This window comes from Mus musculus, chromosome 7, assembly GCF_000001635.26.
Source record: "Mus musculus strain C57BL/6J chromosome 7, GRCm38.p6 C57BL/6J".
In the NCBI taxonomy this organism is placed as follows: domain Eukaryota; kingdom Metazoa; phylum Chordata; class Mammalia; order Rodentia; family Muridae; genus Mus; species Mus musculus.
Window position 1 is genome coordinate 71,080,866 of NC_000073.6, and position 72,089 is coordinate 71,152,954.

At 39.2% G+C, this 72,089-nt stretch overlaps 2 long non-coding RNA genes across 2 annotated transcripts; one reads left to right on the forward strand and one right to left on the reverse strand.

The window, feature by feature from the left end:
• Nucleotides 1-7,561: 7,561 nt before the first annotated feature.
• On the reverse strand, nucleotides 7,562-35,674 carry Gm36011. The gene is made up of 6 exons (XR_391596.1): nucleotides 35,640-35,674; nucleotides 35,425-35,512; nucleotides 27,823-27,910; nucleotides 14,497-14,591; nucleotides 14,042-14,129; nucleotides 7,562-9,886 (listed from the first exon to the last, which is right to left on the reverse strand). It is a non-coding gene; the product is annotated as a predicted gene, 36011 (long non-coding RNA).
• On the forward strand, nucleotides 10,132-42,413 carry Gm39033. The gene is made up of 3 exons (XR_882210.1): nucleotides 10,132-10,360; nucleotides 41,139-41,313; nucleotides 42,199-42,413. It is a non-coding gene; the product is annotated as a predicted gene, 39033 (long non-coding RNA).
• Nucleotides 42,414-72,089: the final 29,676 nt, after the last annotated feature.

A 72,089-nucleotide genomic window follows, 5' to 3' on the forward strand; every position in this document is an offset into this window, starting at 1 on the left:
GTGCCAAAAAGATTTGAGAAAGAGCAATATACCTTGGGAGAGACAAAGTCTGAGGACTGAGGGCATAATAGCTTCTAGTGGGAGAAGGAGCAAGCTCACATGCCTCGTTCTCTAGCTAACTGGATAAAGGAAAAAAGCCAGCTCTACAGATCTTAATTCTTTAAAATTTAAAAGCTAATTTTGTGTCTTTTAGTCAATTTCCTGCACAGGAAGGAAGAATTTATTAACTGCCTCTGGTATTAAATGGAGTGCTAATGGTTAAGCACAACAGTTCAACAGGTGCCAAGTAGATCTATAGTGGCATTATATCAATATTAATCGCAGCACCTTGCAAATGCATTTCTAGAGTGATAGCGCTTCCCCCATGCCCCACTGAGTCTAAGAGTCTGTCTCACTCCAAATAATAAAGTGGCTATTAGGTCTTATTGTGGAAAACAGAATGCTAGTCAGTCTTATTTATGTACTCACCCTATGTAAATGCCATTGCACACTTCTAAGTAACAAGGAGTATGTGAGCATAATTGTGTACCTTAAACAGTAATGATAAAAGCACTAGAGGGGTTGAATCAGACTTCGGGAGAAATTCCCCGATTACAAGGTTAAGTCTGTAAACCATGAGTCTTTTATAAAAGGCACTCACATGGACTCCAAGAACTTGGAAGCGAAGGTTGCTGTAACAAAAAGAGGGATGGTAGCTGTTTTGCAAATCACCTTCTATTTTTGCTCCTTAGCTTTTCCCTAGCAGCTCACTTTAATGCATTTGTCGATATGGCTAGAACATAGCGAACTGTAAAGTTTGTAAGCTCATGACAAGTGAAAACCAACCATTAGAGTCAGTCTAGAGAAACCAATTTAAGTGAAATCATGTTTTATGTGAATCTGCTGGCACGTGGAAAAACAGAAGGGAAGTCTCCTCCAAAATGACCTTCGTTTTGAAACCACACAGCCAGGCCAAAATAATTCCTTTACAAGTATCCTATACCGTACCCCACTTCTCAGCACTTTCCTTTAGAGTCACTTAAGCTCATGGTAGGTATCCTTGGAAATAAAAAATGTAAGTCAAGTGGATATCACGAAGTCTCCAGATTTAGGGTTAGGCAAGACTGGAATAAATAATGATACTCTATCCCTCCTACTTTTCTTTACATATTAGGATTTAGCCTGGGCACTGGTGGCGCACGCCTTTCATCCCAGTACTTGGGAGGCAGAGCCAAGCAGATCTCTGAGTTTGGGAACAGCCTGATCTACAGAGTGAGTTCCAGGAAAGCCAGTACTACATAGGGAAACCTTGTCTAAGGGGATAAAAGATTTACCTGCAACTTCTGTTTTCAATGGTTGACCCTTTTTTTGGGGGGGGGAGTAGGAGAAGAACACATGGAAAGAAAATATAATAGGGTGAAATTTTTAAAAATAAGGAAAAATTAGAAGTGTAATAACATAAATTTAAAAAAAAAAGTGAGGACCTCCTATAGTCTATGCTCACAGTTTCTCCATGTAAAGCATGTTTTCAAACACAGACACTAGAGAAGTTTGGAGAAGACAAAAGGCTAAAGCATTAGGGATGCTGTCTTGTGTACTTAAGTGTTCTTTACAGAAACATTTTGTCATTGAAAATTATTCAACAGACAAAAGTGTTGTGGAAGCTCAGACATTAAGATAGGAAATATTTAGCTATGTAAACCAGTTCAGAGGACATGAGACACAAGTTCATCGCCCAGACATTCAGACAAAATGCAGTAGCCATTCTATCTCAATTGTGTGTGTGTGTGTGTGTGTGTAAATTTTATCTCCTGAGGGGATAAAAACACCCTTGTGTAAATTCAAAAGCAAGGTTTTTGAATGAAATACAAGTGGAAAGATGGTTGTGTAACTCAGTAACAGAGTCCTTGTCTAGTATGCAAGATAGCCTGGGTTCAGTCTCTGTCCCTGGAAAACAATTTAAGTAGATGAGAATATTGCATCAGAATCATGAAATTTTAACTTGAACCACATGCTTTTGGGTCCCTTATTGACTAAACTATGCCTTTTCAAAGCAGAATTTCCAGTATATCTTTCATAGTGGTATTTTTATATACATTTCTAAACAAATCATTAAATATAATATCTACAAGTTAATTTCACAATTTAATTATTATTCTACAATTTACATTTATCCTTACAAAAACTTGTTTCAAATTCTAATAACAGCAGCAACAAAAAAAATGAGTTTTCCTTTATAAATTGTTGGTCTTAATACCTATGTTTTCAGAGTCCTGTTCAGCAAGTTCTTCCCTGTGCCGAAGATTTTGAAGATATCTTCCATTTTTTCCTTGACCAGATTCAGGCTATCCAATGCTATGTTGAGGTCTTTGATTTGCAGTTGAGTGTTGTGCAAGGTGAGAGATAAGGATCTAGTTTCACGATTCTCCATATGGGTATCCAGTTTGATCAGCATCATCTGTTGAAGATGCTGGTTTTGGTTGGTTCCTGCCCCCCTTTGTGCATTCTTGGTCTCTTCATTAAAAATCAAGTAATTACAGGAATATGTTTTTATATGTCTCCCAATTCTATCTCACCGATCTGAGACATCACAAAACTAAAAATCATCTGTATAGCAAAGGATATGATCATTTGAGTGTAGATGTAGCCCACAGAATTGTTTGTTTTGTTTTGTTTTGTTTTGCCAGATCTACATCTTCAGAGGATTAGAATCTAAAACCTACAAAGTAGTAAAATAAAAACCCTAAACATAAAAAAAAACCAAATGATATAATTTAAAAGGAGGCATAGAAATAAAGAAGTCTCATAGATGAAAAAAAGTCTAAGAAATATTTTTAATATTCCATGACCTTGACCATCAGAAAAAATACAAATAAAAATGACTGAGATTTTTATCATACCACAGTCAGAATGGCTAAGATCAAACATACACACACACACACACACACACACACACACACACACACACACACCAAAAACAAATTATATCAAATGTTGGAATAGGTGTAGGAAAATGGAATCACTCACTTTCCTCTGGTGGGAGTTCAAATGAGTGTAGCCACTCTGGAAATCAGTATGGAGCTTACTCATGAAGTTTGAAATAGATCTACCACATGGTCCATCCATCTGTAGTCCTCTTAGGCATGTACCCAAATCTCTGGATTCTACTGTAGAAATACCTGCTTATCCACGATAGCTGTCATTGTCACAATATCCAGAGAATGGAAATAGCTTAGATATCCATCAAGGGGTGACTGGATAGTGAAAATGTGATATATGTATACAATAGAATATTATTCATGTGCAGAAGCGTAACTAAATTAGAAAAATTTCAAGGAAATGGATGAAGCTGGAAACCATCATTCTATGTGAGAGAGCCCAAAAAGAAGGACAAATGGTGCATGCTGTCTCTCATTGGTGAATGCTATAGTTTAATCTTCTGATATGTCTTTTTACTTGGAATACCCACTGAGAGCAGGGACTTAGTAAGGGACTTGAGGAGAATTCTCAGTAGAGGAGAGCGAGAACACAGTGGTATAATGATTAAAGGGAAATAATTGAACCTGAGGGTTAAACTGGGATGGAGAATGGGAAGACAGACTAGCTGAGGGAAATAAGGGAACCAATAAATTAAAAGATGCTTTGAAAATTTCTTATGGAAAATTATACCACAAAATCTTTCTAATACAAACACAACACACACACACACACACACACACACACACACACACACACACACACATACTACTATTACTACTACTACTACTACTACTACTACTACTACTACTACTACTACTACTACTACAAGCTGAGAAATAAAAAGTCTAGTGCCAGGAATGGATGGGTGATCTCCTTTGGAGTTGTTAGCCAATGAGGTCCTATAGACTTCTCAACATTACAGACTCTGCCAGTGTTACCTATCTGTTATGCTTTTGGAACTCATTGGGAATATCCTATTGCTGAAGACACCACATTCCTGAATCATAGCAGACAGAAGTACTTGCCTTGAAGCTCCATCAATATGTCGGCAACATTCATAGTGGTAGAAGATGCCATGCAGCTACCAGAGGATAAAAGTCACCATCGGAATCACACAGCTGTGAACCTTGAAAGCCACAGTAGCAGCTAGCCTGAGAAGACAAGTCCATTCACACAAAGTGGTGTGAGCACCAAGAAAGTCCCCAACCGCTTTGATTGAAGGCTTCACCATAAGATAAAACTCTTTTCTAGCACAATCACTGGGCCAAGAACCTGTGTTTTTCTGCTCAAAGGACATGGTTCTAAATTGACTTCTGATGTCTTCTCACTATACTCATAGATCCTTCTCTCAGCTCTCACTCAGGAAGCTTCATAGATGGTGGTTGATACAGAGACCCACAAGAGAACAAAGTAGAGAAAATAAAACACTGCAGAATTCTCAGCCCTAAATGAGACATCTATATTATACCTTCTTTCTCCAAGGCTTAGGAGAGAGAGAGAGAGAGAGAGAGAGAGAGAGAGAACTGATAGACAACTACAAAGAAATAGAGTTTTCCAGACACAGCAGTTTGGAACACACATGACAGGCCAAATACTGTACAGAGAGGGAAAGTAGGCACAAGTCCTATTCCCAGAAAGGAGCTATTTGTAATTGACAGCTGCTGGAAAGACATATGGTTTTCTTTAAGAGTATAGCCCCTGGTAAGCTGACCACACTTCAGTGCAAGGCCATACATTTACGAGTGTGTGGGCAGCACAAACTGCGCTTGATGGCTTATTAAGGAGGACACAATGGTGGATGGGAAAGGATGGGAGGGTATATCTGCCATGAGTTGGAGAAGGAAGTGAATAGATGAATGTAAAAAAATACACTGTGGAAAATTCTCAAAAAACTAATAAATAATAAAATAAATGAAAAACCAGGTAGAAACTTGCAAAAATTCACACTGAAATAATTGATAGTACTTAAAAAAATTAAAACTCCTGAAGTGAAAAATAGCAAACTTGCAACAAAAATAAATTCAACCACGTATAAGTCTGAGGATGTACAGCATAGGGGTATAAGTTAAATGTATGCAGAAGACATTGTGGCAAAGATATGAACAGTGCTGCTTCAAATGGGCCGTAAAAATTAAATTACTTCCATATCAACAAAATAAGAACAAAGGGAACAGAAAAACTAACTTGTCTTGTTTAAAATAATACTATGATCCTCTAAACGAACAAAAAGTAAAGCCGAAAGAAAGAAAGAAAGAAAGAAAGAAAGAAAGAAAGAAAGAAAGAAAGAAACAAACAAACAAACAAACAAAACCACTATAGTAGAAGTTAATAATTTAACGGTTGCTCTGGGTTTTCATAATTCAGTCCCCACATTAAGAATACCATTAAGTCTCTGGGCAGTGGAAATGTGTGCCTTTAATCCCAGCACTCCAGAGGCAGAGGCAGGTGGATCTCTGTGAATTCAAGGCCAATCTAGTCTACAGAGAGCTAGTTCTACAACAGAGCTACGGACACACACACAAACAAGCAAACAACAAAAACAACAAACTAAAAAAAAAAAGAAAAAAAAACTGTGTCTTGAAAAACCAAACCAAACCCAACAAATACCATTAGCTACTGAGAAACCCTGCTTAAAATACAACTTGGAAAACTCCTGAGGAATGAAGGCAGAGGTTGCCCTCTGGCACCCACATATGCACATACAAACAGACACCACACACACACATACACACACAGACACACACACACACACAGACACACACAGACACACACACACACACACACACACACACACACACGAGTGCAATTAGTCAGTAATTCTGACAGTGCATTGTTGGGGTACACTGTGTGAAGGTGTAATTCTGTACCTTCTATAACAACAGAAAGCTAAATGCTGTCAGAATCTTGGTATTTTTATTTCTGTGGCCCATCAACCGTCTCATATTTTGGAAATATTTATTCTTGCTCACCACCCCACGGTAATCTAGGATTGCCTCTGATTGGTTGTAATAAATATCTGGCAGTCAATACCTAGGCAGAAAGTGGAGGGTAGATCTTCTGGGCAGAGAAAGGGATTCTGTCAGGGAGAAGAAGTGGGACATGGGTGTTTGAGCCAGTGAACATGCAGGTGAACAAATAGACCAGAGTGGAGGATAGTGTCAGTGGGGGTGGAGATGAGGGTTGGGGAGAGACAGAGAGGTAGACATGGCCACGTGGCAGTCTTAGTGCCAGGATTAGTCAGGTTAGAGTAGCTAGGAGACTGCTCTTGCAAAAAGGCCAAAACTTTAAAATATTAATAAGCCTCTCTGTCATTATATCTCTGGTGAGTCTGAGAAAGTCCAACTATAGTGCATAAAAGGAAACTGTAAGCACTAACCCTTGGCCTGCCACTTTTGTGTATCTGAAACTGCTGGTTTGTTATGCGGTTGTGCAGGGCAGCATATCTTTACCCTAAGGACATACAAATATTAGTGTGTAGGGTTTACAAAAGATTAAGACTCCAGAGACTTGAAGTTCTTATCATAGAGATCTTTCACTTCCTTAGTTAGAGTCATGCCAAGGTATTTTATATTATTTGTGACTATTGTGAAGGGTGTTGTTTCCCTCTCCTGGACATATATCCAGATGTTCCAACTGGTAAGAAGGACACATGCTCCACTATGTTCATAGCAGCCTTATTTATAATAGCCAGAAGCTGGCAAGAACCCAGATGTCTCTCAACAGAGGAATGTATACAGAAAATGTGGAGTACACAATGGAGTACTACTCAGCTATTAAAAAGAATGAATTTATGAAATTCCTAGGCAGATGTTTGGACCTGTAGGGCATCATCCTGAGTGAGGTATCCCAATCACAAAAGAACTCACATGATATGTACTCACTGTTAAGTGGATATTAGCCCAGAAACTTAGAATACCCAAGATACAAGATACAATTTGCAAAACACATGAAACTCAAGAAGAACGAAGACCAAAGTGTGGACACTTCGCCCCTTCTTAGAATTGGGAACAAAACACCCATGCAAGGAGTTACAGAGACAGTTTGGAGCTGAGACGAAAGGATGGACCATCTAGAGACTGCCATACCCATACCCAGGGATCCATCCCATAATCAGCCTCCAAATGCTGACACCATTGCATACACCAGCAAGATTTTGCTGAAAGGACCCTGTCTCTTGTGAGGCTATGCCGGGATCTGGCAAACACAGAAGTGGATGCTCTCAGTCAGCTATTGGATGGAACACAGGGCCCCCAATGGAGGAGCTAGAGAAAGTACCCAAGGAGCTAAAGGGCTCTGCAACCCTATGGGTGGAACAACAATATGAACTAATCAGTACCCCCAGAGCTCGTGTCTCTAGCATATGTAGCAGAAGATGGCCTGGTTGTCCATCATTGAGAAGAGAGGCTCCTTGGTTTTGCAAACTTTATATGCCTCAGAACAGAGGAACGCCAGGGCCAAGAAGTGGGAATGGGTAGGTAGGGGAGCTGGGGGGGGGGAGGGTATGGGGGACTTTTTGTGATAGCATTTGAAATGTAAATGAAGAAAATACCTAATTAAAAAAATGTACAACCTAAAAAAAAAGATTAAGACTCCACTATTTTTTGAATTATGAGCTAAATATTTGCTCACAATCTTTCCATGTTTAATAAGTTCTTGTTTATGGTATGTAGGCATTTTCCTTGGGAAAAAAGTGACATACTACAATCATAGCCAAAGGGCTGGAGAGCTGACTCAGCATTTACGAGCACTTGTTGATGCTTAAGAGGACCACTGTTCCATTTCCAACACCTACATGGGGAAGGTCACAACCCCCTCAACTCCAACTTACCCAACACCCTCTTCAGGCATCCACAGACACCTGCATACACATGACATGCATATACACAGAAAAATGTACACATAAGTATAAATAAAATAATGTTTAAAAAGATTATAATCAGTAAAGCAAAATAAGAACAGGTTTTGAAAATCAATATGCGATCAGTTGAGGTCAAATGGAAAATGCAAAAACACAAGAAGGAGAATTCTCAAACACTTGAGTTGATTTTTTATGAATGTATCTGTGTGTAAAAGAGGAGTGAATTCCCATTTAGACATCATATAGATACATGTATGAAATCATGCCATTTACATTGGTTAACAACTAGGTTTTTTGGTTGAAATTATAAAATGAATAAATTTTCATGTTATTTAGTTCTGGAAATTACATTTAGTGTTAGAATAATTCTCCATATGACTTTCTTTATATTTTATAAACAATCCAGGATTTCTGTAAAATATTATTTTTCAAACTTCTGCTGAGAAGCATATTATTATCATGTGTATCCTTGGACCTATATTTTTGTCTTTTTCCCTTATTTTGGCACCTAGGAGATTCTTTCTTAAAAGTGAAAGGCCTTGGTCAAAGAATGTCATTTGGAAGAGCAGATATCATGTTGTGCCAACACAGACACACACACACACACACACACACACACACACGGCCACTTGCCCAACATACAGTCCTGACAATCAACAAGAGAAAAGGTTTTAAGCAGTTATTTTGATTGTTTGTTTTATTTGTTAACTGCGTCCATTTTTGTAAGAGTCCTGACCAATATCTCAATGGAGTGCTTATCATTTTCTTACTGAAATTTTAACACTTCTACTTCCAAGTACTTGATCATTTAGCAAGTGAAGTATTTTGAACATCACCCAGCTATTATGTGTCTGACATTTTCTCACAGTGAATTTGCAATTCATGTTTTTATTAAACAGAATGAAATCTTTTAGTTGTTGTTCCATAGATGTCCTGCTTAAAAATCCCTTTCTAGGGCTTTGATGTTGAGCCTGCTTGCAGAGTACTTGAGTTTGATTCCCAGCACCCATGTTGGGTGGAACCACAACTGACTATCACTCTAGCTCTGGAGAAACCATGCCTTTTCCAGTCTCGGCAGGTATCTACACACACATAACCCACACACAGACACACACACACTCACACTAATTTTAAAAAAGATTTTTCTTTGTAGCAAATGTATCTAATGTTTACCAAATAACTTGTGTTAAGGTATGCTAATTGATTGAAAATGAAGTATATAGTCCTTTCTTTTTCTATAATCATTTAAATTTTAATATTTGCAAAATTTGATTCAGGAAATGATGTGAAAAAGCCAACCTTATTTTTTCACATAAGAGGTATTAATTCAACCTAACGTGATGTAGTGAATAATTCAGTTTCTCAAGAATTTGATCTAAAGTTCCATCTTCAGTCTGTGTCTTTTGATAGCAACATGGATAATAATTAACTGTCATGTGCAAGACATTCTGCTATAATTTTTCAAAACATTGCCATTAATGATAAGTTTTGAAACACTAGCACATGACAGTTTTTTTTTCTATCAATAGGAAGGTTTTTGAGAAAATCTGTTGGAATTAATTAGAAAGTTCAACTTTTTACAGTTAGCTTGGATACTCAAGAATATGTAAATTTCAACTGAATACAATAAAATAATTCCCACTAGTATTTTTTGCTGTAAAAGCCTTAACTACAATTGATGGTATAAGTCTTGTCCTACTCACTATAGTGAAGTTTTGCTGGGTAAGAATTCATATGTTTATACCCCAGATCAAGGCATTTAAAAAGGCACAGTATCAATAGCATCACCTTAGATGCAATTTGGACACTTTACTTGTGTGAGAACAGTAAGGTATCTTCTCATAGATGAAGAATAAACCTCCATCCAGGAAAATAAAAGTGAAGACTTCTTGGATTCCAAGTTGGCAAATCTCAAATTTAAAATTTGGTTTCTGAAGCTCAATAAATGAACTCAGCCAAGTAGAGGGCATTTGTCGCCGCTGTTGTCATTGTAGGTGGAGATCTTTGAAACTGGGCTGGCAGTGTTTCCTTCATCATGCCAAGTAAAAGCAATTATCTAGATATTAAATCCTGAAAAAAGTCAAGGAATGTAAATGCAGAGGGGTGAAAATTAGTCCCTGAAGCACTTCTGCTGTTTAAGAGAGTGAATACTAAAAATAACTCATTGGCCCAATCTCTAGAACATGCTCAATGACTTATTAAAAAAAAACAACAACAACAACAACATATGAATAGTAAGACAGTGAAAAATTCTTGCTCATCATTTTAACCAAGTGTCTACTTGAAAGAGCCAGTTTCTTAACTGTCTATGAGAGATAGAACATATTTAAATATTTTATTTTACTCTCTTTTGTAGACAAAAATAGTAATTATCCTTAAGCATCTAGATATGTTTTGAAGAAGAAGATAGTGCTGCTTTATTTGTTTGCTGAGTCAAGAAGTATCCCTAACACATGTCTGGTTACTACTGTTCTTTCTATGCAAGTACTGTTGGGATGAACAGACACTGGACAAATGGACCCATTGGGCTGGTTGGCTCCAAGGGTAAGAACATTCACATCTATTTATCATGAATGGAACCGAAAGCTTCCATTTTCACCCTTGTTCTACAAATGTTCTGTCCCATCAGTGTGTATTGTGGTCTAACAGAGTTTGATGGCACAGAGTCTTGTGAAATGAGCTTTCTCTTATGAGGCTGAAGGGAGGGCACTGAAACTGCTTGCTTGGGTCTCTACCACTCCTTTGCCTTTTGTTTTATCAAGTGCAGTCTGTGGCTCAGTTTCCATATCTGGAAAAAAGTTCATTAGGGTGAATACATCTCGAAACATACTTGGGGTGGAGGAGATAGCCCAGTGTGTAAAGTGGTAGGTGCAGGAGCATGAGGACCTGACCTTGGATCCCCAGAACCCACACAAAAGCTGAACATGCACTTTGTCTCCAAAATTAGAGTGACAAACAATGGAGGGAGAGAGCAAATGTTGACTTATAGTCTTGCTACAGCACAAATAAAATATAAGCAAGAGGAAAGCCCTGAGAGTAGTGGTTCTCAACCTGTCATCAAGACCTCTCTCTTTGGGGACGGAATGACCCTTTCACAGAAGTCACATATCAAATACCTGCATATCATATATTTACATTATGATTCATAACAGCGGCAAAATTACAGTTAAGAAGGAGCAATGAAATAATTTTATGGCTGGGGTGACTAGAACATGAGGAACTCTATTAAAGGGCCACAGTATTAAGAAGGTTGAAAACTACTGCCCTCGTGCTTTGCCGAACAGTCCATAGATTATAGAAAAGGTGATATTGCACTGGTGTTGATGGATTGGATCACTTCCGATTGTGGCTCCTTTCACCATTTGTGGTTTAGAAACTGACAGCAAAAAATGTACTAAGGACAAGAAGGAAGATTGGCAGCTAGACCAGATCACCTGGCTTATGGCATTGACTGAGGGTCCTCTATCCCTTTATTGACAACCTCAGTTTAATCAAAGGCTATCCTTGGGTAGTAGAAATAAAAGCCTACCATTTCTTAAAATTATGCCAAAGAAAAATAAAGCAACTCTGCCTAAACTTTTCCCTTACTTAACGGGAAGACAAGCAGAGTGAGTGGTTGGTGTCTTCTACAGTTTTTTTTTTTTCTTCTTCTTCTTCAAATTTTCCATTGAGCTAGTTCTTTTAAAACAAATTTGAACTTTTCCCATCCCAATGATTCCCACGGACAGTTGGCAAAGAATCCTGGATAACTTGCAAAGCTGGGCTATTTTCCAGGCATGAGTAACTTGTTAAAAAGCCACCACTTCCTTAATACTAACAGTGAGTAGAATTCACATCCACAGAAATCCTCCTGGCCCCTTGGGAGATGTGTGTGTGTCTGTGTGTGTGTGTTTCTGTGTCTCTGTGTGTCTGTGTCTCTCTGTGTGTATGTGTGTGTGCAAAGTCTTTTTTCTTCATAAAACACTTGGCTCTCCGAATGTCTGTTTATACTTCACTTCTTAAAAATAAATACACACGTTTATGCCAGTTGAGGTTAAAAGTATCCTTTTTCCAGTTGCCAGCTGTGTGCCAGTGATTTTATGACAGATGAGTTCAGAATTCATGGTTAGAATGCTTGAAAATGATTTTCCTTCTATTTATCCTAGCTAAAAGAGAAGAGGATAAAATTCTGAGCACTTTTTAAAAACAGGCATTTTCCTGAAATGTAGGTTATTTTATTTGGAAGTCTGCATTAAATATTTTCAAGTACTATAGAGAAACTAAATGTGTAATTTTACATTTGAAGAGCAAAGTTATTATTTCCTCTGTGCAAAGGGGTGGAGTAAATTTCCACAGTAACCTCTCCCAATTGCTGCTCTGACTACACAGCTGCTTATCAGTGCATAATAACAATGATAATGATAATAATAATAATAATAATAATAATAATAGGATTTTGCTAATTTCTAAATCTTTTTAACACATAGGTGTTTTAAAGTTATTAACATCTTTACAGATAAATGGTGGTCTTTCAGTTTTTACAACCCAGCAGAGGCAGGTTAACCAATCTATCATCTTGCATAGTTCATTCTATGACAAGAGCAGCTGAAATCTATTAATGCCACACACATCTTTAATAGAACATAATTTTATCAGCTAGCTATTCAAGTCTGTTGTGTTTGTGTTTGGTGACGGATACAGAGGTCCAGAGAGCCTTCCCAAACTTGTGTCTCCCTGTGATGAGTCTGTAGCTGAATTCTCCCGGAGTCTCTTTATCTGAGTGTTTCATAAACAACTGCTCTTGTCTTGGCAAGGCTGCACAGGGTATACTTTGATAACAGGCTGTCCCGTGAGATAGTTAGCACTTCCTGCTTCCGGTCAGATGTACCATGAGAATAACTTCTCTACATATGTTTTTGCATTTTTGATCACAATCCCAGCTGGAATCAGGAAGTTTGGAGGCGGCGTGGAAATGGAAACTAATTGAAAGTCACAGTGACATTGTTTTGACTTTTAAAAATACTTAATGTTCTGAGGATTTAGGGATGGGGGTTGTTGATACAATCTATTATCTTCTTTAAAAGTAGATGGTGCCCCAGTTCCCTATCCAAGACACATTGCTTGTTAAAGGTATAGAATCACAGTTTAGAGGGAAGATTTTTCTAAAGCCACAGGGGGACATGGAGTTGGATGTTTTATAATTCTTAGCTAGAGGGCTTAATTGAAGTATGATTCCACATTATCACAACCCTGCAGCTGTCTGTGGCCCAAATCCATACCATCCTAAATCCATATCTGTTTGTGGGGTATAATACATAGCAGTGGAGAAAGAGGCCAGAACACACAACTGTCTCTTCCAAAATCCTGACAATGAGCTGTAAACACTGATTTTCTAAGCTGTCCCAGAAGACACTGCTTAGATCTTTGAGCTTCTCTTGTCCTTCTGACAAGATCGAGAAGAGGGTACCTTTGTGCACCACTGAGTTCAGTGCTAACAGACAATGGGTCTGGACTGGATTGGTCTGTGGAGTCTAGTCCTACATCGTGAGCTTAAAAATATATGAACTCTGACTCAGACACTATTTTCTTCTGTGTCCTAAGAACAACTCTCAACAGGCACCCTTATCTTTCAGACATCCATAAAGCCTTGGTCTATATTGCCAAGGATTCTGTCTATTGCTAGGACTGAACTAGAAACAGGAGGAAGGCAAGATCTGTTGTTTACTTCCATTGTAGTGATTTGCATGTAAGAAACACAAAGTCCAAGTATGGACCCAATGGGTAGTATTTGGGAATGCATTGCATATATAAATTCCTATAGGCGTGTAGTAATGATGAAAAAGAGGTTATAAATTTGAAGGAGTCTGGAATGTATATGGGTTTGAGGGGAGAAAAAGGAGGAGAGCTATATTATAATTAAAATGCAATCTCAAAAATAAAAATATATGTACACATACCACCAAACTCTGAGGGGGTCTCCAAGCAGAGGTGGGACTATTTTGGCCATGATATTTCAGACAAGGTAGGGAAGCCCAGGCAGAAGAATTTTCTGAACCAGGCTGTCTCCGGTGCTCCATTTGACACCCTGTGAAGGACTTATTTTGGTTATTCTTATTTGCTTTTATTTTTTTTTCTATTTTTTATTATGAAAGTTCCAAGGTAATTTTTTGTTGTTGTTTTGCTTGTTTGTCTTGGTGTTTTTGTTTTGTTTTGTATGGACCAGATAGAAAGAAAACAAATACTTACTGAGGACCAGCTATGTGCCAGCCTCTTTCATATCCCTTTCTTCCAGTCGTCTTCTCAAAGCAGATTAGTGACTTGTCTGTTCTTATCACTTTCACAAAGAGAGGAAGGAAGTTAGCTGTGATGAAATTTGGTCAGATTCATAGAAAGGAAACTCCAAAAAACTAGGAATAAAACCCAAGTTTAGGTAAGAGAAAAAAAAAATTCTGGCATTGTTATGTGTTGCCTCTCCTTCAGTTTCTGACAGCGGATGGTAAGGGATTTGGGGTACACGTCACCAGTGGGGACAGAGCTCTGCCATTCTCTGGAGCAAACACACATCGAAATTTGGTTTTAAATTGTGCTTTTAAACAAACCTTAATTGTCTTGGGTCAGAAAACTACGTGTTGATGCAGGAGAATGCCCTTGCCCTTGCAGATGCCTAATTAAGTCTTTAGGGTTTGCTATCTGCAGTTTACCTTCAGATGAGTCAGCTAAACTGTTGATGATTGGTGAATCCAGCTGCAGAAGTGCTCACTGTCCAATTCTTTCAGACCTTCATACACTTGAACATCTTTTAAAATGAAAAAAAAAGTGGGAGAGTATTACTTTGTATATTTTCAAAATCAGAGAATCTGTGAGCCAGAAAAAATGGGTCTTCTTTATGTTTACTGTCCTACCTATCTACTTGTAAGCAATGTGAAAATAACAGTTTTAAAATTTTAATTTATAGAAGACAGACTTGACAAGCAGATGTTACACGGTTAGTGATTATGAGTTTCAGTGTTCCTGTGTCAGAGAAATCAAATGTTATGCCAGGTTCTGGGTCCCTTGAGTCTTAGTTAGCTAATCAATGGGTTCCACAGATCCTATTGAGAATGTAGATCCCCTGATCTTAGGGCTCTTGGATGCCTGTTCTATTTTCATCCAGGACTATTTCTGAGATTATTAAATGCTGAGTTTAGTTAACTGAGGGATGTTACAAGCCCCTGGAGCTTTCTTAGGATAATAACTTATGCGTTTGAATGAAAAGGCAGATACGAAAGACAGACATGGTTCTACTGAAAAGAGAAACTGGTCAAAGCAGACTCTTGAAACACATTTAGTTGAGAGTCTACTCTACATCAGCAACCTTGAGGAAACTTCTCCTTCCATCCTTCCTTTAACCTTTCACCTCCCAATTCTCTCCCCCCCCTTCTTTTCCTCTTTCCAATTCTTTCAGAAAACCATTTATAATCCCCTTTAAGAGGGAGAGTGGCCACATTTTTGTATCCATTCCTCTGTTGAGGGGCATCTGGGTTCTGAAGAACTAAGACCAAAGTGTGGACACTTTGCCCCTTCTTAGAATTGGAAACAATCACCCATGGAAGGAGTTACAAAGACAAAGTTTGGAGCTGAGACAAAAGGATGGACCATCTAGAGACTGCCATATCCAAGGATCCATCCCATAATTAGCCTCCAAACGATGACACCATTGCATACACTAGCAAGCGTTGGCTGAAAGGACCCTGATATAGCTGTCTCTTGTGAGACTAGGCTGGGGCCTAGCAAACACATAAGTGGATGCTCACAGTCAGCTATTGGATGGAGCACAGGGCCCCCAATGGAGGAGCTAGAGAAAATACCCAAGGAGCTAAAGGGATCTGCAACCCTATAGGAGGAACAACAATATGAACTAACCAGTACCCCGGAGCTCTTGACTCTAGCTGCATATGTATCAAAAGATGGCCTAGTCGGCCATCACTGGAAAGAGAGGCCCATTGGACTTACAAACTTTATATGCCCCAGGACAGGGGAATGCCAGGGCCAAAAAATGGGAATGAGTGAGTAGGGAAGTGGGGGGGGGGTAATGGGGGACTTTTGGGATAGCATTCTAAATGTAATTGAGGAAAATACATAATAATAAAAAATATTTTAAAAAAAGAAAAGAAGGAGAGTGGCAAATGTTCAGTCTTCGTAAGCTGGGAATTCAAACTCGCGTATTTTAGGATGACTAACGTATCGGGTGCTGGCTATGTACCAGGCGTTCGAGCTTACTAAGAGGCTTGTTTATGTAGAAAGGCAGACTTCAAGCGTGGAAGTCATGCTTAGAGGGAGTGGAGGAAGATAAACAGGAGACAAATACTGACTGGGCATCTACTGTACTTCTTTTCTTTCTGTTTAGGTTAACATGGAAGAAATAGTCATACAATAGTCATTGTATGGTTGGGACAAAGTGACACTCACTAATAACCCTGTTGGAGAGATGGAGCTAGATTGGAGTGCTGATAGTCCAGGTAACCCAGAATTAAAACGAAAACTTTGCTAAACAACATTTCCTTTCAATCTGATAGTTCTTTGACCAATTCGCTCATCAGAGCTGAAGAATGCAGTATGCAGAGAGTCATCATGGGATGGCAGGACAGTAGAGCATATGGGTCTGATGTTCACCATAGATCTATGAAGTTCAAAGAATTTCTATTCCAAACATGGCAGAGTGAAAGTATGGAGTCCAGAGCAAGGCTAAGTGGGGAAATTACAAACCAAGCTTCGTTTTAGAACTTCAAGCAACGTTTAAGCCCGCCCCACCCCTCAGTGCTAAATCGTGGACCTTGAATGCCCCCAAGCTCTCTATATTAAGGGTTTGACAATCATGGAGTTATCTATCATGGAGTAACAAAATTTTAAGAAAGTGGGATCCTATGCTGGGAAATTTGGCCATTAATACTTGTTCTTTTAGAGGACACTGTTGAAATATCGGATCTTCTACTTATTTTTTTCAATCTAACCATCTTGAGGTGAAGAACCTTCTTCATCACAGGCTATTGCAACACTCCATAGGCCCCAGTGCAGCACTGACAACCAAACATGCACTAAGATCATTAAATATGCCTTCTTGTCTTTAAATACGTTGTCAATCTTTTTGTTACAGTGAGGGAAAGCCAACATATCCAGATGTCACCAAGTCCATTCTTCCTGAATCAATTGGACATAATAGAAACTAGTGCAGAAGGCTTTAAAATGAATTTAAAATAAAAAGTATTTAAAAAATCACATAGTCCCTGGAATGTTTCATTATACCCAGTGTACAAATAGTCCTTGTTATTACAAACCAGGTTCCATTTGCTGAAAACCCCTTCCTTTTAAGACTCAAGATCCCAATCACTCTTCTTCAGCCAATGTTGATAGTTTCAATAATACTACAGAGAAGTCTGATAGAGAAAGATACTAAACATGAATTCAAATGAATATCTCAACGAGGCATGGCTATAGCCAGTAGTTTTCAAGGACTGGCATTCAGCTGTAATTAATTTCATAACTATTTTTGCCCAACGAGTATAGCCACTGTACAATTTTAGCCTCGTGTGCTGTCTTAATATCCTTTATGCCATCTCAAAACTATTTTTAAACCATGTATTATTAAAAAAAAAATCCAACGTGGGTATTCATTAGGTTAAGATGGATGAGAATAAAGCTTTATCCTCAACAGATGCCCCACTTAGGCATAACAATCTAATTCTATTTAATTTAGTCCCTGGCATCCTTGCCTTCTCCTGTCAGACTGAATCAACCTGAGTGCTAATTTCTGAGGCAAAACCTCTGTGATCATTTCACTCGTGATTTAATCCAGATCTAACCTCAGGCCTTTGGAGGTTCAAGGTCAATGACCCAATTTACTCTGCCATCCGCCTCTGTGGCAGTAAGCATTGTTATTCCGTGCAAAGCTTTTTACTGTATATGTGATTTCTTTCCTATGCACCTTCACCAAATCCAGCAAGGAGGGAGAGATGGCTTTAGATGGCAAGTTGGTGGGAGCTGTTAAGGATTTGGGGTGTATGTCTTTGGGTGATTCAAGAAAAGAGGTGTTAAGGCAACCTTTGACCCTGTCAGCAGAAGCCGGCGGGAAGAAATGATTGGATTTATTCCAAGGAGAAAATTCTAGTCAGCGGTGTCCTAGTCAGTTGTAAACATTATTTTACAAAGAAATCCTGGACCTTAAATACTCAATACAAGATGTATTGAGGGATAAAGGTAGATACATAGATCACGCTGAGTATCCTCACAGAGGAATGAATACATATGAGCTCAACTCTTACACTACTTTTTCATCTTTTTTTTTTTTTTAACAACCAGTGTCTTTCTCATCTCCTTCACCCACAGTGGTTAATACATTTTGTGAATTTTCCTTTATGTTTTAAATAAATTTTCCCTTCTCCAGTGTCCCAGCAGCCCATCTGCCGGGAGCAGAGGCTCATTGAAGAGCCTCTCTTTAAGTAAAGAAGGTATCCCAGCGACACACAGCTGCACTCAGGGACAGCAGCTCCAGAGTGGTGTCCCTCCCACGAGGAGTTAAACTGGGTTTCTGTGTCAAAGATGCTGAATGGGATTGGGGGTGGAATTGTTAAAATTGGAAATGACCTATTTAACTACATGCGCCTTCCCCAGGACTGGTATAAATACGTCCAACTTTAAAATTTTTTCATCAGAATGAGCTTGTCATTGGCTTTGATGCAGAAGGGCTCTGTAGCGATGTCTTATAGGAAATGGAACATGGATGATTGATCTTTGTAAATCTCTATAATCTTTATGATATGTCAGTGTATCTTTTGACAGCAACAACAAAAAGTTGGCTTAAATCTCCCTGATGCTTGAAAAACTAAAGTAACAGGGTAGAGGTTGATCAGAGAAAAAATGGAAAGTCCTTACAAATTAAAATAATTTAATAATAACTCTCTCCTTTACAGAGGAGAAACAAAGGGCATAGTTGTGTAACTACAATATATATGTTGGGCTGGACATTGTTTAGCAAAATCCTATGTTATGGTTTCATGATTAGATTTCTAAAAATAAGATTACATAGTAACATCACCTAACAAAAGCAAAAATAAGGCCACCTACTTTTCATTTTGGCTGTCCCAAATCACCTAGTCACCAAGGATGAATGCCAAGAGAATTCCAGAGGTAACTGCTAAGGAAGCTACCAGCAATCCTGACATACAATAATTATACTTTTAGTCAAGAGACATGGATGTCCTTTATTATTGATTTATTGATTATTTTAAGGAGTGCACTTTTGAGTGCCTTAAAACCAGAAGTGTACAGGTTAGGCAGAGTTTAGATGGACAAGATCAGCTAAGGAGCAGATGTGGTACATTCTAACCAGAGACTTGATGCTGTCTCGGAAGGTGCTTCAATAAACGGGGACTGGCGTCGATTCAAACGGCTTCTGCATTTAGAGCTTCAAAACACAGAACTGAAAATTTGCATCAGACTGGACATCAATGTGCACTTTTAACTAAAATTCTTCAGACTTGGCATGAATTCACATACCCCTCCTTTTTTTTAAAAAAAACAAAAGAATATTTTGTTTTTATAAAATTGCATTACTTCCCCTTCTTGTTGGATGTATGACCTTTAAGAAAAGGTTATGCTGTATATTTCAGTCACCGAGCATTGAGAAAATTACATTAACACTAAAATAATATTCTTACTGCCAAATGCCCAAGTCCTCAGCAGCAGCAGGCTAAGTCTCCAAGGCCCAGGGTAGTGCTTCATCATGCTGGCATGGCTGCCTTGACAGACTGCTGCTCTCAAATCCATCCTCCTCTCTGCCAGTCACAGCTTTCTGATTCAAAGCAGCTCTGTGCCCACCCTGGCTGGCTGAACCCTTGTCCTTAGCCCTGCCCTTCTGGGGTCCTAGGGGACCCCTCTCTTTTGGGTTCACTAGTGATCCTGTTCCTGAGACGTCTTTCCTTGATTCCCTTTTGGACTGAAGGGAAAGGCAATTCTTCAGCTTGCTTTACAAATAAAATATATATATATGGATATACATATCATAGCTTATATAGTTTTGAAATATTATATATTTGAATATATATTCTTCTCTTTTTTTAAAGTCATATTGCAGAGAAATGTTTATGCTATCTTTGTGATCAAATGCTACTCTTTCAAATAATCAGACAATTCAGGTAGATTAAATTAGGACTAATGAGTTGCTTAATAATTCACATATATCTAATATTTTAGACACTGGAATCATTCTGTTTAAGTCAATGCCGAATGAACTGAGGAAAAAGAGCGGTATCTCATATGATTTTCAGTGGCAACCACTGAATTCAGGAAGACTCATGTCACAGAGCGTCCTTCATCAACATCACAAAATTCAGATTTCTGGTGTGCTCTGTGGGTACCACAGCAAGTTCATTTCTGGGCCAGTGCTGCCAAATCATATGATGTGAATTGATGTCCACTAGCGCTTAGAACTGCACGGCCTGATTTAAGTTGTGAGATTGAACTTGTCTACAACTGTTGGGGTGAGAGGCCAGTTCATGCACATTAATTAGTCTAATTCACCTCACTTGATTTAATTCTATACCTTTTATGGGATAATGCTCTTTGAGGTATATTTGGATGAAGTAAAGATGTTAGAAGCTAGGAATATAATAATCCCACAGAGATTTATTCCTCCCTACCTGCTCTTCCAAGGTTGAGTGTTTCAGCACATTTTAAGATGAATCATTGGGAGTAGAATGACTTTGTGTGAAGCAGCAATGGAAGGAGTATTTGTCTACGAATACCGAAAACACTCAAATCACTTAGAAGTGATTTTGATAACCAACATGACAGCTGGAGTCATGGAAGATAATTTATTTTACCCAAGGACTTCTCTTCTAATGCATAGGTTCCATGTGAGTATTAAGTCTCCAAAGAAATTAATTCATGCCTATCATTTGAGAGTTTTTACAATTCAGACATTTAAACACCAGCGTTCCATTTAATAGTAGGAACAGGTTGTAAAGATTTGTTCATTTGAAATTCCATTTGCTAACAGATGTGATAACTTGTCTGGCATTAAAAAGCGAGTTTAGGGTAATCACTGCTCTTGTTCTTGGGTTCTAAGTGCTTTGCAATCCTTAATTCACATAAAACATCTGTGAAATTCAGTTAGGAGTGTGGTGAGTAAGATTTAATCCCTGTTTTATACAAGTGTGCTCAGAAACATGCTTGCATATATTTCACTCTTCCTTGTATGAGAAGTCAATGTGGGAAGCCACAGGAAGGCATTTTAGTGACATTTTGAATCTTTGGGGCAATTGAAGATTAATGTGCTAACAGCGTCAGAAGTATGCCAACCAAAAGACTGTTTCCTCTGTTGAGTTTGACACCAAAGGAAGAAATATTGTAAAACCCAGTGAAAAGTTTCCATGTTACTTGGTGCCCACTTAAAAACCTGGTAGCACTTAGTTTCCTTTTTAGATCATTCATAGATTAAGGCCAAATACATTCTCTCACTGAGAATACTAGTGGATGCAGAAAAGCTGCAGGTGTGACACATGGGGCCTCCCTTCCCCCTCATCTCCTATAGACAGCACTAATCAATCGAGCTCTTCCCAAGTCTCCACCCAGCTCAGAGTTCTCAACTTATGCTCCTGGCAAACATTAGCTGCACACTGATTCTTTTGAGGTTCTTTTGGTAACTGATAAAGCAATGGCTTTGAAAACATTCTCTGGTCTGGATACACTTGTAAGGGTAACAGGAGCAAATCTACAAGGAAAATTGGCACATGTGTTTTAAATATTTTTCCCTCTCAGATATACATCTGGAATTGTCCATTCAGGAACTACTACTTGCGCCAGTGGACACTAAGTAGGGACAGGCATTACCTTGTACATAGCACATTTTTACTCACTTCTGTTCTACCTCATTCTGGAAATGGCTGATGATAATTCACATCTATTGTATACAAGTTTGTGTTTGGGAATACGTACAATGTACTTGTGTAAGAACAGGTGCACTGCCTAGTTTGATGTCATCTTGATACAAATAGAGTTGTTTTAGAAGAAAGAACCTTAATCAACAAGATACCTCCATCAGATCATCTATCTGGAAGTTTTTGATACATTTTTTTTTTATTAATGTGGGAGTGTGAATCTCACTGTAGCTGTTGGTTCTGGGTACTATATAACCAGATGAGGAAGCCATGGGTAGTAAGAGAGTAAGCAGGATTCTTACATTCCCTCTGCCTCCAGGTTCCTGCCAGTTCATTTTTTTTTATGATGGCTTGCCTCTGCAAATTGAAATAACCCTTTCCTTTTCTGGGATGCTTTGTGGTCATGGTATTTAAAATAGCAATAGCAAGAAACCTAGAACTCAACATAAGAATGGTGTTTGCTTTGAAAGCTTTCTAAGATAGGCCATTTGGCAAAAGCAATTAGACATGTTTTAGATATTGAAAGGAGAGAGGGAATTTCCCATAGATTATCCTGTACAGAATACTGTGCTATCCAGTGAGTGCCAGGCTTGGCAACATCCATACTTTCTGGTATGATGATTCTTTTATGAGGTCTCCTCCTAACACCCTCTTCTATATTGCAATTAAATTTGTGAAGGAAATAACAGGTAGGTTTCTTCAGATCTTGCTTGAACCCATAGTAACATGTACATAACAGGCTTTCAAGCTCAATTCTCTTGAGGGCATTCTGGTGGATTAGGAAGTAATTATTAACGAATTTAACAGGTGTGTCCACAGAGCCACCACCAATGCAGGGAGCTCTTGCTTAGTTCTACATTAAATGTGTGAGAATGGCAAACGTCTCTTGTTAACTTATATTCTGATCATAAGAAGACAGAGTTGAAGCCGTGTTGAGCAGTACTATTGTGGGATGGATTCATGAGCCTGGCTATGAGTTCTAAGCAGAGGCAAAGGGGCATTAATATTTTTTTATTATAAAGCAGACGTTTTCTCCTCGGCAGCCCAGAGGAGGCCAGGCTCTTATTCCAGGAATAGTTCCTAGTCTGTTGCAGATGGAGGAATGGCCAAACAATGTCGCCAGATTCATCCCATATGACAGTTATCTTCAGGAAATGCTATTTCTAAAGGGTAATGGAGATACTGCGCAATTAAGCAAGCCTTGGAGTCAATGAGAAAAACAGGGTATAATAAGTTGTTTTCTTAAGGATTTCTCCTAAATCTTTCCTAGGTCCACTTATTATGTTGAACTTCTTGATGAATAGCGGAGTTCTAAAGCAGAGACAGTAATGAATCCTCCCCTCATGAGCCCTTTCACTGAATTAGCTTCAACATCATATTGGTCAGTATTTCTTTAGGAACATTTTCCTATTGTTCACTTCTGAGGGACGTCATGGAAGTCTGAGTGCAGGAGTTTGAGAACATGTGCTATGGACTTGTAGGATCTTTGAGAACACATGCCACATATAGGATCTGTATTTCAACTACAAAGAAACCCTGATCTAGCTTTGTGCTCCTGGCTGGGCAGTGTGCCTCACAGAAGTAATGAGTCTCTATGTTTGTAGTGATAAAAATGACTCACTACTGGATAAACATGGGGACTGTGAAGCAGGACGGGGGAAGAAACTAGGATTGAGGGACCCACAAAAGGGCTATCCAAGCATACACGGGCATCAGCAAGTGATTTAGAGGAAGGTGCTGCCTCGACTGAATCTTGAAGATTAAGATTTGCTCAGCAATAGGGAGAAGCCACAGAAAAAACAAAACAAACAAAAATGACAACAAAATAATCAAAAAGGAAAGCCACTTTTCCCAGGGCTGTTGTCCCTTGAGCAGGGTATAAGAATGGACAAGATACTTGTAATTCTTAGTTCACTGAGAAACCCTGAGGTTTAAATTGGTGGATTTGATGGTTAACACTTTGTTGACGTGATTTGGGCTTCAAATCATGCTTTCATATTAAAATTTAGTTGTATTTTAGAAATGAAAACCAAAATACTGTTTCCAAACAAGATTATGGCTTCCTTCTTTCCTTCCTTCCTTCCTTCCTTCCTTCCTTCCTTCCTTCCTTCCTTCCTTCCTTCCTTCCTTCCTCTCTTCTCTCTCTCTCTCTCTCTCTCTCTCTCTCTCTCTCTCTCTCTCCCCTTCTTTCTCTCTTTCTTTTTCTCTTCTTTTTTTTTTTGTGGTGGTGGTCGTCTGTTTTTGTTTGTGTCTTTGATTGGCTGGTGGTTTTTTGGCTTATTGGTTTTAGTTTTTTGGTTTTGGTTTTGGTTCGGTTTTGGGTTTTTCCTTTTCTTTCCTTTTTGTTTCCCTCTTTAGAGGGTGAGGAATATCTCATGAAATAATGTACTGTGACCACATGATATAGTTTGAATCTGTGGCTTCCACAGAGAAACCTAACAAGCTTGCTACTTCAGGTCTACCCAATGTAAGCAAACCTTGAGGTGGAATGAAGATTCACAGAGCACTTTGTTAGTTTTTCTTTCCCGTCTCCAGCCAGAATTAATTAATTTTAGGAAAGAAAAATAATAAGTACAAGTATTGTCTGGCTGGTATATTTCCATTTCATTTTTCTCCACCTCTTATCTGTTGCCAAGCTCAGAAACAGTGGACTGTTTTCTTGGGTTTTGAGCAGGAAGAGAACAGGGAGATGATAAGAGGACAAATGAGTGTTCGAGCCGATGTTTCATGCCTGAAGCATTTCTTATATACACACGGTAGGAAGAAGCACAAGGGCCTCAGCAGGATATCTCCTTCTCAAGAGACCTTATTCCCAGATCCTGTGTCTGACTCAAGACTGTAAGACAGCAACTGAAGAACAATACCCAAGAACAATGGGAAACTTTCATGGGAAAGATAGCTGTTATTGCACTTCACCTTGAAAATGGCACCTTCTATTTCAGTCCCTTTACAGTAGAGAATCTATTTAGAAACAGCAGAGAGTCTGTTGTTAAAATCAGAAACAGAAAAAGGGAAATACAGGTTTAATAGGGTCAGAGAGTGATTATGAAGTCTGTGAAACTGATTCTCTGGGATTTAGGGATTCTTTCTGAGAAAAAAAAAATTAAAACATCCTAAAAAGCTAGGCTTGCGTTTTTGTAGCATTCTCAATCACTTAACTGGCAGTTATGCCATCGGGTATAGTAGAGGCAGTGATGGGATACGGTGGTTGTGATGACTGTTAGACTCTCCAGCTTGAGCCCAAATAAACAGGTGATAAAGGTGCACATTCAACCAGTAAAATGGAGGGCCGGCGGCCATGAAACACAAAAGATAGGCTCATTTGGCCTCACAGTTTTTGAAGATTTTAGTCTATGCCAGGGACAACCATGTTGTTGGGAAGGTGAAACAGAAGATTCTTGTGGTGGAAAATGTCTCAGTGATGAAGCCAGGAAGCAGAGGAAAGAGGAAAGAAATGGGGAGAGTGGAAATCAAAAGAGCGGGCCAGGAGAGGAGAGGGGCTGGGAGGAAGGTGTCAATGGTACCCTCAAAGGCCAAACTTAGTAGCCTGTCTCCCTCCTGATAGCTGGGATTTGCCTACTAAAGTTTTCACAGCTCCCCAACGATGCCATGTTCTAGGAACCAGGTGTTCAATGTGCACGATTTTGGTAGTCATTAGAATCCAGACTACAGTAGCAAATAACTGGAATTTCCATTTCCCATCTCTTAGACTCAAACGAAAAAGCAGAGACCTCTCTCTCTCTCTCTCTCTCTCTCTCTCTTTCTCTCTCTCTCTCTCTCCCTTCCTCTCCCTCTCTCTCTCCCTCTCTCCATCACAGAGAGTTTATGGAACCTAGATGAGATGAATGTAGAACACTTGGAGAGCCATAAGTGGCCATATTATTAATATTAATATTATTTTCACTCAGTTCAGTTACTTCTTGAGCTCTTTTGGCTCATCCCCGAGACTCGTTCTGAAGAAGGGAAGGCAGAAGGCAGCTGTCAAATTAAGCTTCAGGATGACTCTGAATTTTTCTCTTCCAGCAGGTCACCCTTGTAATTGAAAGTTGATGTATGGTTCCATTTGTAAAAAACAGAATGAGAAGGCTTGACATTGACTAACCAAGTTTTCAGTAAAATGGATGCCTCCATGACAGGATTAAGATAATGAGACCTAAGAATTGAGTCAGATGTGGACATGTGTTCTTTCTAAAGCACGAGGCTGAAGAAATACAGCCATAAAACAGTCACAACCCAACATGCAGGGCCATGAAGGGCTTCCTTCCTGAAGTCTCCTAGGGTTTTGTTTTTGTGCTCTTGATACCTTTGCTTTTGGGGCCATGATTCTGATCCTGTCAACTTAGACCTCTGTGGGTACTTGCAGTTCTAGTCTTGGGCCTGATGTCTCAGAGAAGGTTCCTCTTAAAAGTAGAGATACTCAAATCTTTCCTCAGCTAATGCCAAGATGTCCCGTAAGAGCAAGAGAGGGGCTCCTAGAGAGACCAAAGAAATGTCACTACCAGTGAAAGAGTCCTTAACGAATGCACAGATTTACAGCCTTATTTACATTGAGGTTTATTTAGTGAGTGCACTTGGAGTCTAAACGCTGGAACAAACTGTGCCTTCTCTGCTTTAATAACTCCAAGGACCTTGCTAGCTGTAAAAGGTAAAGAGTTTTCATTCACTTACAATTCAGAGTCACGTTCCTCAGGCTTGAATAAAGTGGTAATAATAAAACACCTACACAAACACGGGCAGAGCTTCGAGGTAAGTGGCTTTTAGCTTTGCCTTCAGCGCCGTGAACTTGAAAAATTGTCCCCACTGAAGCCTGGCCAGAACCAAATCTCTTTTCCAGTGACCCATTAGTTGCTTCCTTCACTAATTTAATGCTTTCTTAGGACATATACCTTCAGGGAATTTGCATACCTAGCCAATCATATTAAGATATTTTATGCAGATATTGTACCAGCCAACAAATTTTATTTCTTTTCCAAGGATGTCCTCAAATGGACTTGTTTTTAACCAAATCTAGGCATGGGAATTTTCTACATAGTAAATCATTGAAAGGCCAAATAATTCCTTATACTGTCAGATAGTGGGAAGAGGTCAGAAAAAAATAAAAAACAAACACCCCCCCCCAAAAAAAAACTCACCACCAAACTAAACAGCCAACCAACCAACCAACTAACCAACCAAAAAAAAAAAAATCCCAGAAACCTTTCTTCAGATGGCACTCATGATACACACATTGTGTTAGCTTTGGAGAGAGAAGAAAGTGACAAAGCTGGTTCATTCGGCATCATGGTGGCTCTCAGCTCCTCACCTTACTTTAATAACTTCCATTGGCTCAATGCTCCAGCTGTGGATTAAACGTCTGGTCTCCTGTGTGTGACCTGGACCTTAGAGCCCTTAAAATTCTGCTTTGTCAAAGGAAGCCTGACATGGTCTTCAGTGAAAGGAGAGTGAAGGATCTATAGATCTGGCCAGGTGTCTGCTTTCTCTTTGCTGTTCCTAGATTATGTCTTCCCTTCCTACCTTGACCAAGCCAAAGAAATAGCCCTTGCTTAAAATCGCTACATTTAGAATCCAGATTGTTACAGGACCATTATACTCATTTTGAAACCTAGAACTAAAATAACCAAATTTCTTCGAAACACAAGAAATATTTCACCTGTGATCTCTGAAACATCTTAGAAATCTACAGTTACAGAGTAAACAGAATAAATAGCGCCCAGGGTTCTCTGGTTCTATGCTGTTTAAGTTCATTTCCAAGACTTTCATTTCATGGACTAGTTATTATAGACCTGTAATTGGTACTTCTAGAAGTGTCTTTGCCACATATCCATATTAAACAGGCAATTATGGCTTACAGATTGTATGTATGTATGTATGCATGTATGATACATATGTGTGTGTTCACATCTGTCCATATGGCAGAGAGATTCTGATGTCTAACGTCTTTCTGGATTATTCTCTACCATGTATTATTAAGGTAAGGCCCTTTGCTGCAGTGGGAGCAGACTATTCTGTCTGGTCTTGTTAGCAGTTTGCCCCAAGGATCCCTGTCTCTGCCTCCCAAACACTGCAATTATTGACAGATTACCATATTGCCCAGCTTTTACTGGTTGCAGGTACCTGGGCTCTAGTCTTCATACTTGGCCATTTCTCCAATACAGGACATTTCTATTTCAGCAGACATCCTTGTGTGGCATCAGGTAGTTCTCTGTGGTATGAAGTTGCAAGAGATGAATACATGAGGATTTGGCAAAACAAACTTTATCTTTTCTTTCAGGATACATTTTAGAGAACATATTAGGAAAAGATAAAAACAATAATGGCATAGTAACTTGTGAGGGAAATTGTTTTGGATTTTTGTTTGTAAAGGCTGAAAATAATCATATGTGTGTAGCCAGACTTGGCCAACAAAATGTAACAGACATGTAAACATAAAAACTCATATAAACTTTATTGCTTTGTTTTTGTGTGTGTGTTGTGGCTTGAGCAACTCTGGATCTTATGCACTGAGAGAAACGTATTGCCATTAAGCATCTAACTGAGTCCTAGAAGGTCAGCTTTATTCAATTTATCAAAACATTTTCAATCATATACCCAGGTCCTACTTTTTCATTATTTTCTTGAGAAAACAGCAGTAGTTTCCAACATGTGAACAACTCGTGAACAGTCTGTGGATGTCTTCTCCGCCCTCTTCCTACTGGTAGGTTTTACATATTTGTTTTATGCGTGTAAGGACTTGATGCCTGTGTCTTCCTAGCCACTCTTTATTTTGAGCTAGGGTCTCACTGAACCTGGAGCTCACTGAGCAGGCAAAGCTGGGTGACCAGGGTGCTCTGGCGATCTGTCTCTGTGCTTCTCAGTACATCGGTTACAGATATTCCATACTGCTTTAACAAAGGAGCTAAAGTCTTAACTCCAATTCTCAGGCTTGTCCAATCAGCCCTTTACCAACTGAGCCTTCTCTACAGACCCAGGCACGTGAGTTTTAACTTGTTTCCAGCCATTCTCCTCACTCACTGGAGTGAAAACTGAATGGGACTTCCTTCTCCTGAAGTATCACAACAGCCATATCTTACTGTCCCCAAAGATAGCCCAGTTCTCCCCAATTCCTCCTGCCTTGTCTAAAGTGCTCAGAAAACTATCACAGACTAAATCCACCCTCCATATGGCATGTATGCTTGAGTTTGTTGATTTTGGCATCTCCTTTGGGTCACTTGGCATGTTTAATTTGGAGATGAAGCAGAACAAGATACGATCATGCACAGAGCTATTAGAGGGCCTTGAGGCTGGGTCCTCTTCCTCATCCCAGTATACACATGGTAGCATACTGATACACATACATACAGGTAGGGGCATCCCAAGCACACCCATGTGCTAGAGAAACCACTGGGTAAGGCAATTGTTGTCAACCTGTGGATTGCTTAACACCAATGTGCATATCAGTTATTTACATTAAAATGCAAGCAGCAGCCCAGTAGCAATGAAAATGATATTATGGTTGGGGGATTATCACACCGTAAAGAACTGTATTAAATGGTTGCAGCATTTGGAAGGTTGAGAACCACCGTTATAAGGGAAAACTGTCCTTCCCTTATTATATGCACTGTGCAAATGTTGAAAAAACTTAGATGGATTTGAGGGGCACTTCTATTATGAAGTGCTTAAAAGCTACCTTTTAGCCCTCTCTTATTAATGAAGGAAAAACAAAGATTGGAACTGATGATACTTATCACTATACTCTGCTTCCTGGAAGACTACAAACTGGGATGAAGTAAAATGAATATTGCATCTTAACCATCAATCCATTGATCTCGCTGACACTTCCCACACAGAGACATAGGACAAGCATTGTATACACACAACCCACTTGCTGGGTTGCAGAGAAATTAAATTATTTATTGCTACATATTCTTAAAGGACAATAGCAGCAAGATGAGCAAATTAAATTCTGGCCTGGAAAACAATGTATTTTGTATTATTACAACATCTGGCTGGCTTCACCTTCTACAATGTCCTCACCATTTAAGCCCCACTTCAAGGTTCATGATCTCACAATGGACCTCTTTCTGTTCTATTAGAGGATGGAAAATGGGGGTCAAGAGGAAGGGTCAAGGAACTGCATCTGATTTGTATAAATTCAAATTGAGAGAATGTGTTGCTTTAGTTACAAAAGAACCTTATATAGACATTGACTTTTCCCCTCCGTAACTGGCCAGATTTTTAAGCTGCTCTAAGAGGAAGCAGACGCTTCTCCCCTAAGAGGTTGTGCTAGGATCCAACATATTCCTTAAGCTGTGATGCAGCTCCCTCTCTTATTTACCTGAACTAATATTTGCAGAATTTAATATTCCCATTCCTCCAACCTTAATTTCACCCCTTTTCCTTTTATATCAGACCTGAGGATCTCGGGATCCATTTTGGCACACATTATTTCAACTCTAGCAGTAAGTGCTCTGTAGTTATCTATAAAATTCTACTTCCATGTAGAAACTAGTGATGAATTACAAATAAATAAAGATTACTTTAATCTGCTATTATATATGTCTATATATAGATATGTGTGTATGTATGCATATGCACATAGATACCTATACAAATAAACATATGTGTATATAACAAATTATCACAAACTTAGCAACTTGAGACAGGGTTTCTCTGTATAGCCCTGGCTGTCCTGGAACTCACTCTGTAGACCAGGCTGGCCTTGAACTCAGAAATCAGACTGCCTCTGCCTCCCTAGTGCTGGGATTAAAGGCGTGTGCCACCACGCTCAGCTTGAGAACCTTTCCTAACTAAGTTTTCTGTTTCTAAATGACCCACTGGGCTGCCATGAGAACATCAGCCAGGTCCATAGTGTAATATGAGGAGTCCTACTACTGTGAAACAGGCCCCTGTAATCTCTTTCAGCATGCTAAAATAGACAGCACCCTATGAGCAATGTGAGTAGGGACTGCAGCTCCTTCCCAGTGGTGCTTTGGCAATAAGGCTAGAAACATCACCAAAACTTGCAAATCCCTAAGGCAGTGGAAAGAAATAAGAAACAAAAAGAAGTCTGTATCTTTTGCATAGAAGGACTGAAGGAAAACCCTGTCACACTGAACATACTGGGTTGGTTGGAAGTTGTGGGGAGGTAGCGTCTTCTATATGTTCCATAGAAACTGCACCAATGAAACCTCAACAATATGGCTGCCTAGCTTAGACTTATGTAAGGAAAAGACCAGTTGATGTGTCAATGTGGATGGATGAAATTTGACAAGGCCCAAACCCTAGGAAAAACTGTAGATAATGGATACTGAGAAAAGGAAAATCAGGTTTCCCTAGGGAAGAGTTTTTTGATAGGGTACACAATTCCAAGTGGTGAGCCCGAAATAGCTGTACCTACAATCCTCACTAAAGGGACACAGGAGGTTGTGTGTGTGCATGTGCTTGTGTGTGTGTGTGAGAGTGTGTGTGTGCGTGTGTGTGTGTGTGTGTGTGTGTGTTTGTGTGTGTGTGTGCGCGCGCGCACGCAGAGAAAGAGAGAGAGAAAGAGAGAGAAAGAGAGAGGGGAGAGAGGGGAGAGAGAAAAAAAGAGGAGAGAGAGAGGAGAAAGAGAGAGAGAGAAAGAGAGAGAATAATAAAGAACAAGTCACAAATCTAAGAGGGAGTAAGGGTTATGGAAAGAGATGGAGGGGAAGAGTGAGGTGTAGAAATGATGTAGACAGAGTTCTCAAGTATGAACTTCTCAAAAAAAATAGAGTTAAATGAGTAAAAAGAGAAGAAACCATCACTAACCCAGGGACCTTCGAGGAAGAGAAGAGACTGTGGGAGAGGTGGCATTCTGGAGATGAAAGTTGACAACCTGACCCAAATGCACAGGTTAAAAAAAATAGAACAAAAGTGATGTTTCATGTCACTCAAATAGTATGTGCCCATGTCATTTTGTTGGTGTAGGACTATGTGTCTGCACTTGTAACTACCTATTTGTGTTCACGCAGTGTGCTCAACAATAGCGTCTTAGCTAAGAATTGGACTAAGGAGTAGACCTTTCCTCAGTTTTTCTCTCCCACTATAAACATCCCTGTTTCCAGCTCATGGTGCAGCCCTGGGAATGTGGGCACAGGTGACTCTGAGTGTTCTTACTTGGCCATGGACTTCCTGTCCTGTCTTTACAAGGCAGCACAAGATAGAAGGAGTCACAGGTCCCTGGGTATTGTTCACAGAAGACTGCCTGATCTGCATCAAAATGTGACTCAAGTTAGTAATTAATCTTCATTATGTTAATTTCCTGACACCTATTCTAATTCACATTGAGCACTGAGGCACCTGTTGTGACTGTCCTTTGTCAATACTCAATAAAGCAAGACACTTATATTTTTGTAAAAGACACATTGATATCCAATAGATACTGAGAACTTAGCCATGGTAGGTTCTGTCCCAAGCTTTTGCATTCGCTAAGGCATGGAATACTCACAAAATGTAAGGCTAGGAATATGATTTTATTTTGAACATAGGGGAATAAACCTAAGAAGGAAATCTCTGTTGGCCCAACAATGTATATGTTTGGATAGTGTACCACTAATAAGTTATTTGGACTTAAGTGAAATCATAAGAAAATTACTGATGAAATTTTGCTCCATACAATGGAAAATATGCTTCTTAAGGACTGACTGAGAGAGAAGCCTACTGAATAAGAGAGTAAGGAAACATGAATGGGCAGTGACTGATGGAAAAGGGCTTTTCCTAGAAGCTATGTGATATAAGACCTCTTCTTTGCCTATTTCTAAATTTCTGCCTTTTTCACTGATGATATTTCTGTGGATGTGGATGTGTGGAAGAGGGTTTGTGTACAAGTTTTCGGAAGTATATCAGTTTCTAAAATATCAAAAAAGGAAACTTCCAAGCTCAGGAGCAAACTATAAATACAACTAAGGTAGCTGATCAGTCTACAGCCAGACAGCTATTATGCTACAACAAGCTAGATTTCAGGATCCAAACATAGATCCTTTGGGTTCTACAACCTGACCAATATGAACACCCTCCTGTTCATTTCTAATACCAAAACAAAAAAACCACCACCAACAACAACAAAAAACCATTTTCCTGCTCAGAAAGAGAGTTTCTAGAGAGAAGCACATGTGAAATAAAGTTGAAGGAGGTCAGGAGTGGGACACGCCCTTTATCCCAGCACTCTGGAAGCAGAGACAGGAGATCTCTCTGTGTTCAAGGCCAGCCTGATCAAAAGAGTGAATTCTAAGACAGGCAAGGCTGTCCAGAGAAATCTGTTATGAATAACAAAAAAAAAATCAAATAAAAAAATGAGGGGAGGAGATATGGTTTTATTTTGCCAAGAGCACTGAAATTATAATAATCTAAGATTAAAAGGTTAAAATATAAATAAAATTTAAAAGGTGAAGAGCTGAATGAGCAACCAAAATCTACATATGAATGTATACATAAGTGTGTGTATGAATGCACACACACTCACATACATGTTGATGTTTTCACTATGTGTATAGGTATGTGTGAATATATGTGTATTTGTGTGTATTGTGTATGTTCTATATATGTTTGTGCATATGGGATTTAAATGAAGGTAACATTCTGACTGTTCTCACCAAATATAGCTTGGTGTGGTGGTTTGAATATGTTTGCCCAAGGAGATGGCACTAATGGGTGTGGCGTTGTTGGAGTAGGTGTGACTTTCTTGGAAGAAGTGGGGATGGGCATGGAGACTGTTCTAGCTGTCTGGAAGACAGTTTTCTCCTAGCTGCATTTAGATCAAGATGTGGAGCTTTCAACTCCTTGAGCCCCACATTTGCCTTGATGTTGCCATGCTTTCTGCCATGATGATAATGGACTGAACCTCTCAACCTGAAAGCCAGCTGCAATTAAATGTTTTCCTTTATAAGAGTTGCCTTGGTCATGGTGTCATTTCACAGCAATAAAACACTAAGTCACTTGGAAAAAAAAGCGTTCATTTGGCTTATACCACATTATAGTTCATCATCTAAGAATGAATGTAGAGACTTATTGGTGGAACAGAAGCAAAACCAGAGGAACACTGCTTACTGGTTTGATTCCCAGGCCTTGCTTAGTTTGCTTCTTTGTACAACCCAGTACCACCTGTCCATCATCTATAATCAGCCAGCCTTTCCTCATCAGCCACTAATTAAGAAATGCCCCCACAGACATCTTACATAGGTAATTCTTTAGTTGAAGTTCCCTCTTCCTAGGAACTCACTCTAGTTTGCATCAAGGTGATGGAAAATTGGCAACCTACCATAAAAAGTCTTGAAAGTCATTTAGCCATTGATGCTGAGAAAGAAGAGACAGCTGACTATTATATCCTTGAAGGGACTAATTCCTAATATTATAAGAATATAGTGCATATAAATGAAGCTGAAAATTTGCCACTATTTATTTAGGTACAATCAAGTATTTCTAGAACTCTGACCAAGAATATACCTTTGACAGAATCAAGTGTGTGATCAAGAATGGCAAAGCCCATCTTTCTTTGAGCTTGTTTGTTTGTTTGCTTGAATTTGAGATACTTTGAGAAATGTAAAGGAATCTTTTCATCAGAGCTATTGTTGTTTTCTACATAAAAGCATGAGAGAATGCAATGGTAGGAGAAGATTGCCAAATCCCTCATAAAATATAGATTGCCATATGCTATACAAGTATCCACAGAGTAAGAAAAAAATACATCACTCTCTCTCTCTCTCTCTGTGTGTGTGTGTGTGTGTGTGTGTGTGTGTGTGTGTTTATAAGATTTCATGACTTTGAAATGCAGAATTAACACCATGAGGTAGATGGACTTTAAGCCTTCTATGACAGATTAAGCTTGACCATTTGGCCATGAAGGATGTTTCTAGGGTTTTCTGATGTATAAAACATGTATCTTGACCAATATCTTAGCCTGCATTAAGAACTTTAAATTTTTATTACTTAACACAGCAAGCATTCATTTCTTCTTCATGGAAAATCTTTTGTGTAAATCTCTAGGATGATGGTCAATAGTACTCCAAGCAGTAACTCAATGACCCTAGAAACAACCTATTTATGTAAAACATTTTCTCCTTTGTCCCTGTGGTGAAAGAAGAGGGAGCTGATAGTTCATACCATGCCACCAGTGTTTAGAGTGCCATCTAACACTTGAAAATCCTGTTTATTTGGATGGAATTATTCACATGGCCATAGTTATTTCCAAGGGAACTGAGAATTATTTATCTGTATTATAGCTGCCCTGAAAAGATAATCAAATGTTTGTATAAGCAACACAAGTTTCCAATGATTATATGATATTTAAAACACAAAACACGCCTTTCCACTTATTTTAAAAGGCCTTTGATCCAAATAAAGTTTATTGTTATCTCTGTAACAATTCATATCCTGTCCCCAAATCTCACTCTTTCCCCATGCAATCCATTCAAATGTATCTTGAAGAGCAAAGCCTCCATCAGAATATGGTATTACATGACATTGTAACCTTTCTCCCTTCCAGAAAACCACCCTTTATGAATAAAACATGGGTGACCTTTAAAAACTTAGCAGTTGTACCAGGTGACTGCATATTAACAAGCTTTTTGAAGGAATAGGACAGGCACTGTATGTTTCAGTTAAGGATAGATAATAGAACTACTCAAATAATTTATTATTTTATTCAATACAAGGAATACAACAGTTTTACAGAGCCTGGGTTGTACTTCCTGGGTATAACTGTACATGACTTCTACTCACCGAAACTGGGAGTTGTCAGTTGAAGATTCCATATATATGACAGTTATTTTTATCTTCTTGGACTTCTTCAATACAGCCTTGGCTGTTTCTGAAAAGACAAAATCCAAGATTTGTTCAAGTAGAAAGCACAGAAGAGTTGTGTAGGATACATCTAAATCCCCTCCCTCTGAACAAATCCCTCGATTTTCAGTGCTTGGACCTGCAAAGTCATTTACACCTGGGATTCTGAGAGGCTAGTGAGAAGGGGCTTGCTTGAGAATTCTGTCAGTGTTCTAAGGAATATTTAACCAAGTCACATGCACATACACATGAAAAAGCCTTTACCTTGGCCTGAATGAAGGAAATGTCAAGAGGGGAGTGAGAGAGATGAGAAAGACTGATTCTGTTTAAGTGGCACATTTGAACTGAGAGCTTAGAATTATTACTTTCAAACTCCACCTTTGCTCTGGACTTCTGGACTCTGAGACACTATTCCAAGGGATACTAAAATAGGAGATAGGAGCCATGTTCATTGAGGGAAGCTGAGTATTTGTATGTTTATAAATAGGAATGAGGGATGTTGGTGCAAGTATTTTTTGCTTTTGTTTTTTTGAGACAGGATTTCTCTGTGTAGCCCTGACTGTCCTGGAACTCTCTCTGTAGACCAGGCTGGCCTTAAACTCAGAAACTTACCTGCCTCTCCCTCCCAAGTGCTGGGATTAAAGGCGTATGCTACCCCTGCCCGGCTGGTGCAAGTATTTTTATGAGATGGCTTTACAACTAAAAGCAACATTGGGCTGCCCTTTGGTCACAATACAACCTTTCAGATTAAACAGGATATGCTGGCATCAAGCAGCAAAGGAGACAGAAGATCCATGAGGAATGAACCTTGTTTCGCTCAGTTTGTTTTCCACTTCCTCACATGTCTGCTTTGTTAGGAGTGATGACATACTGGCAGATAGGGACTGAGGTTTTGTAATGTCCCTAGGAGGTGCTTCAGGGTTGGCTGAGTCCACATGACTTTAAACTTCCCAGTGAGCAAAGAGAATGTGATACTGGAGTGGCCCATCACATCACTGTCTCTACTCTTGGAGGAACAGAGTACACTGTTGTAGCTTTAGCTGTACGTGATTAGGTCCCCAGCAATCTTGGGACAATCATTTCCATCACACATCCTGAAATAAGGAGTACACTAGTAGCCTCACCTTTCGAAGACTGACTAAGCCAATGTCAGAGACGCTGTTCAGAATCACAAAATATATAACACTGTCTGGGCTACTGTTTGCTTTTATGTAGTTCCTTAAAGCTCTGGCATAGGAACTCAGGTCAAATGAATTTTAGGAAGCTCTGTTGCAGGAGGACTTTTAAACTGAGTGACTGCCTCCTTTAGAAGGCATAAATAATGTGGTTCTTTAACAGTAAAGACAAGTGGCCAAGTGGCGATTTCCTTCATTCACAGGGAAGGGGTAGGCAAAGAATAAAGTTGCCATATTAACTAAGAGACTAGCTAGAACTAGGTTGTAAGTAAACAGTGTCTTGGGTGATGCCACATGCCTTCTAATTTTCTTTGAGCAATGCCTACATTTCTAGGTATAAGTTCCTGTAGACATCATTAGCATAGATACAACAGTGTTGCTTCCAGCACGGGGAGGATCAAATCTGCGAGAGGGGCCCTTTCAATACTGGGCAAGGGGACATATGAGTTTCTTTTGAGAGCCATGGGCTTCTTATGTGACAAAATATCGTTTTAACTGTTCCAGTGGTCTCGTACCCACATTTGGGTACATCTACATTTCTTCTAAGCACTTTCCTCCCTCCTAACTCTCCTGCTTAAACTTGTATTAAAATATCTTTTAAAAATATCTCCATAAATCCCTAGTCTTTTCTTTATAAAAAAAATTTTAAATTAAGGAATGAAATAAAAAATTTTCAAGTGGTACATTTTATTTTTTAAAAGATTAAATATATTTTTCTTTTTTTATGGAAAATAGATTTTTATACAATATATTCTAATTAGTTTCCCCTCCCTCAGCTCCTCTGAGATCCTCCTAGTCTCTCCTGTCATCCAAATCCACACCCTTTTTTCGCTCCCTCACTAGAAAACAATCATCTAAAAAAATAACACAATAGAATGAGAGAGAAAAAAAAACCAAACAAACTGGTGTAGAACAAAACAAATAGACAAAAAGGAGCCAAAGAAAAGGCACAAGAAGCATGTATAGATGCAGACACACTCAGAAATTCCTTAAAAACACAAAGTAAGAAAGCATTCCCTGCAGAAAAGATCCATGAAGAAAAGGATATTTCTAGCAAACCACTGTAAGACAAAGAATTTCCAAAAATGCCATTGAATTCTGTTTCTGTTTGCCACCTACTGCTGGACTCAGAGCCTGCCCCAAAGAGTGGCTTAAATACACAATGGTACTCACTTAGAGAAAACTCTTTTTTGATGCTGCTGTTTATTTTGAGTGGTTATCAATTAGAAATAACGTCTGGGTTAGGGATGGGAGCATGTGTCCACTTCTCCTCTTAGCACTGAGAATCTACCGGTGCAGCCCTGTGCATGTAGGCTTGGTATCCTTCATTCTCTGGGGCTCTTAAAGTCTTGCCACATCTCTTCTCTAGGCCCCAAGGGGCATATTTGGTAATCCCTCCCATTGGGACTGGGTGTTCAAAGGTTCTTATTTGACACAAACATTAATATTTCCTGAGAAGGAAAGTCATTTACAGATAATTTAATTATTTAAAATTCCTGAAAGTGCCAACCACATCTGATCGTTTTCTCCTACAGGGTTGGTTGTAGTCCCTTGATTATCGACATCCCACCAGGGATTTGAGTATCAGGGAATATCTGCTATCACGTCAAACCGAATGTCTAACTGGAATGCCTCCACCTCATGCAGAGGTGCTTTTATTAGGCATATTGTCAGCTTGTCCTTTCGAATCCTGTGAGTAACTTGGGAAGTTTCATTTAAGCTACAATTACGGCAAAGCCCTTGATGATTATGCTCCGTATTGCTGGGGAGGCATGTATACAGATGCCTCTAGATGGCTTCATGCAGCCTCGTCATTCTGTTGCACGTGTCTTTTCTCCAGAGACCTTCAGACAGAGAGGCTTGAGGACTAAGAGGACAAAATCACTTAACATTTGCCAGTTTAGCTCCTAGGATTGTCTAAGAGACTTCTGAAATAGGGAAAAAAAGACCTCTTGTGTAAGGAAGGAGCTGGAGAGGTTTTGCATGGCCCTTTCCCTGGTATCTGGAACACAGGCAACAGTGTTTTTCGGTAGGCCTGGGTGATGGAGGGGGACTTTGCCTGGGAGCCCACCTGAGATGCTCTGCCTTGTGTCTTTAAGGTGTTTCAGAGCATCTGGGTGGCGGCTGTGTGAACTGGATGGGAACACAAAGTCATCAATTTCAGCAGAGAGCACTCATTTATCACCTTGCCATCCTTTATTGCAAGGTACAGGTTCACAATCTCTCCTCTTCTCTTCACTCTCTCTGTCTTTGTCTCTGTCTCTGTCTTTCTCTTCACACACACTACTTCTTTCACATATACCTCCTACCTCTCGTGCGCCTTCCAAGAGTTATACGCCATCCAATTTATTTTCATTCCTTTTTGTTAAGAAAACAAACAAAACAATAGCACACTGTCTGTAAAGAAATGCATTATCTTTTTTCTGTCTTTAACATAGCTTGTGTTTGGGACGGTGTGAAGCTACATTCCCTCTTATGTGTGGGAGATGGTTTCTTCATGATCTCCTCTGACTGTAAAATCAGTTCGAGTGTGATTGGCTGGCTTCTGTGGGAGCTCTCGGCAAGCAAAGGTGTCAGCTGCTTGGGCAATTAGAAACTCACAATCTGTGGTAAATGATAAACTGGCTCGGAACTTGATTCCTAAGGTCAGCATGGGCACAGCCGAGCGTTTAAAATAGAAACGTACATCCTACAAGGACTTTGAAGGAGGCACTTGGATGTCAGCATCATGGCTTTCAGCTTCACAGTGAGAGCACTGTCCCCAAGACTTGTGGCTTCAAGTTCTGAGGGGTGGAGTGGGGGGTATGGGGGGGGGGTCCACATGACAAGTCTGAGGCTGGATGCCTTATCAAATTCCAAAGCTGGAAAAGTACAGGGTAGAGAGGGAAGGTATCTGATGAGACAAAACCAGCCTCCAGAATGATATCATACAGGTCGTCAATGTCCTCAGGGCTCAAAGCAGGTTAGCTTTCCCCACTGTTTGGATTTACAGTTTTGAAGAAGATTGAATGAGCATCCTGGACCCTTTATTTTTAACCCTCCAAGCCACATTTAGATCTGTTCAGTATAACTACCACAGTTATGCAATTTTTCCCTTTAAATCATGCTGTGAGAGTTTTCATGAGTTCATTGGTCTCTTCTCCCAGTCTCTCAATCTCTCTGCATCTCTCTATCTCTGTCTCTGTCTCTGTCTCTGTCTCTGTGTGTGTGTGTGTGTGTTTTGGAAGCTTGGCATTTCTATTTTTTGTGTGTTATTTCTAATACAGTATCAGACTCCCCTACACACATACACACACACACACACACACACACACACACACACACACACACAAAGTCTCCTTCGGCCACTGGTCTAAAGTTCATCTATCCACCCGAGAAGTGTTATCTCTCAGAATTCAAGATCTCAGTTGTTGTGGGGTTTTTTTTTTTCATAAAATCTAAAATCCCACCACAAACATTTCCCCCCTTTTAACTCCTAATATATTTTTTTTTCAGGAAGGACTGATGTTCTCTCTTTAACTCCTAATATTTCTCCCTAGACCCCAATTTCCCAACCAAAGCACATTACTGTTGTGCTGCTTCCAACAGCCTGGTAGCACATCAATAAACTAAAGATTATTGTGCTTTGTCAGGCTCTCTCTTGTAGCATTATGGGAAATTCTCCGCTGTCTTGGATGAGTGCATCAACTCTGATTGCTTGACAATTAACAGAGATAGTAATAGACACGGCAATGCAATTTACCTTCGTACAAGGGATCTCAGTTAACAAAAATTAAACTATTGAACTCTCCTCTCCAAGGAAAGGGATGTCGCCTCATTATGTTAAAAAGAAAAACAGATCCCAGTGGCACGTGGGCCCTCAGTCTGGCTGGGTGAATTTATTGTCCAGATTATGTGTTTTTTCTGACATGCATACAAAATTATGGCTTTTAAACTGGACCAAACTCTCTCTTCATTAAATGAGTATTTCTCCCCCTTCGGTACTATAATTCAAAGTGAACATTCCAGATAAATAATGTAGAGGGGGTGTTTCTGTGTGTGCCCGTGGTGTGGCTGTTGAGGATAGCCCTTATCAGTGGGGCTAGAAAGTGGCTCCTATCTCTTCCCGTTCCAGAATCTCTGTCATTCAGGATGGCAGTACTAAAGAACAAAATATACAGTGTAATTAAATACAGAGCCATCACGCTAAGAGTGAAGAACTCCCACAGAGGAGAGTGCTGGGTTTTACAGACTCCCACGGAGACCATATGAAGCTTCCATTCAAAGTGGCATCTGCAATTCAGAGCTGCCTTCTGCCCTTTGTGGGGAGGTGTGCTAAGTTCCAAGGGATACTGTGTTTGTGTGTACATGTCCCTGTAATTTCTTCAGGTTGGGAGACGAGTTACAGTTTTATCTCTCTTCTTTGGGGGATGTCAAGTTTCTATATCTGTTTGTTTTGTTTTATTTATTTATTTATTTATTTATTTATTTATTTTTAAGGACTCCGATATGAAATGTGGAGAGAGGAATCCGAGTCTACCAAGATGTCTTCTGAACTCTACATGCCTGCTGTGGCATGCATTCCTGCACACCACACACACACACACACCCCACATTCAAACATTCCCTAGTTGTCCCAGATCTTTCCTCTTTGCCATGGCAAGGTGGATGAGGGGTGAGTGTTCAGCTCTAGGCAAAGGTGGTTGGTTTCACTTCTAGTGATGAGGGAAGTCAGGCAAAAGTATAAAAATCTGTTTTTGTCATAAAGGAGGTTATGACCCAGGACTCAGCAAAACATAATCGCATGAGCCCTGTTTCTGTGTGGACTGATAACTAAGATAACTGATAACTAAGAATGTTCTGTGCATTTTTTTTCAATCATTTCTAGACATTTTAAATGAAAAGTAATATTGTCTTCTAATATAGGAAAAGTCCTTATCATTTTGGTTTTGATTTTTTAAAAAGTGGTGGTGGTGTGCGTGTGTGTCACATTTGTGGAGATAAAATGACAAATTGATGGAGTCTGTTTTCTCCTTTCAACATGGAAGACCCGGAACTCAAACTCAGGTCTTTAGGCTTGGAGGCAAGGGACTTTACTCACTAAGCTGTCCCTCCTGCCTTATTTAGGTATTTTTATCTTACTTTACTTTTATTTACTTTACTTTAATTTTATTTTAAGAAAATGTTTCATGTATCCCAAACAAACTTCAAGTTTTCTATGTAATGTGGAATGCTCTTAATCTATGGATCCTCCGACTCGTACCTTCAGAGAGTTGGGATTCTGACCACAGGCACGAGTTACAGGGCCCATTCCTTAAAGGCTGGGGCCTGAACTAGTGACTTTGTTCATATTAGACAAACACTTTTCAATGGAGCTACATCCCTACCCCCATATCCTTTTAATTTCAGTGTTTGTAAAGGAGACATTATTAGAAACACAGTCTTTGCCCTTGATTTACACATGGTACTCACCCGCCTCTGCTTCCAACAGAGGTCACTGGTTGAAACAGAGTCTATCAGGTCTGAAGCATCTAAAATATTTACTATCTTCCCTTTACAGAAAGAATCAGCAACCCTTGTTCTTAGCTAACGGCAGGCCACTAGAGCTGACCAAGAAATAATGAGCAAAGAATGAAATACAGTACATTACTAATTGTTCCAAAACTTGGTGGGAAATTGCCATATAACTCAAGAAGATAAATGTCTCTTGGAATTGTTTTGCTTGGAGAAGCCATAAAGAAGCAAAATAGGATGGCATCAGACTACAGAGAGTAAGTCTGCATGACTATAAACATATACGCATATGGGCAAGGCAGGAAAACCAGAAGTGACGTCTGGCCTGGTAAGAGTCAGGCTCCTAGGGAAATATAACTATAGTGGATAGTGAGAGTGGATAGTGGTCATTTAAAATACCATGGGGAAATGAATTGTCATTTTTGATCTCAGTATTTAGGGAAGGAGAATCATTGAGAAAAACACATGTGAAATTTAAAAGATAAATTGAGTTCAAGAAAAGACAGGCTAGGAAGGAATACTTTGTGTTTGATGTCTTAGAAATAGTTAATCCTTTTTCAAAAGATGGAAAATGACTGCGTAAAATAAAAGCAGAAGTAATATGGCTCAGAAGGATTTTACTTATTGATGAATGTACAGTAAAGTAAGAAGCTGCGCTCATCCTGTCTCGTGTTGAATTTGGGTCATTTTTCTGTAACCATTCTTTAATAGGATAGGCGATTGCTATAATTTTAATTATATGGTTAATCCCAAACAATTATCTAATGAAATCAGTGTCCATGAGAGAAGTGTGATGTGCACTTTAATGCATGGTCATTCTAACTTTAAAATAAAACCCAGGAACTAGGGCATTGTGGGTTGTTTGCTCACACAGACATCCAGACTGAGGAATGCTGGCAGAGGTTAGTTTTAAAATGTGATTAGCTTTGGGATTTAATTATAAAGTAATGCAAAAGAAAATATTTAATTATGACATCATTATATAGTTGTATTCAACTTGACCTGTCACTCTATTCAAGCCTATTTGTCTTGTTTTCCTTCTGTCTGGGTCTCAGACAGCTTTAGTTTCTGACTTGTTCTGTATTTACCGCATTTGTTTCACAGACTAAGACTTGACTCTGTTACTAGTATTTAGACCAATTGTACAATAATCTCCTCTTCGTGTTATGATGACAGTAGGGTGGGAAAGAAGCCTGTAACTACTTGATTGTCTGCTGTTAGAGATGTCTGAGACATTCAAGAGAAGTAGAAGGGAAGTTAGGAGATAGGGCTGCTACCACTCTGTCATGTGACTAGTAAAAGACAGCAGAGTTCTGCCTAAAAGCTGCTGACACTAAATGGGTCTGAGCTGGGTGGATCCTGAGTCATGTATATTTTTAAGGGTATATTGGGATGAAAGTTGGCAGTTGTGTGTAGTCACATCGACAAGGCATCAGGTGAGTGTTTCTTTCTCCACTTGGGGAACACATACGGCAGGGTATCCAAGCCTAAATTAGATGCAGAACGGGTTGGATACAGGTTCCATATTGAAGTTATCCCCTGTCCAGAGAAGGGGTCAGAAAAGGAAATGGATGATTAAATTCTGAATGTAAAGAAAAAAAACATAGCATTAGGAAGACTTACTGGCATTTCATAAAACAATTCCTAACTAAAATCTAAAGACAACAGACTGACATAAGAAGCTTGAGAATTTAGGCAAGAAAAAAATCTCCCAGGCCTTTCTCCAGTGTACAGTCCAGGTCTAGGACAGAAGGTGTTTTTGGATGGCTGCAGTTCTCAGGGAAAGCACTGAGCAATACAAGGGCTTGGTTAACTGTTGTCATTCTTTGTAATTTTGCTTACATTTTCTGCTAAAATGTACTTGTGAACAGTGTGGTACCTTTGCATCTGGTAGAACTTTTAATTCCAAACATAGATATTTATACAAGTACATGAAACTGAAATCCAGTCCACAACTAAATACTTAAAGAATGATCAATCATCTATGCAAATACATTTGTCATTGTAGACTTTTATTTTCATAGAAGAGCAAGTAAATGTATTGTTTAAATATGTCAGATATACGCTTACATGGCTTTCAATTATTTCACTGTGATAATTTCTCAAAAATAAAATAAAATAAAATAAAATAAAATAAAATAAAATAAAATAAAATAAAATAAAATAAAATAAAAATAAGAACGTGCCCTTATGTTTTGTAATCCCCTAAAGCCATCCTGCAGGAGCAGGGGGAGTGGATGGGAGGCCACGTGTTTAAACAGTGCCCTCTGAGGGCGGTAGACTAGTTCCCAAAGATAGATAATGAATGTTATAGATTTGTGCGTTGGGGTTTAAATTTGCCCTATCCTGCCCCAAGCCTCCTTATACATACAAATAGGACAAAGAAGAGGCATGAGGCCCAATGCGTGAAAGCTTTCCTCTTCTTGAGAAGAACAAACCTCTATCAGATGTGTTGAAATCTCCTACTTGACCCTTGTCTAACCTTCAGCCAAAAATGCACAAAGTAAGATAGAGCTAATCCCAGAAAGCAGGTTTAAACAAACAAGCCAAGCGTCTACTCTGCCATTGAGAAGCCTGCTCTCTACTTTCCTCTAACACATGCTGTGTGGGAAACCAGAAGCTGATGATTCTGAAGGAGGTTGCAAGTCCTTGTCTGGAGCTTGCAAGTCCCAGCAGCAGCTTATTCAGTGGTAGCCCACAGCTCTTCATTCTGTTGGCATCTCTTTTCTACTGTGATGTTTTGTATAACTCTAATTTCCACAGGGCTCTGTTACGTGTTAGAATTTGCAAAGCCTTGACAATGATGTCTTCACAACATTTCTTCCTTTACCTGCATGGTTTGGGATCTTTTCATGGTCTAGCATATGTTTTTAAACTAACTGTCTGTGATTCATTGTGAAGCCAACCAATGACTCCTTTGATATCAAGTTCCTTCTCCCTTGATATGATAGGTTTAAAACAGACAGAAGAATGTAAATGGTTTCTTTCTCATAGTGAGATTTTCAGTCACTCTGAAATTCAGATAACATTGAAATCTGTGCTATTAAAAAAAGCATTCAAGGAACTAAAACTCCTGATATTAAATTGAAATTATGATAAAAAGTTTAATAATATCATGCTATTCAAATACCAGTATTTCAGCTATTAAACTTATTTACACATAACCAAATATATCGCATTAACTGGCTGTTTACAGCTGAATGCTTTCAACAGAAATAACTACAGTAACTTGAACTCAACATTGATATCCAGCTTTGCACACACAGAATCCTGTTTTGCTTTAAAGTATTAACTACATGCATTTTCTTTGTTGTATACAGTGGTAAGTCTTTTCCATTAAAAGAATCTGAGATGTTGAATTCTGCATATGCTGAGACAGACACATACCTCCTAGTCTGTGAACACTCTCACTCTTTTCAAAATGCCAAGTGCCTTCTATTCCTGTTAGAAGATGAAATGCAGGAAATAACTTGGAAATAACCTGTACATCAACACCAGGTCTAAATTCACTGCTCTTCACCTGTGGCTAAGATAGGTATAAAGGCACAGGAAAGAATGTGAAGCACCTTGAGGGTATCTTTGTTATATGGAAGATGAAGATAAGATGAAAATGATAGACTAGCAAGGCACAGCCAAGGAGATCAGGAGGCTGAATGTATGGCGTGAGCAGGATGCTCTTTCAGGAAAATACCCTGGTCTCACACTCCTGTTTTCCAGGGCCTAAACTCAGAAAGGATACTAGGAACTTATGATTTTAATTAAAGGCAAAGTTGAAGTCATACCACAGGATTTCGTGTTCTGAATCGAAGTCTAGTGCTTGATCCCTGATTTCTTTGTTTATAACCACATATTCAATAGTGTTGACATATAATCACAGCCAGCAATATGTTTCACAACTCTGGTCTGACAGACTTGCCTCATGGACCTTTATATGCATTCTGAGAAGCTATGCTATCCATTCAAAAAGCCCAGGTGTGGATTTAAACGAATCTTAGCTTATGATTCTTAGGAATGATGGTACCATCACTTCCTGCCCTTTACTGTTCTCAATATTCCTCACCTATGAATATTGCTCACCTATGAATATTGGCCGTCCACCATTTTCCTCATTTTGCCCATACAGCTCCCTTTAGATGCATATCAGTGCACCGTCTCTGTCTTCAAACATATTACTGACTTTTCTGTCATTTCAGGTCTCTGACATCTTTCTATTGCCTCTTTCCATAATTTTCTTTTACATGGTTTCTAATCTACTGTTTCAACCGTGTTTGGGGGGAATTTAAATTTTCACCAAGCAGGACTTGTTTTATGTACAGAATTCTCCTTAATTTACCATATAGTCAATTACTTTATTTTATAATCCATTATTCCTTTTTTTATGGATGTTAGTTCTCCCATTATATGTTTAAACATTTAAAACCATAATTAAAACTTTATGGTTGCCATTTCCAGCTCTTTTGATCCTGTTGTTTTATTTACCTACTTGGAGTGTCTGTCAACTATTTTATAAAACACTAGACTTTGACAAGTTTTACAATTCTGAAAACTTATGGGTAAGTTCATCTTCCGTTTGCTACACCATACAACACTGTGGGGAATTCTTGTTCTTCCCTCTTGAAGATGCCAATTCCCACTTAACTTTTAATTATACTCTTATTTCTGGACATCCATATCCCAACCATAGTCAGAACTTAGAATGGGTGAATTCCTTATGCCCAAAGCTCCATTCTCATTTCTGATACCCAAGTACTCTGTTCCCACCCCAATGTGCGGTCTTGTTTACATATAGTGACATACTTATGACATATAAGTATCCATACTTAGTTTGAGCAAGAACCCATGTTTGATACCAGAATCCTCACCCCAACACATATGTGCACATACATACATACACACACATGTACATATATGCACACAGTCTTTCATTAGCATGTGCTCACCTAACAGCTAACACTTTAGTAGGCTTGTGCCCTGAGAATTCTTTTGACCTCCATGTGCTCTTCTTGCCTGTACCCTTTCTGCACTTACTGATAAAGCACTTGAAAACTCTCCTTCCTTGTATAAATTCCTTCTTTCCAATTCTAATTCACAGTATAATTTTGAACTATTCCAATCATAGATATCACACAAAAATGTTGAACTTCGGGAAAAAAAAGGATCATTCTGACTAAGGGGAAGTGAATTGCAACTGCACTTTAACTATCATCTCCCTGACTTCTCCCCTTGGAACCGCAGGAGGAGGTCATACCATGTTTTAACCCATCTTTCTCAGCCCTTACATTGTGTATTTTGGTGTGGTGACTCCAGGTTATACATACACTATTTGTGTGAGGAAAGGACAAATTCAGTAAATCAATCTGCTTTATATTTTCTTTCCTCTTCTTGCTTTGTAGGTGAAGACACGATGTCTCAACATACTTTGTTCTTGCCAATAAGATGCCGTCCTACATGTAATATCAAAGTGTTGCACCAGATTCACTTCAAGCCTTTTGGGTTTATGTAGGATGATGGCAGAGGAATTCCTGAGTTGACTATTGTATCTTACTAAATTAGTAAGTTACTAAGGGAAGCACACTATAAACAGCTCTATAGCATTGAAATTTACTCTTACTGATGATAGATGATATGTTAGATAGATTTAAGATCAAATAGTTTCCCCTTGTATGTAGAAAGAACTCAAATGGCAGAAAATATTCAAGAAGTCCTGGAGCTGATATTTTGACAATAAAAGAACCTTATTAATTTAGTACATAACTCGACTTTTTATAGCTATGAAAAAAGAAGAGTCTGAGGTCATTATTTCAAATCATGAAAGATTTACTTTAATGCTTGGTTTTGTAGATTCTAATCCATTGTACCTTGTCCCACTTGCCTTGGGTTATGTAGTAAGACATCATGTTATGATGACCATGACATAAGGGGAAACAAACTCACCTCGTGGGAGTCATGAAAGAATGGGTAGGGCTCACCAGATCCTCTTCAAGCACATACCCCAATGACATAATTTCCTTTTATTAGGTTCCACCTGCTACAAATTCCAGACCTAGAAATAACACCACAGACAGCAAACCAAGTCTCTATCTTATTAGCTTTAGAAGAATAAGTAATAAATTAACCACAAAGCAAATATTGATTGAAGAGATACTGTGTCCTAGTCTGTTTTAGCTTGGGTATCTTCAAAGTAAAAACATTAAATGCTAACTTCTGTGTTCTTCCTTAACTCGTGTCATTCCCCAGAATGACAGAATGAGAAGTATGAAATGAAGAGCCTTTTGTAAAATAAAAGATTTTTCCTAAGCCGGCTGATCTATATAGGTTTGTTTAATTTGGGGTATGTAATTATATGGGTCTTTGTTTTAGGACAGTTCCTGCTGGAGGAGGGAGACAAAGCCTTCATTCATTCATTCATTCACTAATTTGCTCTCAATTTCATGTGCACGTGCGCGTGCACACACACACACGCACACACAGAGGATTTGCTACAGAGAGACTATTTTCCCAGCATCCTTAATTGTATTACTTCATCCTTAAGTCTTCAAAGGATTGCTCTCTCTAGCATAGGCTAAGATGAAAATAAGTAACTGAAGGCCCTCTACCAGCTGAGTGAGAAGGAATCTCTTGCTCATATTTATTTCCACAATGTTGGACTTCTCCATTCATAGAAATATGATTCAACATGAAGATCAACAACTGAAATCAACAGGTACTGAGTACCACAACAGCAACATTTCAAAACTGCACAGAAGGTCAAAGTAATATAGATTAGCTACAGCAATACCTGAATGGGATTCATTGTTGTAGAATAACAGTTATCTCCCTCAACAGAGCTCCTCATGCCTGTGGACCATGGGAGTTCCATCACAGAGGATGATATTGAGAAGGGTCACTGGGGCCTCATCTGAGATTCCTACCACCTTCTCCTGGATGTGTTAGCTAGTCATATATGACTATGGTCTTTTTGCAAGTGGCCTTTTAGTCTGTGGATATAATAGAATATGTAGAGAGTGGGAGGTTAACTCAAAGAGGACTCCATCTCTGCATCTATGGGAACATCATTATCCATACCGGAGTGGGACTTTCTGGTGTGGCTGTTAGTTATTCCTGTCAGTCACACCTCACTCATGCTTTGTAACTAAGTCCAATGAGTACATTGATTGTCCAAAGTTAATCTTTGGTAGAATTGAACTTTGCTTTGTCACTGGTGCCTTATAAGAAGGGAGTAGATGTTTCTTTAGATTTTCCCAGAAAAGAGTTCCAGCTACAGTTGTCTGAACCAAGTGTAGAAATATAAAGCAGAAAAGAAAGAATGTTCTAGGGTGAGTGAAAAAAATAGATATAATTACTGGCAAAAGCATTGACCACTTTCAGGAGTTAAAGGGCCCAATCTGACCATAATCCTGTCTGTCTATCTTAGCTTGGGTCCCTCAGAAGTAAGAACATTAGACCCTACTTCTGTGTTCCTCCTTAATTTGTACAATCCTAAGACTGCCAAAATCAGACAAACTACAATGAGAAATGGAAAATGAAAAGGCCACCTGAGAGGGCTTTCTTCTAAGCCATACCAAATCTGTGTGCAGTAAGAAAACATTCTGTACTTGTAAACAGATTCATTCATTTCAGAAAAGAGGTATGCCAAACCTGCTTTGCGGAGACAACTTCTATGAGAGAAAGAAAGCAGTTGTATTTGAGGGAGAGAAAGAATACAGCTCTCTGCCTAACATCCAGTCCCCATCAAATATTCTTATTATACCATAATAACAATAATTAATAAGGATGATGGACAACCATTTGTATTTATAATAAAAGAGTAATTGTTGCTCATTTTCATTTAGTAATGCCACTATTGAATTAATCGTACCCTTGATGAATTACTGAAACACAGTTAGGCTACTGTTGCTGTCTCGTTCCTTGCAGTTGTTTACTTTATCAGGAAATGTCAGAGAACTGTAATGGCAAAATTAAAGAACTAATAAAGAATGGGGAGAAGATTATTTTAATGGTCATTTCTTTAAAGATTATTTTTCTGTTAAGATGCCCAAGTGACTGTACACAACCCCTCCCCCACCCCTGCTACTGTAAGAGACTTTAATAAAGCTCAATGAGATGTTTCTTCCCCTCCCCCTCGCTTTCCATCCCCATCCCCTTCTTCTGTTCCCTTCCTCTCCACCCCCATCTGTCTGACAAAAAGTAGAATGGGGGCTATTCCGAAGGGAATTTGTTCTGTAGCATTGGTTTAGCAGGTGGGAACAGTGGCAGGAAAGAAGGGCAATATGTGGGTGAACATGGAGAAAGCATATTATATACATGTATGGGAATGTCCCAATAAAGCTCATTATTATGCAGAATTAATACATGTTGATAAGGCAAGGTGCCGGTCCATGTGCATGTGTGTTTAAAGTATACACAGTTGGACCACTGCTCCTCTCCCTGGGGACAGTGAATCTTTAAGAAGCCACTAAGCAAAACTGTATAAAGAATAGGATTTCTTCTTCCCCATTTTGATGGCTGGAAGCCAGGAGCATAATGGTACTTAACCGTGCTCCATCACATCATTTAGCAGTATAAAACCCACTCATGTGGGGGAAGAGGACTCTCTGCTAGAAGGCTAGAGGACTGGAAAATGAACCTTCTTTAGTCCTTGAGATTTCTTGGTTCCATTGGGTGCTGGCTACTTAGCATAGAAATTCTGTGTGAAGACTCCAGATACTTTAGAAATCTGGTTTAAGTGCCCCTCTCTAGAAAGGATTTGCTCAGTCCATTTATCCCTCCATTGCTGCTAAACGAATTCTACAGAACAAGTTTCCTTCAGTGATTCCCAATTCACTAAATGATACCCCATTCCTTTTTATGATGACCACAACATAATGCCGTGAAGCCACATGGCATTTCTAAGGGAGTGACATACTGTATCATGGGGGGGAAAAAGGTCTTAAGCACCAATGTCGTGCTGTACCCAATCAACTTTTGTGACAGTCTCAAAATAGTGGTTGCGTTTTTCATGGCTGATTATGAATTTGGAAAAGAAACTCAATCTTTTGTTCAGCCTCTGGGTATTTATGCACAGCAAACAGCATAATTATATTAGTGGAAATTCCATCGGCCCCTGTATATCATTCTCCAACAGTGAACACACTGTGGCCATTATGGCCTCAATTGTCAGAGATTCCTTGGCTGACGCTAGCATAATGTCTGATGACATCAGGGGCCTTTTGCAATCCTGTTGTTACAAACTGACAGCATTTTAATGGCATGCAAGAACCGGAGAGCCCTACACAGCCGCATTTCCTTGCATTCGGAAGAACTGAAAGCCTGCACAGCTCATCTTCGCATGAATTTCGATGGAAAATGAATCCTATCTTGTCCTTTGAAGTATAATTACATGACAATAGTGTAATATGTCTAGCATATAAGACAGCTGTTAGGGCCTCCCTAGCTAGTTTTAAAAAGCTGTTGAAGTCCATTGGCTAAAATAGGCATCCCATGCTCAGTGCCTGTTAAGCCCAAGTTGCTCCTGGAACCATAGCTGGGATTTTCCAGGGTCAACTGTAGGTTAACTTGGGAAGTTGAAAACTGGAGAACAGTATGTTGCTGAGATTGAGCCCGAACTGTAGAGCGTTGTTCTGTTTGAATGGTTAATCGGGTTTTGTTTGTTTGTTGTTTGATTTTGTCTTTTCATAATCCAGTCACAAGTCCTTAGCATGTGACAAATGGCTTTGGAAACCAATGATCTTTTGTTCTGGGCACGGCCTTCTCTGCTGAACCAACTGTGTGATGAAGGCAGTGGGCATGTTTTACAAGGACAGAAGGAAGCACCTGAGCCAGGGGACTGCAAGTCCTCTTGCTAAACATGCAGAAGGTGGAAGGAGGTCATGAGAAGACTAAACAGTTCGGACAAGTGTCATCTTTTCACAGGAAAGCACTAAGCTGGGGTCAGGACCCCAAGCCACACCCCTCCAATGCCTACGGAGCCTAATAAATCTGTTTTCAATACTTTCATTTTATGGACCATGTCACAATAAACAAATATGACGAAGGGAAAGAAATATGAGGTATTTCCCTCTGCATTGGAGGAGAGTCATTTTTAGCACTTTGTTCCAAATTCTTTTTTTTAATTAGATATTTTCTTTATTTACATTTCAAATGTTATCCCCTTTCCTAGTTTCCCCCTGAAAAAACCCTATCCCATCTCCCCTCCCCTGCTTCAATGAGGGTGCTCCCCTACCCACTCACCCATTCCCACCTCCCCACCCTGGCATACCCCTACACTGGGTCATCGAGCCATTGCAGGACCAAGGGCCTCTCCTCCCATTGATGACCATCAAGGCCATCCTCTGCTACATATGTAGCTGGAACCATGGGTCCCACCATGTGTACTCTTTGGTTAGTGGTTTAGTCCCTGGGAGCTCTAGGGGACCTGGTTGGTTGATATTGTTGGTCCTCCTATGGGGTTGCGAAATTCTACCTGTGCATGAGCATCTTCTTCCTTCATTCAACTGAAAGCGCCCTGTAGTCTTCAGGGTAAAGATCAAATCACAGACATTAGATGCCCCTAATTTTGCCTCCTTTCCTGGCCCTACCTGTGAGTTGTCACAGGAAAGGATGTGTATATTTATAAAGGTTTTTCCAGCTTTCGGGGTTAAATGAAATTGATGCCATTTTTTTATACCAGAGTCTGGCATCTGATGTGCTTCTTGCCTAATATTACAGGGTAAATCGAGGAGCCGAGAGAACTAAACACACTTGTGTTCCACTCCAGAGAACATGTTTAAGTTCTGAGAACAGCCTATCTAGAGCAGTGGGCACTTAGTAAACATTTGTCTTCCCACATCTAAAAACAAAAACAGGATAATTCTAGTCTTTCACAAGTAGAAAAATGGTTAAGGAAATCCCAAGCCTCATTTTACATTCAGTCCACACATAGTAGACATATCTCTCTATATAATATGTATAATATTTATCTATATGTTATATACGTTGGGATTTAATATCTACTTAAAGAGTTTGATGTTGTAACTACGAATCTAAAGTCTTGGAAATTCGTTAACTACTATTGAATCACATCATACAGCCTCAAAATTAAATGCTGAGTTTGAGAAACTGGCATTAGCCTGAAATTTACAAGTTGGGAATAGCATTTGGTGTATTTTACTTTCTAAGAATAAAATCATTTTATGTAGACCACCTGCATAGTACCCAAGAATTTTCCATTCATAAAGTAATTTGTGGAATAAAACCACCAGATCGATAAAGCTGAATAGAGCTAGACAATTTCATTGAGATTTTAGAATAAAGTTTATTTAATTTGCTTTTATTGTATAACCATGTTTATTATGAACAAACTAAAAAACATTCTTTCTAGTCATATTACCTAAGGATGACTTCCACTCACATTTTATTGTGCTGGTCTTCTACATTTGCATGTGTTTTTTTTTACCTTTGTTTCATTATAAAAGTGGGTTTAGCATTTATCCTATTATTTTTTTCTATTAGAACTTTATCATGTGCTTGTCCTTATCACTATGAACAATTCAAAGATAGAAACCTAGGTGTTATCTATCAGTTTATCATTTACTACCTGTGAATGGATAGTTTTCACAGTCAAGTTTTGAAATTATAATATAATATTCATGATAGGAGCTTCAGATTCTTGATAGGTCCCTCATGATAGGGGCCTGCATTATTATTTTTACTTCTATTGAAAAAAAATCTCTGAATTGACAGATCAGTCAGTGGTCATTTTAAAGGTATTTAATATATGTATGTGTGCATGAGTGTCAGAGTATAGAAATTCAGATTGGTAATCTCATCACCGAAAAGGCTGAGCCAGATAATCTTTAGTTTGAGGTCAGCACCCACATCTACACATCTACATCTACACATCCAGACCTGTTTAAAAGGAAACAAACAGACATCTTTGTTGTTTCAGTTTCCAACTATTAACAATGAAGCTGCTATGAACATAGTAGAGCAAATGTCCTTGTGGAATTGTGGGGCATCTTTTTTTTCTTATTAATATAATATCACATTTTATTGATTCTTTGAAAATTGCATACATGCATATATATATATATTTTTCATTGTACTCATACTCACTCCTGCTCTCTGAGATCCAATCCACCTCTTCCCCACTCATTCCAGCTTTTGGCCCTTTTTTTTTTTTTTTTTTTTTTGAATTTTTTTGAATTAGGTGTTTTCCTCGTTTACATTTTCAATGCTATCCCAAAAGTCCCCCATACCCACCCCCCCAATCCCCTACCCACCCACTCCCCCTTTTTGGCCCTGGCGTTCCCCTGTACTGGGGCATATAAAGTTTGCAAGTCCAATGGGCCTCTCTTTGCAGTGATGGCAGACTAGGACATCTTTTGATACATATGCCGCTAGAGACAAGAGCTCCGGGGTACTGCTTAGTTCATATTGTTGTTCCACCTATAGGGATGCAGTTCCCTTTAGCTCCTTGGGCAATTTCTCTAGCTCCTCCATTGGGGGCCGTGTGACCCATCCAATAGCTGACTGTGATCATCCACTTCTGTGTTTGCTAGGCCCCGGCATAGTCTCACAAGAGACAGCTATATCTGGGTATATACCCAGGAATGGTTCGGCTAGGTCTTGAGGTAGAGCTATTCTCAACTTTCTGAGAAACCGCCAAGTGAATTTCCAAGGTGCTTGTACAAGTTGCACTCCTGCCAGCAATGGATGAGTGTTCTCTTGCTCCACAGCCTCACTAACATGTGCTGGTAATTGAGTTTTTGATCTTAGCCTCTTGGTAGGTGTAAGACAGAATCTCAGAGTTGTTTTGATTGCATTTCCATGATGACTTAGGACATTGAACATTTCTTTAAGTATTTCTTGTCCACTAGAGATTCCTCTGCTGAGAATTATCTTTTTATCTCTGTCCCCCATTTGTAAACTAGATTATTTGGGTTGTTGGTGTTTAATCTCTTGAGTTCCTTATATAATTTGAATACTGGTCCTCTGTTGGATGTAGGTTGGTAACAGTTTTTTTCCCATTCTGTAGGCTGCTGAGTGATCCTTTGCCTTACAGAAACTTTTCAGTTTCATGAGGTCCCATTTACTAACTATTGATCTTAGTGCCTGAGCTGCTGGTGTTCTGTTCAGGAAGTTGTTTCCTGTACCCATACATTCACGTCTATTCATTTACACAACGGAATGCTACTTAGCTATTAAAAACAAAGACATCATAAAATTTATAGGCGAATGGATGGAACTAGAAATGGAACTATCATGCTGAGTGAGATAACTCAGACCCAGAGAGACACACATGGTATGTCCTCACTTATAAGTGAATATTTGCCATAAAATATAGAACAACCATACTAAAATCCACAGACCCAAAGAAACTGAGTAGTAAGGTGTGCCCAAGGAAGGCTACTTGATTCTCACCTAGAAAGCAAAATAAAATAGATAATGGAACTGGATGGAGAGAGGGAACTGGGTGGGAGAGGGGCTAGGGAAGGGAAGAAGGGTGGGATTCATATGTGAGAAGAATGGGGGTGGGGATGAGAAGGATGGGAATGAGAAGGAAAATTGGTGGTGGGGGTATCTCTCGGACAAGCTGGAGACCGGGACCAGGGAGTTTCCTATGAGGATATGGGAATGACATTGGCTGACACTCCTAGCATTGGGGAATATCTAGCCTGAAGTGGCCATGTTCTAACCAGGCAGGAGTTCCATTAGAGGGATATGGACACCAACCCACCGACAAAACTTTCTGCCTAAAATTTGTCCTGCCTATAAGATGGAGCATGAGAATGAAGGGATGGACAATCAATGACTGACACCCAACCCCTGACACTATTAATGACACTCTGTTATGCTTGCAGACAGGAGCCTGTCATCAGAGGGTTCATCCAGCCACTAAGGGAAACAGATGCAAAGACCCATAGCCAAACACTAGGCAGACCTCAGTGTGTCTTGTGGAAGGGTCAGGGGAAGGATTAATGGAGCTGGAACAGTCAAGGACACCACAAGAAGACATACAGAGTCAGGTAACCTGGGCTCATGGGGACTCAGAGACTGAACCACCAACCAAAGAGCATGTAATAGACTAGTCCTAGGCCCTCTACATATATGTAGCAAATGTGTAGCTTGATCTTCATGTGGGTCTCCCAATAATGGGAGCAGGGGCTGTCTTTGACTCAAACTCTCTTGCCTGCCATTGGGCCCCTTTCCTCTAGCTGGGCTGCCTTGCCTAGACTCATTGGGAGAGGATGAACTCAGTCCTGATGAGATTTGATGTGTCAGGAATGGTTTGTACCAGTGGGTGGTATGGGGGAGGTGGGCCTGGCAGGAGAGGAAAGGGCTGGGATTCGTATGTAAAGTGAATGAATAAATAAATGAAAAAAGAAACAAATAGACAAAGGGAAAGTAAGTTCTAGTTTAAATTATAACAGTTGCTTATTTCATTATGTAAGTTTTGTTAAATTTGTAATTATAAAACAAAACAAACTGTCTCCTTAGAGTCCTTCTGTGCCATCTTGAAGAGGACCAGTACGTCGTCCAGACACTGTTGTTGGTACTTCACCCCAAATTTCCAAGTTTTGTATTCCCCTTTTGCTATGTATGATCTTATCAGTTGGAAGGAAAAGCTGGCCACAAGCTGGTAAGTCTTTTTTTTCCACAGGAACTTGTTGCTTTAGTAAGTTGGGGAAAGGCTCTTAAAGGGAAACACAAACCTGTTCATTAATCTGTATACTTTAGAGAGGAGGAAAGCATCACATAGTAACCACTCTCTTGAATAGGAACACCTACCAGAAAATGAGCATAGACAAGCTCAGAGCTCAGAGCTGGACAGGGAATCTGGTGGTCTCAGAAACGGGGCAGTGAGACAGAGGGCGCAGATGACAGTGTGTCCATGGTGCCATTGTTCCAAAAGCCAAGCAGACTGGAGTCCCAAGAAAAGCAGCACTTCATGCATGTAAGCACTTTACATATGATTTTTGAAAAGGCGGACGAAGGAATCGAACCACTTTCCAGTGGGCCTGTACTCCTGAATGATTGTGATTCTCCCAGTGTCTGTCTCTCAAATTCTCACCTCATGTCAGCTAATGAGAGACATTAATATCTGAAAATCAGTTTCCATCCAAGAACCGTTCCATCAGCGTAAGATCAGCAGGACCCCACGGCTCTTTCTTCTAATCATTCCACAGCTTTTTGCCAACTCTGAAAACCACAGACAACACCATAGTGAAGTTACTTTCTGGTCTTACTGGATATCAGTTAGAATAGTTTTTGCCTGTCTACTTACTTTTTTTTTCCCCCAGAGAACTTTATCAATTGAGAACTTAAAAAAAAAAAAAACCAAGTACATGTGATTTTGATTAGCAGAAAAACCAAACAAACAAAAATAAAACCTTATTATGAGTCACGTGGAGAGTAATGGAAAGAGCAAATCTACTTTTCCAGCATTAAGCACTGCTTCTGACATCCTGATTTCTCAGCTCCTCTCTCCCATATCCTGTAAAATCCCAATAACACACTAACACACACACACACACACACACACACACACACACACACACACACTCGTGCATGCATGCCTGCTTACACTCACGCACACAAACTGGCATACTCAGACACACATGCACACATCCAGATACACAGGGACACACACACAGACACACACTTAACAATTTAAAATCCACTTTGATCTAAAACAGGAATTTTGCTTATTTCAATATGAGGTTTTAAAGTTTCAATCTAACATGGAGAAAAACAACAAACAAACAGGCACAGACATACACCCTCTGCATCCAGATTATATTGGTGAATAAACCCAATAATAGTCTTCAGTTCAAAGCTATCAGGCACCCAGCCCATGGTTTCTCTGGATGATTGAGAACCGCTTAAGTAAGTATATATGGGTTTAAAGAGCCAGTCAGAGTGAGTGAAAAGCAGCTTGTCCGTTGAGAAGCCATGTCAGGCTGTTGACAAATAAGCCCGGCTCTGCCCCCCGGGCTCATGGGCAAAGGAAAGCAAGCCCTGTGTGGGGATAATAAGAACGCAGCATCCTCCCCGTTCCTCCGATTATATAAATGTTATATTTGTTAGCTGAGCTCCCTCTCCGACCACCCCCCAAGCAGCTCATAGACAATAAAACACCAGGAATCCCTGAAGAGGGGTAAAATGCTGACATGATTTAAGGAGGACCCTGATAAGAAGGTAAAAATCTAATAAACAGAGTCTAGAGAACCTCAGCTTGTCTCAGGCCCTTGCCAGTGTAAGCAAAACCCTCCCAAGGAAAACAAAAGGCGCCTTAATCGCAGGGACATTCCACTAGCAACCTTCTGAAGGAGAAAGTTAGGGCCCTGACCTCTGCAGCCTGCAGTTATGAGCGTTCTGACAAGAAAATATTTGATTTGGTTCAAGAGGCAAAATCAGTCATTGGCTTTTTTAATATCTTTTTTTTCCGTTCCATAAAAAAATAAAATAATGTATTTTGTATGTGCTTGAGGTAGGGAGAGAGTTCCCTATATGTGGTAAATGCCTCTCTCTCATGTCCCATTCTCTGTTCAGCACGGTCCTTAATTTCGCCTTGGATGTTAATCAAACCTAGGAAAAGGTGGATCCACAGGCCCATTGACTTCCCCCTTTTAATTAACACAAGGTACCTGAAGGTTATTCTTAAGCTTCACGTGTGAATGTGCACATACGGAAAAAGATGTACGTTCTCGGCAGTTACTGGACCTGTGATTTTTCGCTGCTGAAGACATAGGGATCGCATCATGGGTGGATGAGTGTCTGGAATCCAGAGCACAGGGTGCATGTTAACATGTGTAAATGCTGAAGGCAGAACTCAGAAACAAGCCAAACTATGAAGTGGGTAAATTTCTGAGTAATTCTGTTGCAAAATGGATGAACATTTAGAGTAGCCACCGTTTTCATACAGTAATTTATGCTCTGGCCTTTGTGGAAAATGAGTTCAATCAGAGAAGCAGGAGGACATTTTGCTGAGATTTGGAGGTGGGGGGGAGCTTTTCTCACTGTACGTGTAAGAACTCAAATGCCTACCCACACTGATTACTTTTGAGTTTATTTTTTTTAATTTATGGTTTTCTTGTCCCTGATGAGGATGAGGGCTGTATTTATACTTATTAGAACATAATTATCACTTTTAAACATTTCCTGGTTTTCTTCCCCCCAAACAAAAGAAGACAGAGAACAAATGTGCAAGAGATAGAAAAAAATAAAGTCAAAAGGAGGGTAGACATGAGAACAAGATAAGGTAAGAGTGAGCAGAAAAGAGGTGTGTGGAGTGTAGGTTGAGAAACAGGCTGAGCCACTGTGTCCTTCTCAATTTCTAGACAGTAGTCAAGGATGCCAAACTGTGTCAAACAGCATGCCCTGATAGTTATCCCAAAGGGCCTAGGACTCAGTAAGATGGACCCAAAAGTACTAACCTGAAGAGGAACTGGCAAAGGGTATGGCTTTCAGTACCCACATCCTCTCTTCTCTCTCACTCTCCCTCCCCCCCCCCTCACACACACACACACACACACACACACACACACACACACACACACATGCACACACACACACACACACACACACACACACACACACACACACACTGACCTCATGGAGACTGATTCCAGGACATAAAGATGCCCTGAAATAGCAAAACCAATAGATGCCCAGTTCCTTATATAAAGCAGCAGAATATGTGTAATATAACCTACACATATATCCCTGTACACTTAAAACATTCTCTTGTTTTCTCATAATAACCAATGCAGTAGTAATACCATGTCAGTAGACATTATAATGTATGCCTTTCAGATTGATGACAGGGCTTCAAACTCTGTCCATGACCAATGCATACAGAAGATTCTAATCTTCTGCAATGCTTTGAATTCAGAGTTGGTTAAACCTAGGGATGAAGAACTCAGTAAAATGGAAGACTAGCCTTACTTTCCATTTGCCAGGAACAGTAGATGATGAAGTCAAGGAGAACATACTTAGAGAATCTCAGAGCTCCAAGGAGTCAGCCAGGGTAAACTCAGGCCAGTGGGGTCATTCAAGTTCTTCTTTATAAAGCTTTGTACAGAGCTATAGCAATGGATCAAGGTATTTAAAGCATGTATTGCTTCCTGCAATGCTTGTAAGTATTTCAAAATTAAGTATGTCATCAATAATTTTGTGATTAATTCCTTGGGGCACTTGAACTAATCTATTCACATTGATTTGAGGAGAGCTACTTTACTTGGTACCATAAAAGACAGGGTTGCAATGATGAAGTCTTTAAACAGCATGGCCTCATTAACCATGGAAACAAAAGGCCAAAATTGCCCATCATAAACCTGTTAGCACAACCTACCAAGGAAATGAAGACAAATACATTTTGTCAAACTGAGCAGCTCTGAACCTTGACATCAGAAAGAGGCTCATGTGTTTCTTCCTGGTCATATTTAGGTATTGGAGGCTTCAGCTGACAAAGCAGTGTTCAGCATAAAAATCCATTTACTCACAAGTCTGTGACAGGGACAATCTGTGTTATTAATGACCTGTGGCTCATGGTTTGGAGTAAAGCAGCTGGCATTCAAATCTTGGTTCTGTCACTTATCAACTATATGCTCTTGAGCCAATTACTCAACCTGCATGGCACTCTACTTTCTTAGTTCTAGATAAAGTAAAAATAGTATTTAGCTCAAAGACTGGTTATGGTGATTGTATATGTTATTTTGTATGAAATAGTAAAATTAGTGCCTAGTGCAAAGGAATAATTATTTTCTTAATTGTGAAGGTAAAATATCCATCTCAAAAATTTCTAGCTTAAAACATCCTTTTTAAACTATCTTAATTCTAACAGCTTGAAATCATCACTATTTTCCTTAATTCTTGTTCTCTATGGATCTTTTTACTTTTGCAAAGTTGGAATTAAAGTATATCTACATTTATTTATATATTTTACCTTCTTTTGTTAAGTTCACATATAAATGCTTTCCACATATGTGTGTGTGAATCAAAATCTCTGCTGTAGCACAGTGTGGTGGCACATGCCTTTAATCCCAGCGCTGGAGAGGCAAAGACGGGAAGATCCCTATGAGTTTCACAAGAGCCTGGTCTACAGAGTGAGTTCCACCAGAGCTGTTACACAGAGAAAACAAGATGAAAAACCAAACTCAAACAAATAAACTACCCAAACAAACAAAAAATCCCACAAAAATAAAAAAACACAAAAAACAACACAACAATAAACAAACAACCCATACACAACCTCAAAACAAAACAATCAAACCATCAAACAAACAATTCTTGCTGTACGCCATTATAACATATGATTTTATTTATTTATGCCATATGGATACTATCCCATTAATTCTCCAGTATGCTTAGGTAATTAAAATTAAATGTAGCATTAGGAGCTAAAGGGACAGCAGAGCCTTTAAGAGCACTGGCTGCTATTCCAGAAGACCCAGGTTCAATTCTTGGCATCCATAGAGCAGCCCACAACTGTCTGTTAGTCTAATCTGAAGAGATACAACACTCTTTTCTGGGCTTTGTGGGCACTGCACATACTTAGTAGAAAGATATACATACAGGCAAAACATACATACACATAAATATATACCATTTTTTTCCAAAGGAAAATAAATGTTGTACTAGTATATAAAAACAACAAAATAAAAAGTATTATGAAGGTTTTTCAAATAGAAGAGTTTCATTGAGACTTAGAGTATCCATGTTAGCTACTTTTTTTTATCTCTAGTTCAAAAGTCATTCAAAATTGACAAAATAAGTGACTGAAGACATAGTTAGATAATTTTTACTTATTGGCAAATGTGAGCTTAACTCGGAACTAGTATAAACGGTTTGATTAGATCACCATGAGAAAAAGGGCAATGGACATCACAGTGGATTAAAAACAGTATGGGGCAAATGGAAACTCTCTTAATGATCCTTAAGAGCATGGACTGAGATGGAGAGGGTGTGCCTCTCCGTCTGCCACACTCCACTGTGCTATGTGAGTGTACTGAATTCCAGGCTTCTCAGTCATCAGGTATCATGGGTCAAAACCAGTATTACCATCTGTGCTTACATTTGGGTCATTGAATAACATTCAATCAGAACTTGAATATTTTCAACATTTTATTTTTATCTATTTTTATTTTTTAGTATTTTTATTAGATATTTTCCTTATTTACATTTCAAATGCTATCCTGAAAGTTCCCTATATCCTGCCCCTGCCCTGCTCCCCTACCAACCCACTCCCATTTTGTTTTTTAAGGCAGTGTGTCTTGAACTCATTGTGTAAATAAAGATGACCTTGAACTTCTGGTCTTCCTAACTCTCTTTCTCACTTGATGGGAATGTAAGCAAATTTCACTGTGCTGGGTTTATGCATAACTGGACATCAACCCTGGGTCCTCATGCTGGCAGGCACCCTCCCCCAGGGTGAGCTACATCGCCAGCCAATGAATGTTTATTCCCAGTTTGCAGACTCTAAGTTGGTTTCTCAAATGAAGTGTCTCTTCTTGTGGTTTTTGAGCAATTAGGCTCTTGCCATAGCAGATCGAAGATTTTGTTCTAATCTCAAAACTCTGCAAAATATTGAAAGCATTTCTCTTATTCATAAGAGTTACTACTGAGAATTCTTTGAACAGTTCATGCTTTTCCAAATTCAAGTACTATATATCTTGTCTAAGAGATAATAAAATTGGAAAAAAAAGCTATAAAGGACAGGGTTACCAAATAATTGCAAACACATTGAATAAAATGATAAAATTCAGTAATAGACATAAAAGCAACAAAACAGAATATGTTAATATGTAATCTCATTCCTCAAATTGGCATATAGCTTAATTTATATATTTAATAATAATTTTTCAATATCAAGAAGTATCTTAAAAGTGGGAACTTGCCAAATATTTTGAAAGAGTAAATACTTTCAAACTCTGCTCTAAGATCCCTTGCTGTTTACTGCTCAATATCTTGGGGAAGCAAAATACAAGGCATATATAGGTTTCTATTTAACACCAAGAGTAATGATTGCTTATGGAAATGTGAAAGATGACTAAAAAAGTCTATAATTTCTCTTGTTTAAATTTTATCTCTTTGAGTGTAACAGGTTAAATGTTGACCAGTTATCCCTTCAGATAATGGTGAATAGGAACCTGTGTATACTGGTGGGTATATTCAGAAATATGAAGTACATGATCTTATATTTAATTATGTGAAAGTTATAAACATAAATAGAATGTATCACATATAGTTTTGTAATTTAAGATTCAAAATTTAATAAAAGACCCTTTTCTCTTTTAATAACCACAGATCTAATATTTTGTTAAAGTTTTATTTACAAATAAATGGAAAATTTGGTTTTATATCTTGCAGTGATAGATGCTTGGAAAAGTAAATATTAATATCAGTAATTCAGGTTTTTAGAGGAACTTGATTATAACTGAATCCTTAAAGAACTGTCGTTATTGGGCTACTATTTCTCTCTTAGCATAGGTTGAACAGTGTTTTTTCAAAGTAGTAACAATTTCTAAGACCTGATTTCTCAACTGCTCTTCTAAAACTCAGATGAAATATGTTATATTGTCATGAGAAATTTCCAGAAACCAGTCCTGAAGATGTTCAGTATCTGAGACTGAAATGGGTGGCCTCTATTCTGAGGCCTTCCTCCTAGAATTGCCTGCACACATTTCTCAGGCTGCTGTCCAAGTGATATGTGATCTGCAGTGTGGAAGAAATGGCTCAGAGGTAATAACCCTTTGTCACATGGCATGTGAAGACCCATATCCCTTTTGCTGGATCCCCAAGTGCTTCCTTTCCTCACATCCCAGAGAACAGTAGCCTTCTGTAATTGGATGATCATCCTGCATCCCATCAGCATCCTGTATTCCACCAGCATTTGCAGAGTAAGCAACCCTGTGGGGACAGGACTTAAAAACTCTTCACCATGCTCCCCCTTCTAGAGTCGCAATGCCTTGGTTTTTGTTGGTACCCACTCAAATTCTATTCACCTTTCCTTTTCTGCCCCAACGGATTTCAAAATATGATGTTGTTTAAAAGAAAAGCAAAAAAAAAAAAAAAAAAAAAAAAAAAAAGAAAAGCAAAAATCAAGACCAAACCCTGAACCATGCATTTGCTTTTGCTAATAGCCAGTGAGAAAAATGGTCCTTGATGCATAGATATGGATTCAAATAAGATTTCCTTGCTCAAAAGAAAAATGCCAGTGGAGGAGAAAAGTGGCAAGGTTTAAAAATAAAAGTGAGTGTGGAATTTGTTTCAATCTAGGTAAATAATCAAACTGACATAGCATATCAGATAGCTGAACATTTATCAAGATGGTCACATTGGCAGTGGGCCTTACACCTGATCACCAGGGACAAGTTTGACACTAAGCATCCTGGGCTTCCAAGTGGCATATTTTGAAATCTATAAACCAATTCATTGCTTTTCTGCTTTGTCTCTTCCCAGTCCCTAAACCTGTATTCTTAGCAGAGAAAGAAGTCGGGTCCAGTTATTGTACACAAATCATTCCCCAGCTGAAGTTTTTGGTGGCAGCCAAGAGAGGAGAAGGAAAAAAAAATTAGAAAAATTTCAATTTCAGGACCATTATTATTTTCATTAATCATAAGAGGCGCTGTCACCCCTGTCCTTATTCTTTAGAAGGAGATCTATTATACGGTCCATTTAGTCCAAGCCATATTACCTCATATGTTTTCCTGGCTGACCAAATAAGACTTAAGAGATAAAACAATTTACTGTTCATTATGATCCGTGTCACTGGAATCAATCTATTAACCTACATTAACTGGCTATGTGACGATATCTCACGTACATGCTTGCCCAGTTTAAAAAAAAAAAAGACTGGAGAATGAGAACGGGACAGAGAGAGAGGGAACTGGAGAGGGAAGGAAATCAGTGCCCATAAAGTGCAGCAGACGGATAATTTGCCAAGCGAATACAACTTCATTTTCCAGTGCCCACTGCTGCGCCCTCCACATCCTCACGCAGCCCCTGACCTGTAAAGAAGTCTAACAAATTGGCTTCTATTGTGGAGCCAAAAGGTGCCATCAAAGAAGGGACGGTTCGCTGGTCCTAAAGTATGATGGGAAATCTCCGGCTGGAATAAAGAGCTGCGGTTTTTATGAAGTTAACCCATTAAGGTTAAAAGCACTCAGAAAGTTCCAACTGACAGGGCAGCAGTAAAAGGGGAAGAGAATCCCCCTTGCCTTCCAATTCCAACACCTTGGGAAGGCAGCACCAGGGAAAGCAAGAGCCGCATAAATTGAAATAATTAGCTTTCTGTGTTAAGAAGTGCATCCATCCCTTGACATTTCTTTGGACAGTCTCAGCGCTCTCTCTGTCTCTGTCTCTGGTCTCTCTCTGTCTCTTTCTGCATCTCTGTCTCTGTCTGCCTCATCCTGTCTGTCTATGTTTCTTTGGTTGTCTCTGTCTCTGTCTGTCTGTCTTTCTCTCTCTCCCTCTGTGTGTGTGTGTGTGTTCCTGTCTTTTTCTCAGTGAAGAACCACAAATAATTTGATGGAGGAGTCTTTGATGAATTCCCAAATGGAAATTCAATGGTTCTCATAGTGTCCATCATCAGAATATTGCTCACTTACCCTGTCCTAGATAAGGTCATCTGGGACTTGATAGTTTTCCTACTGATGGTGTGAAAAGCTGTGGCTACTGTCCTCTTTCTGTGCATAGGCATATCCCTTCACCCTTAGTGCACTATTCTACATTATCCCAGCTGCAGAGGAGGAGACCATTCAGAACACAGACACAGCTGGTTGTAGCCAGCATGAGCCAGCCCAGTTTCCATCCAGAGACAGAAGGGGAAAAAATACAGATTGCATTTATTCCCATTTCATAGGTGATATTTTTCTAAATCCATAAGAATATGAGGAATATTCACCTCAACCTTTTCAATCTTAGAAAGAGATTAAAAAAAAAATACCTGTTGGATCAGTTCTCTGGTACAGGATAAAATTGTAGTGGAAAAACGTCCATGGGCGTGGAGCTATGAATAATAGTCAAATGATAAGGAGTATCCATACATTCCTGGGCAACACTGAATCATTGCATAGTGATACCTTCTCTTCTAGAGAACTAGAAGGCACTGGACAGTATTGGAAATATCACTACTCACTGTCAAAAGTTCACACACATATTACCCACAAACATAATGAATGTTGAAGAATTTTAGAGTTATTTTCTGTGATGATGATATTATCTTCGTGTGTTTTCATGCATGTGTCTCTGCAAAACTAGTAGACTCATTATTTTAGTTAAATCTATTTTTTCCTTGAGAAGATACATATACAGTTGGCTCCCACAATCCCTATAAGTACCAACAGAAACAGGTTAAATACAGCTAACTTTGAGGTTGTTGTAATGAGGAAAGATGCTACGCCAATGTGTTAAGTACTGTAAATATTTTATAGCAGTTTGTTTCAACTTGAGCAATTTTCTTTACTCTGTTAATTTTTCTCATTTCTTCCTCTTCTTGAACTAGATGTGGAGAAGAACATATCTTTTCATCATTGTACTTACTGGGCTTGAGCATAAAGAGTAAGAAGGCCTCAACACATCTTTCAATACACTGGTAGAGGACAGGGTGTTCTGTGCAGGTTTCCAGGGCAGAACTCCGCAGAACTCAATTTGATCCTGCAAACAGTCTGCATTTGCATTATGTTTGAAGCCCCAAGCACTCATCTTCCTTCATCTACTTTCATCCACTGTCAATGCCTGTCAAAGTTTTTATAAGGTCTGTTCCCATGGGAAGGTGAGATCTGGGACACTGACAGACCTACCAGATGTTGTGTCCATGGGAATGAATTTAGTAGACATGGAAGCATTTTTCATTCATCACCTTCTTAGCTTTTTTTATGGTTTTGTTGTACTTAGAAACAAAGGAATACAGCAAATAACCGATGAAATCATATAAAAGATGGAGTCATTCATCCAACATATTCTCCTTGAGCTCTGGACCTTTGAGAAACACATTCAAACAGCAGGCATCTATCTAGTCTTATTCATAACTCCACATGCTTAGTCCCTCATGGCAGCCCATGCTGGTAGGCATACCACTGGGACGCTAACCAAGGAGAGTGGCTACAAATCAGAGGTCAGCCTAAGCTATGCCACAAGTTCAAGGCTAGTCTAGGCTATATCAGGAAGCACTTGCTAAGTAAATAACTAAGTCCTTGTGCCTCAGAAGAAAATAACAGCCATGTGAATATTCAGTGACCCAGACAATGATAAAAGATCAGTGAATAAAAATGAAAAGGAAGAAGGAAGATAGATAAAGATATCATGACATGTATGGGTTTAAAGGACAGATCCAACTGACATTGACTTATGTTCCAGGTATGTATAGCCACTACACAAGATAACACTATGCAACTCATGGGCTTGAACAAATTTTATTATTGTTTCTCATGATTCTGTGGCATCAGTGAGCAGTTGCCAGTTGGGTTTTTCATGAGATTTCAGTCCTTCAGCAGGCATTCCTGTTACCATCTGAAGTACCAAAAAGGATAGAGTGTTTATTATAGTTTCTTAATTCACAGTGATGGGTAACTAGGATGGCTGCAACATCTGGAATATGAACAAGTGTCTTCTGCCTGTATTCCACGGCTACCTAGGAGTCCTTCATAGTATAGTAGACCTAAGTAAGCTTACTTATCATGTGGTATCTCCTCTCAAAAAGAACACAATTATAAGTACTTCAGACGGAAGCTGCAAGACTCCTTGTGGTCTAGCCCTGATGGTCAGGAGATGTCAGTACTTTCAGATGTGTTGGTCTAAAGCAAGTCAAAGTAACAGTTCATAGGCAGAGAGAAGAGTAGAGACATCATGCATAATAGAAGATGCAGCTCAGTGAGTCCCTGGAGACTAGTTGCCATGGACATATGTGAAGGGATGACCTCACTGACAAGAAGATGTCCTAGAAGAGCTCAATGGAAGTGAGGAGAGGTGATTGGGCTCTCTGGAGAATGAGATTTCACAGCAGGATAAACCGTGCTCACAAATTCCTGAAGCAGAATTATTCTTGATGTCTTTGAAGAAAACAAATGGGCCAGAAAAGTTGGAGTAAAGTCAGACTGCAGTGGATTAAAATAAATAAGGAAATCAGAAATGATCTAGCTAGAAGAACATATGAATTGTGGATTTTAACTTACAGGCACATGAGGAGCCAATCAAAATTTTAAGAAGCATAATAGGTCTGAAGAAATTCAAAAATATTGCTGTGGAATTCATAAAGAGAAAGAGAGAAAGAGGCAAGAAACAAGTTATTAAACAAGCCACTAAGGCCATAGAAATAGAAGTGTAGATCAGAGAGATATCGATAACGAGTCTATTCAGCTATTTCATGGGGGCAGAGATTCCTGATGGACAACATACAGCAACAGTGGATTATGGTTAATGATAGAGTACTTTCCGTATTGGAGATGAGATCAAGTTCCCTCTTCCCTCCATCCCTCAAACCCTTTCTGTCTCTTTCCCTCTCTTCTCACCTTTCATGGTTTATTTCATTTTTCCCCCCTAAGGAACTGAATTCTTACAATGGAGCTGACACTTTTGAAGCTGAATAAAATGAAGTTGAAGGTGTCATCTGGAGTTGGGAAAGACCTATTAGATATTCTAGTAGAAATAAAAAATAAATAGTTCACTTCAAAAGTTTGTAGCCTATTGAGCTGGTGGGAGAAATTTGTTGTAAAGTGTGTGCAATGCAAGCATGAAGACCTGAGGTTGGCCTAAGAAGCCACATAAATTGTCAGTGTGGAGATGCTCAGTCATCATCCTTGAACGAGGGAGGTGGAGACTGGAAGAGCCCTGGAATTTGCCTGCCAGAAAGTCCACCTTAATTAGTTTGCCATATGTCTCACTGAGATATGCTGTGCCCCAAATCAAAATAGATGGCTTCTGATGAACAATACTTGAAGTTTTGGACTCTACATGCATATTCATAGATACCCATTTATATATTCATACACACACACACACACACACACACACACACACACACACACACACACACCAGTTTATAGTTCAGAGAAGATTCCAAAATAGAAATATACCTTTGGGAATTGTCAACTATTGCTAGATTTCTTTAGATTAGCAGCAATTAACGTAGATGGAGAAACATGTTTGAAAACTGATTCTGAAGACAAAATAATGTCAGAGATTGAAGAGATAAGAAGGAAGCATTATTGAAGGAGGAGAAGAAAAAGTAACCAACCCTCACCCCACCACCCATCTCCAAAAACCAGGAGAGAATGAAGTCCTGGAAGCCAACTGACAGGAGAGTCTCAAGTGAAAAATAGTGGATTTTTTTTCTTAAGCCAACTCCACTTAGTAAGGAAGCACAAGGCATGGATGCTTGAATTTGTTGTATGAACCCTATAAGCAACCTTGAAGAAACAATAGATTGTGTTCCAGAGGGAATAGAAGAAAAAAAAGTGATAAATAGTAGCTTACTCTATATCTCTGGTGTTTTGTGATAAAGGATCAAGACAATTGTTGGTACTTTTTAGCAATGTGGGTTTACCAGAAGAATAATTTTGACTCTATGTGCAAATATGCTCTGGGAAAGGCTTGATAGTTACTAGTTCCCTTTCTTCTCTGTTGCCATGCGTTTTGTTATAACCATTGGCTTTCTACTGTTCTTGCCCAGCATTTTGGTTATTTTATAAACCCATGAAATGGTCTTGTACTTATTAATGAGGTTCTTTATGGCAAAGAATCTCAGCTTGGCATAGAAACCAGGATAGTATTTTCACTCACAAGTCCATCTAACTCTTAGAAAAGTGAAAGGTAGAAGGTTGCTGCTTCTACTTAGAGCAGTGTGGACATCCTGGCAAAGGTACTATCTGGTTGATTCTCTGGAAGCAATGGTACTGGAGAAGTTGCGTATTGCTATCTTTAGCATTATGTACTTCCCTTTTGAATGAAAACTGGGGGCAATTGGATGTCTGTAAAATCTAGAATAAGCTAGGAAACATACCTTCTTTGGGCATGCCTGGGAGGAATTTTATGCATCCAGCTAATTAAAGTGGGCTGATCCATCCTAAATGTGAACAGGGGTCCTATACTACAGGAAAAGAAGCGGGTATTCATTGTCTCTCTTTTCTTGACCTCAAATGCAGTATGACTAGCCATCTCATTTTATGTCGCAGCATCAAGAAAAGAACCTAATACGGAGATGATATCAATATCAAGTCAGAAGTTATGATGCACAGTTTTTTAGGATCACAAAGTTAGTAGGAACCCATTCATTGGAAGCAGATAACCTTAACCATTGAACTTGTCTTCAACCACTAACATCTTTCTGAATCTACATTGACTCTTAAATAAGACAGGAGCTATGGATCTGCCTTCTCATATTGTAGTGATAAAGACTGAGATAAATTCTGCAAAACAATTTACATAGTAAATGCCACAGAGATTGTCTTCCATAAAATTTAAGATTTGGTATATTTAGAAAAAAGCAATAACATTTTATTGAGTCCAAATATACAATGACATTTAAATGGTCCCTAAAGTCATTTGTACCTGAAAGCAAGACTATCATTCAAGATCGTATTTATATGTTAAGCTAATGGTAATATCATCTACCCATTCCCCTCTAACCTGAAACATCTCCCTGATGTTGGTTGAAGTACAAGAAAATGCTAAATTAGAATTGAGAAGCTCAATTGGCGGAATCGTCTCAGCCCTTCCCATTAACAGCTGGGTGGCTAAAGATCTATCCATTCATAAGACTTCTCATTGAGGAGCAGAGGAAGTACCTAATCCAAAGCACCATGGGTAAGCAAAAGACAGTAGGAAGGCTAACCAAAAGTCCTGAGAAATCCTGTTTTAGAGTTAAAAAAATAGTGTCACCTGAAAGATCTTTCACCTCCCTTGGCCTTAGATTTCCCATCAGTAAATGAGAGGTTGGGCTATAATAATGACTTGAGATTCAGGCCAATCATGTGAATGCAGCCATCATATCTTCTTATTCCAACTATGGAAGCATAGGTGCTGTATTATAGACTGGTCTTCCACATAAGAGCTTTATTTAAATAGGATTTTGTCATAAAAATACATTTGAAAATCCAACGGCTTAGCTGTATTCTGCGCTTCTTGCAGCTTTAAACATCTATGACTGTGACTAAGCATGTAAGATAAAGGGAAAGATGTTATGATTATCCAAATGTGGTGGAGATGGACTCCGTCCACATGAGAAAGCAATAATGTTCCTTCTGGAAGTCCAAGGCTGCAAGGCTACACCTTTACCCCCACCCTTATACTCCTCTCCAGTGCTTATTCAATTCTCATTGGGAAATGTAGAGAGAGGTTAGGTCATAGGTTTCAGTGGAGAGCAAATAGCTGGTTAGTGGGAGGTGAAATATGGAATGTATACACAAGACCAAGCCTTCATTTTTGGAAGCCGTGATAACTGTACCTCAGGGGCTTGTGAGCTTCAGGGTGGAGATTGGAATTTGTCTACATAGAACTTCTGTTTTTCATGGAAGGAGCCATTCAGATGAGCCCTTCTCATTAATCTTTTGTTCCTTGGAGATGTGTCAGTGCTTTGAAATGAGATGCTATGAATGGTGAATTAGATTTTGGAAAATTGGGTTGAGCAGCCTTCTAGAAGAGCCTTGGTCCACCATTTCCAGGGCTCTAGGGTGGTGCTGAATGCCCCTTCGTACATCCAAGCTTTCTAGGAAAGAGCCTGTAAATGCCTGCTTACGTCTCAAAAGTGATATAAACAGAAGCTCATGGGCTTCCCAAAGTGCAGACAGAGAGTAAGTTTGACCACCTTTGAGCTCTGAAGGGCCCTTCAAGAACATCTCAACAGAAGGGACAGTAGTAGTTACAATTACATCTTTAGCCCTGGCAACTGTCAGAGAGCACAGCCACAACCCACCAACCCCTTGGCTAAGGGTATAACAGAGAGCAGACTCCTCATGA